Genomic DNA, 71,677 nt, shown 5'->3' with positions numbered 1-71,677 from the left:
AGCAGGCTGGTAATGTGAGAGCACAACTTCTGGGACAGATTGATGTTCCTAGTGATTCTCTAACCCATCCTGTCTCACACTTCTAATTGTCTAAACAGCCATGACCCTGACAGCTGCACAGGTACCTCAGTCAAAGAGCTCCATTCAGAGAGGACTCAATGAAAAAAGAAACAAACAGCTGAAAACAACAAGTTTGAGATGTGGCAAAGCCAAATAGAGGACAACAAGTCCAACAGTAAAGCACTGGAATCTTTTCAGAATTCACAAAATATATGTAAAATGTAAAATGTCAATATGGTCTTTTAAATAAGTACACAAATAAGAAACACATTCAGAAGTGAGCGTGAACAAAATAGTCTGTTTCCTAACAGATTTTAATCTGGCATTCTAACCTTCATAGGTGAAAAGAAAGGGAGAAAGAATGGATTTCGCTCGGGTGAGGAGCCAGTGAATCTTCCTTTGGCCTAACAAGCAGCTCGCATCCTTAGGGCAATTAGTCACTGTCAAATGGGGGCATATGTAGAAACCTCTGCATGCTTGTTAAGTACAAACCTACATAGAGGTCACTGACATTAAGAAAAATGCAATGTTACCACATAGCTACATAACATTTTCCAAGGTATAATGTCAGATAAAATGAAATCTAATTAAATATTCTTGCTAGTATTGATATAAAACAATACTGAAGCAGGTTTGTACTGTATTTGCTTAATTTCAATAATAGAACAAAGTAGTGGATGCAATGATGTCCAAAATTGCAATTGAATTCAGATACTGGGGTTATACACAAACACCTATAACCTCTATTAAGAAAATAAATTGCCCAAATAGGTGCATGCATTTGTTTTAAATCGGATAGCAAACACACATTTAGGTGACTGTGAGACTTAAAATTGAATTTCACAGGGTTTCAATGCGTCGGATTGTTTAATTTCACTATTTATATGCATTAGAAAAAGGTACATTTCTTTCTGGGGATGGATTTTTCCAATATATAGAGGGGAGGATATATAGGTCAGAGACGTCCACGCCTTATCAGTAATTCACCATTGCCTGGTTATTAAGGACAGCTTAGGTGGAGAGGGCTGGAGTACCAGGAGGGGTTAAGGTGAATTGATTGCCTGTGGACATGTTAAACATGACCCTGTCAGGTCTCCACTCCAGTCCCAAAATGCGCCAACCTGTGCGCCTCACTCCAAGTAATCAGCTGTACAGATGCTTTAATCAAATGCAGAAGCCCCGAGAACCCCCCCCCCCCAGGGACTTTTCTACCCAACTTGGAAATAATCGAAACCTGCGGCAACAGACATTTGCACTGTTATCGTGTGAGAGCATAGAAAATGCTTCTTGATCTGAGCCTTCTTAACGCTTGCTCCAAAACTTAATTGTTTACGGGTGTAATAGAAACAGACGGTGTGTTGTTGTTGTTTAAGGTTAAACAGATCGGAAAGTAATCACGCGAGTGTCTGTTACTCTGCGTGCCGGGTTCAGATACAGCAGCTTGCGGCAGAGGGGGCAGTGGGAGGATAATTATAGGGTAACTTGGGCTCAATCTGTCTGTGGGCGCCCTCCCCCTTCCAAGGGGTGTTTCCCTTGATTAGCCCAACTCAGGGTGCAGCCCCCTCTGCGAACGGCAGATTGAAGTTCATCACGGGGGTCTCAGCTGCCAGTGTGTTGCGATGAATTGCCTGCTGTAAGAAGGTGTTGACAGGACCAGCTGGACATCAGAGAGTGATGATGAAAAGAAAGGGAAATTCAGAGTCACCCCAGACACAACGGCCCATTGGGGACAGAGAGGATCGGTCACCTGCTGGCAGGGGGCAGAACTGCAGCCACAGCCAGGCCAGAGGGGGTGATTGGACTGTAGGCCTAGCTAGAAGAAGCAGGGCGATCTCTTACCCCTTTCTGTGTCACTGTCCCCATTCACTGAGGTGCACTGAGACGCATACTGCTCTAGAATTACTACCATATACACTGAGTATACCAAAAATTAGGAACACCATCCCAATATTCAGTTGCACCCCCCCACAAACACAACACTACTTTGCCCTCAGAACAGCCTCAATTTGTTGGGGCATGGACTCTACAAGGTGTCGAAAGCATTCCACAGGGATTCTGGGTCACGTTGACTCCAATTCCTCCCACAGTTGTGTCAAGTTGGCTGGATGTCCTTTGGATGATGGAGCATTCTTGATACACATGGGAAACAGGTGAGCGTGAAAAACCCAGCAGCGCTGCAGTTCTTGACACACTCAAACCGGTGCACCTGGCACCTACTACCATACCCTGTTCAAAGGCACTTAAATATTTTGTCTTGCCCATTCACCCTCTGAATGGCACACATACACAATCCACGTCTCAATTGTATCAAGGGTTAAAAATCCTCCCTTTCATCAACACTGATTGAAGTGGATTTAACAAGTGACATCAATAAGGGATCATAGCTTTCACCTGGATTCACCTGGTCAGTCTATGTCATGGAAAGAGCAGTCGTTCTTAATGTTTTGTATAGTCAGTGTATGGCTTTTGACACTAGTATAGATGATCTACAGTCAGTTCACAGTACAATAGTACTCATGTGTCCTCTTATCTCACGCTTGCACATGTCATCACTGCTGGTAACTAATGCTATAGTGAAAATGAGGTTTTATGGTGAGTGTTTTGGTGAATAGAGCCTGGTTCTGCACATGCCCTGAGGTGAGCAAAAGCTATATTGGTGTGATTCTACCATTCAATGTATTAATGAACTGCCTTAAGGTGCAAATTAGGTTTTAATGGGTGTTACTTTACTGGGATGTCTCTACCTCACACAAAGCACCCCTCATTCACAACCCCCATTTTTCTTTTTGCCTCTGCAAGATGAACCAATTACAGTTTATGACCACTCCACTATGAAATGTAAAATGAAATGCAAAAACATCATACATTTTTACTTATTAAGATAAGATTGCACATTAGTTTGGATGTCATGATACTCAACTGAAATCTTTTCTCCTCTGAGATGGAATACATCGCTCAAGTGGCAAATCCTTTTACCCTCGAGTGGGCCACTGGTTTATCAGGAACAAGGCCCAACCATTCTGTAGTTTACATTGTGGTTCCTGCTGTTTGAACCCTTTTTCTGCTTCCTTCCCTACCCAAACATCACTTGATTATTACTTTGGGAAGGCGTATCATGTGTATTGTTGGGATGTATCCCCGTCAAGGAAAAGATGGTGAGATTTTATTCTGGTGCCTAATGCAGTATGTCTGTGTCCATGGTACCCTGGTTATGATAACATGTCTCTCAGCATCCCTGACACAAGCCACTACTTAATTAGAAACCATCAGACCAGCCCCAGAGGAGAGGTAAGGACAGGCGGGGAGGGGAGGGGAGGAGAGAGGAGAGGAGAGGAGAGGAGAGGAGAGGAGAGGAGAGGAGAGGAGAGGAGAGGAGAGGAGAGGAGAGGAGAGGAGAGGAGAGGAGAGGAGAGGAGAGGAGAGGAGAGATGATTAATGATAAAGCTGCTTGGAAAGAACCTCTGACAAAACACAACATGTCACCGGGCGTGCTCCAGAGTGAACTATGGATGTATTATCTCCTCCTTTAAAGCCACGTCGATTATTTATGAGATCAAACCCTGATTTAAGCTCCGATTTGTTTATCAAGCTCTGTTGGTTCAACACAATAGGAGCTATGTGATACTGTTTGTTTGCTTTCCTAAACCATATGGTTCCCCCTGTATGCTAAAGCCAAATTCAGAGCAGATATGCTAATGGCGGTGTCAGCCAAGGAAAAGAGTGTCCGAAGTCTATGGGGAAATTTGAAGAGCCCTGTCTTTCTTTGTGTCTAATGGTTGAATTGCATAGCATTTTTTGTTTTGACACCTTGGCTAAAGCTCTGGGTGAATTGCAAAATCAATTGCTTTATTGATCTATAACTAATTAGGGGAAGATAAACGGTCTAACTACACACATACTGCCCCTCTGATGGGCCAATAGAGTATCATATATATTTCTCCCGTATTGGAGGATTTCAGGAGAGCTTTAGGAGGGATATCTAGAGGTATTTCAGGCCTTGTTAAAGTGTAGTACAGTATGATGAGGGAAATTGATCATCAAAGAGCATGTATTGATAGAATTTCTTAAGGGAAATGTACAGCGTTAGATTTGTGTGTAATGTGTAGCATAATTATAAAGACTTAAAGATAAAATAAAGCTTTAGTATATGTTTTGTCTTCATTTTCTTCCCTAATTATTTGCTTTTTTATGTCAATTTACAACCATGGGCCTATTAAAACTGCTTCTCCTGTGTGACTATTGCTTTATTGGTTGTTGTAACAGTCACAAGTGATCAAACCCTAATTAGTTTCAGCTGACAGGGCGTGCCCCTCAGGTCAAAGATCCTGACTGATGTCATGGGGATGATGGTGAGGAGAAAGGGTCAGGGAGGAGCCAAGGGTTCAACCTCTCTCATTAGCGTGGCAACCGCTGCTCGTCAACACCCCAACTAAATATCTTTGTGCTTATAGTTCCTATTATAATCGCTTGTAGATATTATGTTCGAAGGGACTGTTTTGGATGCTTGTTTGTCATGCACCACCTCTCTCATGTTCCTGGACATGCGTCTTGTGTAGCAGGACAAGTTGGTCCTCCTGGACAGACTTAGAACCAGGGGCTCCCTCTGTAGGAAGGTTCTAGAACTGTGCTCACCTCACAACAGTGCCCTCACTCACTGCAGCTGAGCTCAGTCTGAGACAAGACAAAATGCTCTCAATCCTTGATTTGTCATAACAGATGTTCCAAAAACTATTTTCCCCTTCAAGCCTAAAAATCGTGAAGAAGTAAATGAATAACCACTCCCTCCCATGTTAAGTCCCCCAGACTCAGTTCTTAGCCAGTACTAAGTGCCCTTGTTGACTCAATTGGATTAGCACTAATATGTAAACACAGGAGGTAAGAGGAGTAAATCCTCTAATGAGAAGAGAACATTTTTAAAATAAATAAGTGGAAATGCCACGTCTTCCCTTTAACTGAGGCGGATGTCGTATGTAAGCTGGATTGATTGAAATTGGGTCTTAAAGTTCGGGCCCGGAGATGTTCGGAGGCGACTGTTTTGACCATCCAGTGGCAACGTAATTACCCGTTTGTAACTTAGTTGGATAATAGGAGTGTACCCTCCAGGGGATGAGACAAAGACTTTTTAATTATTAAAAGCTTACATCAGCCAAGCGCCAGAGAGTTGCAATTATTAATGTTGTTGTTCTTGTTTGTGCTCAAACACTACTGCTGCTGTTAATATCCTCATTAACCAAAATGACTGATTTTATTACTCTTGATTTGGTTAGGGGTTTGTTAAATGCATCAGAGCTCAGTTGTCGTTGCTTATTGAAGGATAAACAGTGCTGGCTCATGTCATGCTGCAGCGGGCCTCTGCTTTGCAACTTATCGTCTTTAATATTTTGTAAAGCTGTGTCCCAATTCAACCATAAACATCACACTGCTCACAAATGACATTTCCAGATTGATATTGAAATTCACCGCACTGTTAGCAGACGATGCTTGTTGATCATGTACTGACTCAAGTATGACATGTCCTCGGCTGTATTATCTTACTTGATGTTATTTTTATTTAAAGTATCTTGACTGAGAAGGAAAACTTGGTCACACAAACCATGTTAGTGTTCAAAATGTATATCATGAAGATTGTACTTAAAATACATAAATGTGCGGCTAATTGAAGTGGATTCTCCTCACACAAAATCACTTTCGACGGAAATATGAATTCTCATCATTCAAATTGTAAAGCTAACATAATCACTTCTGAGGCCATTAAATGAAAATGGCTTCGCGTTAATTACGTGATGTCTCAAATATGAATTCTGATTCAATTACAGCATTACAAATTAACAAAATGAATGCTTTTCATGTAATGGCCTGATTTATATTTTTTCTTGTCATGTAAAAGGCCTCTCACATGGTCTCCTTTATTTGTTGGAAATAATGCTAAATATCATATTCCCGTAAATGGTCTAACTGCAGCACTATTGAACTAGAGTCAGTGCTACATCTTGCTTTCATGCTTCAAGGACGGAGAGTAGTAGCGATATAAAAGTGTAAATTCTTGGTCCCTAAGGATCTAAGATATAGCCTAGCGGTATTTACAATCTTAATAACATCCCTTCAGATTGTTTGGGCACAGTGTTTGGCTGGTAATAGGTCTTAAACACAAGTGTTTCTCTTGCCTCTTGCCAATACTGATCACTGCGCTCCCCACTGTTGCTGCTGCTCGAAAAGATTCTTTAATTGAGCCCATCTTTGATTCTCCCTCGTCAGGATGGAAACAGAGGATCTGTAAACGGGATCCATTAATCCTATGCAAGATCTCTCAAGATTTCACATCTCGCCTAGAGCCAACAGGACTCCATGGAACAACACTAGACAATAGTCTGTAAATTAAAAACAATATAAATATTAAAAGTTGAGAAACTACTTCACATATTTTGGATGTATTGAGAACTATTTTATGCCTCTAATTGTTTATTTCACAAAATGTATGTTATTTTCAGTACATAATATACTGTATCACGTATTTTCAATACCTTAAATCAAACAGGGTTAACTATACATTAGCTGCTGACGGCTTTGTACCATAACTGTTAACCCGAGTGTATTCCAAGAGCACAGAAGCTAAGCTTCTAAACAAAGCCAAGGCATTTGAGATGTCTCACATAGACACATCTATAAGTTAAACAAAAAAGCCCATTCTATCGCTCCCACTCACCATTGCAGAGCCTAATCTGAACCATACACAATTTTAAAGGGTGTTCCTCGTTCTAATGGGTCCCTGGGGAGGAAGGGGTTAATTGATGCAGATGTTGATAGCTTCTCCATGTGTCGCAGGGATCCGCTCCCCAGTGGCTCCTATTTGAGAGACTTTTAATGAAGTACTAAACAGAAGGCTTTCCCTTCAGTGGGAGACTACTACCAGCAAAACAAAGCACTTCACTGAAAAAAAAACAAGGTTTACCATTGATTTGCCTGTCAAATAACAATCATTTTTGCATCAATGCTGATTTCTTGACTTGTATGCCCTAATGAAAGACAAAGTGAGAGAAAGTCAATTGGAGAGCCATTATTTTGACTCTGAAACTTGAGAGAGAACCTTGGTTTGGAACCAGCATCTTGACTGCTCCTCTGTTAGATAATTTGCTCTTTCAGTCATTATCCAATTGCCACACATTTAATAAATGCTTTGTAGAAGGATACAGGTCATATTTTGTCATTTCAATTCAATATTTTATAAGAAAGTATAATCATGCTTGCCACCCATTGTAAAGTTAGGAAATTCAAGTACAATGAATATTTCAGAAATCCAAATAACAGACATGTGCAAATATATTTAACAGGTTGACTGAAATACGTAAGAAATGTAAATAACATGATTGGTTTATGGTTAATAAAGAAGATCCTATCAGTAAAATCCTCCAGCCAGCTCTGGGAGATGGCAGTGTGTGGTGATGAAAGTTGGCTAAACTGACTGTGGTGTGATGAGGCTTCACACTGAGGATTACTAACCCATAGTCACTAAATCCTCCTCATTAAAGTGACAAACCCAAACACATAGTTAGTCAGGCGTGATCTTCAGCTGTGTACGGCATCTGGCCCTGACGTCCCAGCCCTCGCCACCACCCCCACTCCTCTTCAAGAGCAACACACACACACACATGCACACGTACTACACATGCACACGTACTACACATGCACACGTACTACACATGCACACGTACATTAACTGTAACCTCTATCCAATTTAAAACAATCAACATTCCTTTCATTTCCAATTTACCCACAAAACCCTATTAGTGTCCACTATGATAAACTAGCTGTGGTTTATGAAACGAGGCCACTATCTTCCTCTCCTTCAGTCTGGAGGAGTTCTCTCTCTCTCCATCGCTGTCTCCCTACAGTCCGCTTCTCACTCGATCCGTCAGCCTCTTCCATCCTGACTATCAGGAGACGCCCATTTCAAAGAGACATCTTAATAGTGATGTCAACGTATTAATTAGAAGTGTTAATGAGCTAAAAGCAACCCAAATTAAATTAATGCAGCAATAGACACAGAGTGAAATTAGCTTCAATTTCTGTAAATGATTCTGAAGTGTGCACAACATATCAGCCTGTCTGAACATTCCCATCCCCCCAAAGCTAATCAAGAGCTACATTGCAATTAGCTGCTTAATTAAAGCAACACTCTGCTCGGAAAATCCGGCACAATTAAGTAATGGCTGTTATAGCATGAAGACAGACTGTATTTTTCTTCGGGAGGAGAAAAAAAAGAAAATCGAAAAACAAAACATATTTTGTCCCTAATGGCCTGCGGGGGATTGAGCCAGCCAAGATGTGCCAAGATGGAGAGGGTTCCATTCCGTGCTTCAATGAGGTTCCTGTGCTCCAGCTGGAAGCTGTGTGAATCGATGACAGCTCGCCAGATCAAACTGCTTTGCCCAGGGTCTCCGTGCCATCTGAATTGGCAGTGACTTGGGCGACTGTGTCCTAATCCCCAGTTTTAGTGTAAGCAGCTCACTGGTTTCCAGTTGGACGGGGCAGTTCCAGGCTATTAACTGTCTACATATTTCAACAGTGGACCTGTTACTGACCTCCAATCTAGTCCAACAACGACACTGGACACCGCTCTACTCCAGTTAGCACTGGTTAGTCAAAAGCCCTGGGAAAACACTCTCATAAAGTGATATTTTCTATAGCTCTAGTGATGAGTAGCATCATCCAGTAAATAATTTCATACACCTGTGATAGTTGGTATGGATGAGCCATACAATGGCTTGAATATGGCTCCGCTTGACTGTTGAGATTGGAGTAACCTGATATCATTTTCATGTTTTTGTTTGCTAAGAGGTTGTATAGGTCATAGATTTAAATAGAACGCAGGCATGTACTCTCAACTGTCCATTTGTGATGACTTTGTCACGTTTGCTCTATCCATCATGTCTGGGAAAGGACACATTATAATCGAGTGCAATTAGTTTTAATGTTCTGCCGTTTCAAACTACACACATTAGTCTACATTGTGCTACGATAGACATCGCTTAACAAAAGAGGTTCCAATGCCTTACAGGGAAATGATAACATTATGTCCATAGTGACGGAGCCCCTGTAGTTGTGTATTCAGTTATTTACTGGTTTTAAAAAGTGTGTGTGAGCAGAGTGAGCAGTGAGCAGTGAGCTGTGATTAACACCTCACTTGGCGGTGGAGCCCAGGGATGGCGGTGTAAACGCCATCCTTCAGCAGGTGTAGGCAACAGCAGAGCATATGCCATCAGGTTGGATGGGGCTTCTCTGCAGAGACTGTGCTCTGTGATCGTTTCCCTGGGCCTGCCTCTGCTGGGAACGGGCGTCAGTCACACAAACACCATCTGCCAGGAACAGGTTCACCTGCTAGGAACATTTAACAGAGGGCCTAAGAGTGGTGCCTTCCACTCTAGAAGGAACCCCATACACCTGCAGAGAGTGACGCCTTCCTCCACTAGAACCTGCAGAGACAGACAAAAGGAGGACAACAAAAAAACGCTTTGTTCTGTTTTGCACTGTTTCTGCACAGCGACACGGGCTCTTAGTTTCTCTTTAGAAATCATCCATGTAAACATTATAACACCAGAGACAGGACACACGGGGGATGGATCCTCCGCCCCAACCCCAAGACTGCTCCAGGATACCTTTCCCTTTGCTAAAGAGAGGGGAAAAGACACCTGAAGTGTTTGACGCTAAATTGGGTTTTCAAAGACAATAATTAGTCGTCTCCCCCTAAAGGTAAATTACCTGCTACCCAATTGAGCTGCCTTCTAATTATAGGCGTACGCCTCCGAGCCATTGCCAAGGATTCTCGTTCCTGTGGTGGAAGATGTGAAACATGTTCAGATACACGGAGACGTGGTAACGAACGGCCTGAAGAAGACAGCGCTTAAACACATTGTGAGTGTGTGCGTGGATATGGACGCACGCTGTGTGAAACGCTGCTGTGAGACTGACACTTCAGCTTCAGAGGAATGATAACCTTTAGTGATTTCTCACATGCTAATAATTGCATTGTGTAATGGCTACAGTATGGTGGCTCACTCATGGTTTTCCGGGTATAAGTCAAAATTGGCAAATTAAATTAATTTTGGTCATACTATCTGTGCAGACTAATTTCGGTCTTTTGCATATTGTAGACGTCAGAACACTGTAAAGAGCTTTGTACAGATACAAGATGGTGAAAGGGAATAGAATATTTGCACTCACCGGGTAATAAAAGAGATCCAGTCTGTGATGGCGGTCTAGGTGCCCTTTGGGTCTTGGCATTTTCCATTGTTATGAGGACTCTATTCTCCGCATGGCGGCAGTGTGACTGCAGACTGGTAGGGACGGGCTGGGGAGACACCGGAGAGAGGGGCCAGTAGTCATTTGAATTCATCACTGCTTCTGATTCCCTGACACTAATTAATATGTAAATTTCACATTGTTTGTTAGCTGCTATGTCAAACTTTGATGTGAGGAGGGGCTTCCAGGTTGAGATTTACTGTAGATTGAGGCCTGGATACCTGCCAAATATCCTAGCCAGTCGGTAATCTAATATTTTATTTAAATAGATAGGCTAATAAATGTCTCTACAGCTTAGAACCTGGGAGACAGGCTAATGATATTTTATTAAGTCAGAGTAATTGAGGATCCCATCAAAATATGTAATTAAACACTTAAGCATAATTATGCAACACAGTAGGACCCCGGATGAATTAATTAAAGAAACGTCAATACATCAATTTATTTGAATTCCTTTGTCCCCTTTCTACTTGTCATGATTAACATTTTAATTGGCTTCATTTGTGACAGCGTAAAATAAATGCATACTTTATTTTTAATTAGCAATAAAGCTGGGAAATTAGAGCTGAGATGTGTTCACTGTAAAACGAAGGAGAAAGTTGTCATGGCCACAAATAGATCTCCTCAGTTTGAGGTAAAATGTGAAAAAGAAAGAAACTCAGTCAATTGATTGTCATCTGTTATAAACACCATGCATACCTACTACAAATACACATGTGATCCTGCTGCATATGCAGCAGTACAAACTCTATGTTGGATTGGATATGGGAAAAGTGTGCTTGAGCGTATGAATGTTAGTGTGAGTGCTTCTGTGTGCCTGTCTGTGTGTTATCAGCAGGCTGCCTAGGTTTGATGCATACCTGGAGAGCAGCTTAATATCCTCGGGCTGCCACTACATGGCAGGCCAGGAGAAAGATACACACACACACACACAGACACACACACAGACACAGACACACACACAGACACACACACACACACACACACTCACACACACACACACACACACACACACTCACACACACACACACACACACACACACACACACACACACATCCCTGGCCCCGGTGGAGCCATTTACCTTTCTCCAAGTAGGTTCAAGATATTAATTAAGATAAATCTAACTCAATTCACACATTCTGCCATCTGGTTATTTATCAGAATTATGTTAATCATTTCTGTAGGGCAGGAAAATTATTACTCATTTTGTGTATAATTCATATTAATATTCAGAATGAAATAGTTCTGTATTCTGTGTCCATATGGACCCCGTGCACCATAGCATCTCTTCAGCAGAGTAGAATAAGTGGAAACACACAGACATAATGCAAGTGTCAAACATTCTCCCTTAAGTGTTTTCACAAACAATATGGCCATGCAAAAACTGGAATCACATGCAACGGCACAGCCTGGAGTGATTATGATATAGGTCATACATTTTAATTGCCTTAGACTACTAAACAATAATTCTATTGGGCCAACGATCCATTCCCTCTACTTAAATGTCAGAGGAGCCAACCCACGATATGAGATTAAGTAGTCTGACAATGACACATTCTGCTTGAGTTGCTTATGATGTGGACTAATCTAAAGCAGCACTGTTGGCTGCTAGAAGCGGGTAGTTAATTAAACACAGAGGAGATAATTAAGATGAGACGACTGTGTGGATCACTGGTCAGTCTGCCATTATTTGGGGGACGGGCCTGGCAGGTGGCACAGCACTCTGTCAGGTGACAGCTCACAGCCTGCGCAGCAGATCAGATCACATGATAGCAGTCAGCTCACTGTGGTTCCCCCTGGTACAACCCCCTACAGTTACAGTAACAAACCTTAGTTCAACCAAGGCCTCATTTCTGGGCAGCTTTGAGAATGACTTTCCAGCTATTTAGTTGCTGGCTGGTCACTTGCCTGGGGCAGGGGAGAGGCAGGGGTAAAGGGGAGAGCCAGGGCGGAAGCAGATCACACTCCAGCACAAGCCAAGCACTAATGAGGGTGAGGCTGGGGCCAGACGACGGCCATGTGATTACATTTAGATCTGGGGGGAGATCTTGACCCATGGTGGCCCGCATCTAAGTGACATTTACCCAGGATAACCACACTGCAACTGAGGCTTATTAACCTTTAATAGACCTGAGCACCTCCACACATCTTACTTGGCAAATGGATTATTAAATAGACCAACTTCAACATGTAGGCTATTTTGGGAAGTCTCGTGACCATCTGTGCACTAGCTTCGTGTAGGGGTTAAGTGTAGCAAAGTAGTAATCTTTTTCAATATTCCTCTAGTGACATTATTTGAGACTTGTAGAGCACCGTCCCACAAGTACCAATGGTCCCCTGCAGGGAAATAATCTGGCATACTTTCAGGAAGTCAATTTCCAGAAATGATATCCTGATTCCCTTCATAAATTGCAAAGTATAATTTCCTTATTTCAGCAATTTGGACCATTCCGCTGAACGTGGAAGGAAAGCATGGATATCGAACAATTGTAGCTATCTCCTACACAAAAAAACAATAAATATTACATTTAAAATGGTTCAACTCTGGATCACATTTTGTTTTCAAATGATGTCAATGCGCTGCCAGACAGACTGGGGTTCTTCTTCTTAAAAATAAAAAAAACACAGAATGCTTAAAAAAAATATGACAGGAAACGCTCCAGGCCTATTATCATGCTTGTAACAACCATACCTCTGACTCCTATGTCTGAAATGCTATATAGCCCCGTTTTCCACCCAAGCCAGAAGTCTTTTAAGTCATGTGTTTAAGTGTGCTGTATACACCAGAGCCTGGGGTGCTTGGCCATGTCAAATCAATGCTTTCGAGTGGTGGAGAAGTCAGTCACATTTCACTCGGTTCTGCATTTAGGAGCAAGTCGATCATACTTTAGGCATCGCCATGCTTGTGTGGAAAAGGCGTTTTCATAGTCGTAACACTCACTTCCGTCATCATGAAGTGCTTTGAGAGACTAGTCAAGGACCACTCAAATTCGCTTACCGCCCAAATAGGTCCACAGACTATGCAATCTCAACCACACTGCACACTGCCCTAACCCATCTGGACAAGAGGAATACCTATGTGAGAATGCTGTTCATCGACTACAGCTCGGCATTCAACACCATAGTACCCGCCAAGCTCGTCATCAAGCTCGAGACCCTGGGTCTCGACCCCGCCCTGTGCAACTGGGTACTGGACTTCCTGACGGGCCGCCCCCAGGTGGTGAGGGTAGGCAACAACATCTCCACCCCGCTGATCCTCAACACTGGGGCCCCACAAGGGTGCGTTCTGAGCCCTCTCCTGTACTCCCTGTTCACCCACAACTGCGTGGCCACGTACGCCTCCAAATAAATCTTCAAGTTTGCGGATGACACAACAGTGGTAGGCTTGATTACCAACAACGACGAGACGGCCTACAGGGAGGAGGTGAGGGCCCTCGGAGTGTGGTGTCAGGAAAATAACCTCACACTCAACGTCAACAAAACTAAGGAGATGATTGTGGACTTCAGGAAACAGCAGAGGGAACACCCCCCTATCCACATCGATGGAACAGTAGTGGAGAGGGTAGTAAGTTTTAAGTTCCTTGGCATACACATCACAGACAAACTGAATTGGTCCACTCACACAGACAGCATCGTGAAGAAGGCGCAGCAGCGCCTCTTCAACCTCAGGAGGCTGAAGAAATTTGGCTTGTCACCAAAAGCACTCACAAACTTCTACAGATGCACAATCGAGAGCATCCTGGCGGGCTGTATCACCGCCTGGTACGGCAACTACTCCGCCCACAACCGTAAGGCTCTCCAGAGGGTAGTGAGGTCTGCACAACGCATCACCGGGGGCAAACTACCTGCCCTCCAGGACACCTACACCACCCGATGTTACAGGAAGGCCATAAAGATCATCAAGGACAACAACCACCCGAGCCACTGCCTGTTCACCCCGCTATCATCCAGAAGGCGAGGTCAGTACAGGTGCATCAAAGCTGGGACCGAGAGACTGAAAAACAGCTTCTATCTCAAGGCCATCAGACTGTTAAACAGCCACCACTAACATTGAGTGGCTGCTGCCAACACACTGACACTGACTCAACTCCAGCCACTTTAATAATGGGAATTGATGTAAAATATATCACTAGCCACTTTAAACAATGCTACCTAATATAATGTTACATTATTCATCTCATATGCATACGTATATACTGTACTCTATATCATCTACTGCATCCTTACGTAATACATGTATCACTAGCCACTTTAACTATGCCACTTTGTTTACATACTAATCTCATATGTATATACTGTACTCGATACCATCTACTGTATCTTGCCTATGCTGCTCTGTACCATCACTCATTCATATATCTTTATGTACATATTCTGTATCCCCTTAAACTGTGTATAAGACAGTAGTTTTGGAATTGTTAGTTAGATTACTTGTTGGTTATTACTGCATTGTCAGAACTAGAAGCGCAGCGCGTGAGCAATGTCACCTAAGAGCAATGACCTACATTATGTATCGCGTTCCTTCAGGAGACAGTGGCTTTACTCTGCCACCACCACTCGACGCTGGTCACCATCTCCGGGTCTGAGACCAGGCCCCTGAGCCAAATATGGGCTCCAGCTTACATGAACAACGCATAGAAGACACGTTAGCGTCGGGTAATATAGTAAACGTTGAGCATCAAGCCTTTGTTGTGTTGTGTAAACTAATAATCTCACCCAATAGATATCTAGATAAGTATATTTGATAACGGGGCTTCACTGAGATGTTTAGACACTCCAAAAGGAAACTTCCCATAGAAATCTTTGGCATTTTCTCAACGCTCACATTCCCAACATTTGACGTTCCCAACATGTGATGTGAAGAAATGCGATGCAGATGTTCATTTGTCAGCGGACTGTTACTTGCACACTGTCAATAAAGATGACCCACAAGCATCCTGAAACAGAGTTCAGAGCCACGTCCCATACAAGTCAAGTCCCATACATCGGAGATTGCATGGTTACATGGGTCTTTAATAATGCAAACTGATGGGCACAAAAGGCCTTACCAATGAAATCTGGAGTGAATTACAGCACCTTGAATGTCAGCATAAACATACAGGTAACTGCCTAAATAAAGGAAACACTTGAGTAGATAGGTACAATACGTATCAGCTAACCACATAGGGTATAGCAGTATTATGCCTGACTGCATAGTCGAGGACGTGACATTAAACCATTGGTTGTGCCATGCAACATCTGAGCAGGGGAATAGGTACAATACGTATCAGCTAACCACATAGGGTATAGCAGTATTATGATGTGGTTAGCTGACAGATAAAATACCTATCCAGGTGATCTGATCTGGGCGGTGTCTGCAATGTTTGAGCAGAGGAACGTGCCCATTGAGATGAGAGCGATGCAAGACTTTGCTCTCACACAGGCACACAGAGTGCCTGTGCATGTGCACGGTTGCACTTCACACTGCTACAAAGTGGTAGCTACAGGACCAAAACAGTAGAAGTTTAGCCTCGTGCTTCAACGCTCCTGGGTTGTTGAGGAAATGTACCCACTGCTACTGTTAACTTGGTGCTTCTACATCATCTTGCTGAGTCTACCTTTAAAACCTGACCAAACACACTGTATGAACTGACCCATCTCCTTATAGATTTAGTGCCCCACAGTGGCAAGAAGTGACATCCCCTAAAAAATACTAAAATTACACAACACATAAATGGCTCCTAACCTTCCACACATAGGCTACTTCATGTCCATAACACTAAAACTAAATATGATCTGAAATCAAGCTGAAGCGAAACTGAATTTCAAATACAATTCTTTAAACTAATAGTTTTCATTTCTATCATAAAAACGCTAAATTGATAATAACCTTGGTAGTTGTAGTAGTACATTGACTGTGTGAAAGTAGACTAGCATTAGCATTAGATGTAGATTGGTAGGTTTAGCTATGCCAAGTAGGGTAGCTATTGTCGTGTTTAGTGAGTTTCTAGTTTCAAAGTTTGTCACGTGCACAGGATACAGCAGGTGTAAAATAACACAGTGAAATTAATACTTGCAAGTTCTTTCCCAACAATAAAGAATATAATAAACAAAATATAGACTAATTATAGAAAAAGATAACACGAGGAGCAATGATAGCTTGGCTATATACATGGTGTAGTACCGCGTCGATGTGCAGGGGAGCAATGTAATTGAGGTAGATACAGTATGTACATATAGGTAGGGATACGTCGCTCTGGATAAGAGCGTCTGCTAAATGACTTAAATGTAAATGTAAATGATACCTATATGTCAACAGGACAGACAAACAGTAACAGCGTATGTGATGAGTCAAGAGGGCCCATGCAGATAGTTAAATAGTTAACCAAAACCTGCCCTGACTAACTATTTTGCATTTTTACAGCTTGGAGCTAGAATCTGTTCAGGGTCCTGTTGGTTCCAGACTTGCCATGAGGTATCAGAAAGAGCAGTCTACGACTTGGGTGGCTGGACCCTGAACAGATTCTAGCTCCAAGCTGTAAAAATGCAAAATAGTTAGTCAGGGCAGGTTTTGGTTAACTATTTGACCATTTTTATGGCCTTCATCTGACACTGACTGGTATAGAGGTCATGGATGACAGGGAGCTCGGCCTCAGAAATGTACTGGGCCGTGCGTACACCCTCTGTAGCGCCTTGCGGTCGAATGCCAAGCAGTTGCCATACCAAATGGTGATGCAGCCAGTCAAGATGCTCTCAATGGTGCAAGTGTAGAACTTTGATGATCTGAGGGAATATGCCGAATCTTTTCAGCCTCCAGAAAGGGAAGAGGCGTTGTCGTGCCCTCTTCACGACTGTGTTGGTGTGTGTGGACCATGATAGTTCCTTAATGATGTGAACTTGAAGCTCTCAACACGCTCCACTACAGCCCCATCGATGTGGATGGGGGTGTGCTCAGCCCTCCAGTTCCTGTAGTTCACAATCAGCTCCTTTGTCTTGCTGATGTTGAGGGAGAGGTTGTTGTCCTGGCACCACACTGCCAGGTCTCGGGCTTCCTCCCTCTAGGCAGTCTCATTGTCCTCAGTGATCAGGCCTAACACCGTTGTGTTGTCAGCAAACTTTATGAAAGTGTTGGAGTCGTGCGCAGGGAGTACAGGGGGGAGTTAAGCAAGCACCCCTGATGGGCCCCGTGTTGAGGGTCAGCATGGCGGATGTGTTTTTGCCTACCCTCACCACCTGGGGGCTGCCCATCACGAAGCATCATTGGCAGGGTTCAGCTGTCTGCCCACTGTGCCACCATTGGGTACATTGCCCTAGGATGAGCTACTTTTGTAATGTTTACCATGCTTGCCAAATCAGTCTCAAAATGAAACCGCTCATGCAATATAATATGCTTTATGTACAGTATTTGACCATTTGTAATGATGTTGACTACTTTAAACGTCTTCTCCAGAACCGCTGGACCGACCTAATTTGGTATACAGCATCTATGGATGCACATCCTCAAATATATTCTAAGACCCTAGCTAAAACAATGTGGCCGCTATGAGCCGATGGCTTGCATGAATGGCTTTTCCTGTCCAACAGCGCCACAATGTGGCCAAAATCAACCATACTGTACAGGTTAGCTAGACTCATATCCTTGAGCATGTGCGCCAAATTTCATAACGGAGTCAAGCAGATCAAGAGCGTCACTGTGTAGTCGATATGAAGGTACTTGCATATGTTGAGTCTTGACAGTGTTTGCAACGCGTGTACCAAGAAGTGTTAAAATACAAATATCACAGAATTGACTTATGTACCAGACCAAGGCCCAAATTAATGTTTATTTGTCAGTAGCGGCCATGCTGTTTGACATACCTTGGTCCATAGAGGCCAGATATCAATTTTAGTGCAGATCGGTCATTCCCTGCCAGAAGAGTAGCGTCGTTTTTCAATAAAATCTTAAATACTGGAAAATCCATCAGGGCAGAATTTATGGGTCCTGGAGGCAAATTTGTTTCTTGTGAGGAGCGGGACAAGCATACCAAATTTCAGGACTCTAGTGCAAACAGGGTGAGTGTTGTGGACTTTAAAAGTTAGCATTTTCAATCGCTTGTTATTGTGCCAATATTTTGCCAATTGGCATGGCATGAGAGGGTGTGGCCCATGGGCCTTTACCATCATGTCAAGTTAGGCTGTCCTAGGCCTTACCATCTCACAGGAATTGGCATGTTATTTTCCTTGGAGGGGGGGGGGGGCAGAATAATAATAAACAGCAACAAATATAATAGGGTTGCAGCAGCTCAGTCATTAACATAGCAGCAGTGGTAGGGGTTGATGGGTGTGTGCATGGTGAAAGTGTGCGCGCAAGAGTGTCAGTGTAGGTGAGTGTGATGTGATGTGTGGGATAGAGACCAGAGTGTGTGCATAGAGTCAGTGCAGATAGTCTGTGGATGAGGGTGGGCAGTCATTGTCAGCATTTCAAGAGTCTTATTGCTTGGGATAGAAGCTGTCTCGGGGAGTGTTGTTTTGAGACCCGATGCTAAGGTATCGCCTGCCGGAGGGTGGCAGAGAGAAAAGTCCATGACTGGGGTGGCTGGAGTCTCTGGCAATTTTTAGGCCATCCTCTGACACCGCCTTCATGTGTTAGGTTGTTAGAGTGGGTTAATTTAGTGGGTTGGAGTGAGCTGTGGGGCATAATCTGTCTTGGAATGTGTTCCCCCAGTGCTATAATTATTTTAAAAAAATAAAAGGCCCATTGTAGTTAATTTAACAGTGGGAAGTTAGCTTAATGAAAGTAGCTGATGCAGTTATTATAACAGCTGTATCTCTTGATTGGTAGATGATTGGTTATTTCTGTTCTGATTTCATATTTTAATAGCATGGAAACAGACCAAGATGTCATACCCTCTAAGTTTGTCTAAGTTTAGAGAAAATGTAGTTGATTTGGTTACTAAATCAGCTGTATAATTTGATAAGTAGAAGATAGCAGTTCTGATTTTAGATTTGACTAGCAGAGAAGTAAACTAAGTTTTTCACTGAGTTGTTGGGAAAGTGGTCAAAGCTGGTGTCAAAAGTGACATTTATTTACTGTTAACAAAGGTTGGAGGTCATGGGAGTTAACAATGGGAGGTTTAGAATGTTGAAGTAGTCCAATTAAAGTGGATGAAGTAATTTTAGGAGGACACAAATCTTATTTTACGAGAAACCTATTCCAGACCCGTCTGCACGTTTTAAAGTTTGAATGGAGTTTCTAGCTTAAACCGGTAAGAGGAGCAGTGTTCCAAATAAGTCAGAATTAAGTTGCACGTTATTTAAAGTGGAACTGCTGTCGCAAGTTCCTTTTATAAGAGCTGACATGAAACATGTTAGCCCCCGGCTAATTACTGCCCTAGGTTAAGTATAGCCCGGGGCTAAGACTGCACTGCACTGCACTCAACCTTACAGCGCATAATGCAGTGTTGTAGTGTGAGGGAGGGTCAACAGCTTTTTCTAATGGGGCAAAAAGCAGATTCTTTCATGCATATCCTCAACATGTTAGACAAATGAAAGCGTACAATAACCATACAACATAGTAGAAAGACGAGGAAGGGAAGCGCTACTAAGGTACACAATAGTACATTTTGGTAGATAGAAGGTGCTCTTAGGTAAAAGGGGTAAATTGGTCATCAAAAAGAAAGGAGGACCAAGGCACTCTTCATATAAAAAATGTTTACCGACGCGTTTCGGCAGCATGGCCTTCGTCAGGGAGTACAAAGAAAGGAATACAATGTCCTCTTTTGAACAGCTTTTCCAATTAGCCCTAATTAGAAGAGGGAGTGGTTACACAATTGACTGGACACACCTAGTAAGCAATACTATACACATTAAAGGGTGAAATACTGTAGCTAAGTTATCATAAAAATACAACTCCAAGCTAGAAGTATCAGAAGACTAAAAGGTAGTTCTAACCTTAAATATGACTGGGAGGAGTGTCAAGAATAGGAAAGCAATATATTCCATAGTACCCAGCAAAACATAACAACAGTCTAACCATAGCTGAGGGCAAATTAAGTGTCCACACTGGATGACAGCAAATGGACCCATCACAACCCTACAGGAAGGGTGAGAAATCCATATCTTCATTTAAACTAGGGTATTTAGTGGCCTGTAGTTTGTAAATCCCAAAACTTTCCCTTTGGTTTAACTGTTTAAGACGGTCCCCTTTTCTAAGACCGCTTAGCGGAACACAAGTACGCCATACGGGTAGGCAATGAAGACTACCCCATGGCAAGGCACTACAAGTCCCTACACCATGGCAACCCTGCCTCCCTACAAACTATGGGTATTGATCATATTCTGGCCTCTATTAGAAAAGGGGACCGTCTTACCCTAGTTTAAATGAAGATATGGATTTTTCACCCTTCCTGTAGGGTTGTGATGGGTCCATTGGCTGTCATCCAGTGTGGACACTTAATTTGCCCTCAGCTATGGTTATACTGTTGTTATGTTTTGCTGTGTACTATGGAATATATTGCTTTCTTATTCTTGACACTTCTCCCAGTCATATTTAAGGTTAGAACTACCTTTTAGTCTTCTGATACTTCTAGCTTGGAGTTGTATTTTTATGATAACTTAGCTACAGTATTTCACCTTTTAATGTGTATAGTATTGCTTACTAGGTGTGTCCAGTCAATTGTGTAACCACTCCCTCTTCCAGTTAGGGCCAATTGAAAAGCTGTTCAAAAGAGGACATTGTATTCCTTTCTTTGTCCTCCCTGACGAAGGCCATGCTGCCGAAACGCGTCGGTTTAAAAAAATAAAAATAAAAATAAACTTGGTTTCTATTGAACATGCCATACTAATAAAGGCATTTAAATTAACCATACAACATAGTTTGGGTTTAATGCTCCAAAGTCATGCTAAAGTGTACCGGCATCAGACGGCTGGTAAAAAGCCATGTGAAGAGGCTCAACTAAAGTCACAGATGTTCATCATGGCTTTTACCCAATCAAAGTCTAATCTGTCGGGGATTTCATGTGTGTTAACACAGCTACAAACGCAGAGAGCAAACACTTCGACAACAGTGCATAAATGTCTCTACATATTAAACAACCAGACAATAAACAACCTATTCAATTCCAGGGATTTGCATGAGAAATGGGAGTATTAGTGAACACAGACATCCTCAATATCTACTTTCAGAAGAAGACTGACTTCAAACATTATCCTGTGAGTGAGAGGAGAAGAGAGCCAAGCCCGACAGAGAGAGAGCCATGTCTTCCTCTCAGTTTTGGGCATATCTGTGCTCACAATATCAAAGATTAGTAAACTGTCACCCCAGATCTGCAATAAGCTAATTGCTTAATTAGCTGACCCAATTCGATAAGCTTCTTTTAGCATATTAACAAGAGCTACGTAACACATAGCTGTGATTCATGACGACTGGGTTTATTTATGGGGTTTACAATTATGAGAGTGAAATACAAAACGTAATGGTCAATAATGCTCCTTTCATAAAAGTTCTGGAAAATAACATGTGATCATGTAAAACATTTCCAGTCCATCACATATTCATGATTAGAATTCTCAGACTACTTGATATGCGCAGCTACTTTACGTCCGCTAATGCGTCAGTGTCGGTGTGTTCCCGTTGAAACAATTAAGTTGAATCTGGGAATGATTTCACTGCACTCGCAATAATTCTGGACAATGGCGCATGAGGGTTAAACATAAAAATATTTTTCTTATTAGGTTGAAATGGATTCATTTACATTTTCTCCTCGCATACTTTACATATACTGTATGATCTCTTGCACAGCGCAGGAAGGTTTGGGTAAAAGAGCACTATTTGTATAAGATGAACTCATCTATATGCTAATTCATTGGCATGTAGACCTGCTTCATTTCTCTGATTCATTCCTGTTTACCTATTAGCTGTTATAGATGCAAAAGGAAATTGGAATATTAAAAAACAAAAAGCTGAGGGCTACAAAGCATTAGCAGTACATCACCTGTTATTATAGTCATATTAGGGTGCCACTGTTGGCCTTTGTTTAAGCTGCGCCCAAGAGCCAGGCTGCAAGTGAGGTTTCGTAAATAAAATGAGCCATCCCTTTAGTTAAGTGGGACCTGGTGCACCTGACAAACCATAATGAGGTTTCAAATGTACCTAAGCCGAGACAATGTCATATGGAAAAGGGTTCAAAGCCTGTCTTAATATGTAGCAAAGGTTTCTTTTCAGGGGGGCAGTCAAATCTAATGTCTCAAAGCAACTCTGTTACACGTGCTTAGAACTACTGTGCAAGTTGAATACAACTACCTTTACTAAAACGACACATGGCAACACCAACATGGGCTTATATGGGAGATGTGACAGATCATATTACAACCAGAGCCTAAATGCTAATGTAATTTCTCATGAACTGGGCTTAAAGAGATCCAAATCGACCATTCGCTGATACCCACTTCCGTTGTGTTTAAGAGGATGACAACCTCCCTCTTATTGTCTAAGTAATTCACCAAAATTGCCACTTATAGCCGCTCAGAGTCGTACGTTTCATCTCGAAGCTTCCTCTGGTCTTTGCTACTCATCCCAATCCGACTTCCTTCCGAAAACGCCACCACTTCATTAACCTTGCCAAGCGAGAGATAAGACAGGCATTGCATCAAAGCAGTCTGCCCACAGAGAGAGAGAGAGAACAGAGCCCAGTCTCTCCACTACACAGCAGCCTTCACACACCCAAGCAGAGACACTCCACAGACGTATGTGAAACTCAGAAGGAGCGTGTGTTCTAAACTGTGTCACTCATAGGCTGTCTGAGAAACAAACAACTATATATCCGTTATGTTTTAAACGGTATTGAGTGAGAAGTGTGTTTTTTGTTTGAAAGCAAGGTGAACTTCCCACATTGCACTGTCCACAATTGGAGCACTGTCCAGAACACATCCAGGAGTCTGAAGGGAACATATTGTACCATACTGTAGAGTGCTCAGTTACACAGAAACACTGTCGAAGTTGCATTGACCTCTGACCTTAGAGGCATGGACATGAAAGGAATGGTTGATGGAAAAGGTAGTGGAAAATAGCTTTTACCAAATTAAGTAATTGCCTGACTGCAATAATTACTGTAGCATCATAATACAAATATTTACTAAAATAATTTACAAGACTTCTATTTCTACTACACATGTGTTTTACTTAATCGCCCTGCCCACAATTTCTGAAAAATAAAGGGTAGAAAATGATTTTCCTTTGGCGGAAACGGCAAATCCCTGTCTGGATTCTGTTAAAAGGCTTAAAATGTCACTAAATGCCAGGGCTGAGACTCCTGCTAACATGTAGGTCTTTAAGACAAGATGTTAAAGCGTTGAAAGTTACCTGAAATTGACGAGGTTAATATTCTTATCGCAAACTGAGGGGTTCTGTGAAAGTGGATATTGAAAAAAAGGTAGACGGCACCTTAACCCTTCATATTAGAGGGTATCAAACAGGACTTATGCAGTGTAAACAGCAATGACTCATTGGATTGTTTATCACAGTCTTTAGATACTGGAATACCCCGGCATAATTCAAAGAAATTAAATATTGTGGCGAAGACGTCACTGTCTTCATATGGGGATATCACAAAAACATTACACCAACCAAACTGTTCTTGTATAGCAGACTGGAATTCAACATTAAAAATCACTTAATACATCCCTTTACTGAACATCTGAAATGCCAAATATGTCCACAGCGGCATCTCACTTATGTTTAGCACACTTTCTGATATCAAAAAGGACCAAAGGCCAAATTCTGTTCCTAGGTTTCTTTGGAGACCATCCTCTCTGGGTTCTCAGGCAAATGTGAGTCACAGGTAAAAATACAGTGAAGTCCGTCATCCACGAAGCCAGCACATAGGCTGAGGAGAGTGAGACGTTCTGGCATCTATTAAAGACTTACGTTATGTACATTGTGTTGCGAGGGGAATTTTACTGATCCACAAAACCAGCAGGAAAAGGATAAGTGCGAGAGTTTTATAAGACCCTGTGGTAAAGCAACTGCATTGCAGAATCTCTGTTAAGTTAAAAGTTGCTGTGGCGCTGAGCAGAAAGTCAGGCAGAATCCTGCATGCCCACTGATAACATGGTTGGATTAGGGACTTTTAAGGGAAGTGAAAACTATTCATTTGAGATGGATGAAAGCTGCACTTGTCAAGTCTACCAGTCATGTACTTTATTTATTTAATTTCCACTAGCCAGCATACATCATTTCTCCTCAATGCAAATTTCTACACACCGAAATTGTGAGCATATTTACCTCGGCTCTCTCAAAACATTGACACAAGAAGTATCGTCACAACAACAAAACAAGTATTCTCAATTGAAGTAAAGCTGTGAACAAAACAATGCGATTCGGTTTGCCATATTGAGAATCTAATTGTACACATGCATTTACAATCAAATGACTAGACAAATAACTTTCATTTGAAATAATGCTTTAAGATTAAATTAATGTGGGTTCGACCGTGGTTTCAGCACATCTAATGACAACTTTTAGCACATGCTCAATTGGTTATAGTGTCAGTCCACTAAAAGTGTTGCAACTACAGTATGATGATAAGTCATAAAGTCTTTCCCTTTCACTTAGTGTTGCTCTTACAGCCTAGCAACTCATAGAACATGTCGGTGTCTCTGTACAAATATTATGATCTCTGATGAGAATTAAGTCTCCAGCCTGGATGGCCAATAAATTAGAGGCACGCTTCTCGTTTACTCATCAGAGCTAATGAGCCTGATAAAATTACCTCGAGGATCATAATTACAGGCTAGTGGCATAGACTGAGACTCTGAATGAGTACAACGCGCGCGCGCACACACACACACACACACTTTATACAGGGGTTTTTAACCCATAGGCCCTCAAATGCTTACTGGTGCCTTGTTACTATACCAATTATGACAAACTATCAACTATAAATTACACTATAGATGGGTAGTTGATTTGATTGTAAAACATGCATAAGGATGCAATACAATGTAGAGTACGGTAACGTCCTTGTAACAAATCATTTAAATTAATTGAATGTAAAACCCTGACTAAGTCAGTATAACGTGTATTTTGTCAGAGCCAGTACACATTATTGCCACCCTTTCATAAAGATGAACCACTCCATCAGTGATGACATATTTTGATGGACAGCGTGGACACAAAAGCTCACCTCAGAATATTTTGTTTCAGCACATTCACAGGACGAATTGTTTTACTTATGAATATTAATGGTCCTCTAATTTGAGGCCGCTGTTAATGCTTGTCGCTAGGAGCCTGGCAAATAAGGTCCCATTCCTGTTAAAACCATGTATTAGACACCCCCCTGACACTAAGCCCTCGCCTTTGATTCTTAATTGCAGAAGCGCAAGCATTCGCAGTAGATGGGGCGCAAAGCTTTAATTAACTCGATCACACGTATTCTGTCTTGACTGTCACCTACATCACACATGGTGTACTGCACCAATACCATCCCCAGTTCCTCTCAGCTTGAAAGATGCCGTTCCAAGTTTATGATCACAATTTCATGCATCTTCAAATTGGGGATATGTCATTTATAAGTAGCTGCAAATATATTGACGTGAACAAATCTTAATGCCTTCCCTAAAACCCATATTAAAAATGCAGAAAAGAACATCGCTCCAAATGATCACTTCTGAGCTTTGATACTTAAGTAGGGTCCCGGCATAGCTTGTCCAGAACTAAAACATGTTGGATGAAGACTGGTCTGTGCGGTAAAAATCATTCTGTAACTTTGTGCTTCTATGAGAGAGAGCTCGAGGATCGGTTTAGATTTTTTATTAGGAACTGAACAGTCTCATATGTGAAGAAATCAAATCATATTGAAAAAAACATCCCCTACAGTTTATCAAGGAACACGTTAATTGAAACTAAAATATCATGGCCGAGAATTGCTTGACGTTTAAAACAAAGGCCTACAGTTAAATTCTACAAGACATTAAAAAGTTAGATATGAGTGTTTTCAAAACCAAGGATGTTCAAATTATTTATTGGACAGCAAACTCAATTAAAAATATAAATACACATTATGCACACATTCATTTAACATTCTTCCAAATTTTAAAAAGTCACGAGACATTGGGACCTGTGCATACCTCAAACAGCATTCTCACAGATGACTCCAATGCCAACAATGTTAACTTAAAACATTGCAATAATGGACCAGGCATAAACAATGCTTCAGTAGATAATTCTATACTAATATTTTTAATTAAACCAGGTTTAAGATTAAAAGCTCAATACAACCATTAGTTTATGAGCTACTGTTCTACGTAAGCTTTCACAGTGTTATTGCATCAGCAGAGTTGGAACTTTTTTCAGCACGTATAAAATTAGCTGTCTGTACTGTGGTGAATTGGATTCAGGTTCCTACCCGGTTCGTGTAAGGTAAAACCATGGTGCCACCTACAGCACAACAGAAGAAATACAGTCTTTCAACTGAGGTAGCGTAGAACGCTGCTCACCACTTCACTGGTCTAGACAGATTCCACTCAAAATGTTACTCGACGTTTGTAATAACATACTTTTTGGAAGCATAGAAGACATTGGTATTAAATTGGACATACTGGAGCTAAAAACATCACTCAAAGGCAAGCTCCTCTTTTGATACAAACAATTTAACAGTGATATGGATTCTCCTTCACCATTATCCGGTGCAACAATACCAGTTACATTATTTTGCATTGGACTCATGCTAACAGTGACTCTTGAACACCTCTTCATAACAATCCCAACCTAGACATGTGGGGAAAAAAACTAACAAAGTTAAGCAAACCATGAGCTAAATTGTGATCCCTTAGATATACACTAACTCAAAAAGGAACAGAACATTATGATCAGTCAAGTGTATTGAAATCCATCTCAAGAACAACACTAAATGAAGAGTGAAAGCCTGGAGTCTCCTCAAAGAAAAAAACACATTTCTAAACTAACCTTCGCGACGAAACACCAACTTGATGTGATATGTAGCTGAAAAAAAGTTGGTCTTAGACCTTAGACCCCTCCCGCCCCCCGCCCCCAGAGCAGAACAATCAAAACGCAGTCCCTGGATCCCTCACAGTGACCTTTTTAATACTTTTTTGTCTGAACAGCATTTTGAAGGAAGACTTCCTCTTGATTTTGGATTGTTTAAGTCCTGTCCACCAGAACAAAGAGAGGAAATTACATTAAGCAAGGAACATCCCAGGGTTTAAAGACAGGGGCATTTTAAATCAACCACGTTAAATACTCACCAAGAGTCTGCATCATTTCATTCAACTGCTGATCCTCTTTGTCTTCCCTAAAAATGGAGAACATGTTTAGGTTTTTCAAGTTAGACATCCAGCTTGACCTCCGTGGCATTCCAGTCACTGCTTGAGACCATTGCAGATATTGAAATGCTACTCACATTTAAAAAAGAAAAATGGGTCACAACTCACAAATTGTACAAACAATAAAGTTGCAACATTTCCCTACCTGAGCCTGTCTTCATCCAGTCCTTCTACAATGGCGTTTCTACCGTTCACAATCTCCATCAACCTCTCCATCAGCCCGTTCTCTCGCCGACGCTCCTCTGTAGACTTCAGATGATCTGTTATACCAGGGATAAGACCTGTGTTTGACATAGGAGCACGACACTACAACACAGTAGCTGCTGATCTGTTAGGAGGATGTAAAGTGAACAGTTGAGGTGCTGTGTGAGCATTGTGCCACCTACCAGGTTTCTCCAACAGTCTGCGCAGCTCACCCTCCACCCCAGGCTGCTGACCCTCCAGGTCTTGAGTCTTCGCTCTGACAAATGCAATAAGTGATGTTTAAGCCATTGTAAATCCAAAATAGTGCATATACATTTGGGTAACATTTAACTTGACAAGTACTCACATGTACACAAGTTCTGACTCCCTCCTAATGTACGTCTGCTTCTTTCGGATCAGGTTGAACCAGTCAACCATCAGAGGGTCCATCAAAATGTCCCCCTTACCCTCTGCAAAAGGCCAGTGTCAAGGAAGTTCATTGGCAATACATTTAAAAAAATGACTTTTATTTGTGTAAGACTTATGAACAAAATTAATCACATTGTTCCAGTCCAACATGCACATTGAGCCTTTGTCGGTGCCTAAGGGCTGTGTGTATACAAACACACCAGCCACAACCAATAGTACAAACTGGCCGGGGACAAAGAGAAGAGTCCCATTAACTCCCCCTGCCTCCTATCAGCAGGACAGCCAGGAGCATGTAAGGTGTGAGGGAAGGAGTAAAGCAGTGAACCGGATAATAATATTAATATAACTGTGCCCAGATGGTGACCTTGAGCAGAGCAATCAGGCCCCCCGACTGCCCCTGCTCTGTCTGCAGCCACAGTCAGTCTCTGGGGCTGGTCAGCTATTCACCACCACCTCTCTATCACTCAAGGGGGATGGATAGTATCAGAGGGAGAAGGTGCCCCCATGTGGGCTGTGCCCGCCTCTCGCCTCATTGGGCCGTGGAGGAGGGAAATGGAACCTGTTCGGCAGTCACACCTCTCCCCTCCAGGCTGTGTGGGTTTGGATTCCTGTGTAAAATCCCAGGTGGGCTAGCAGGTGTCATGACGGTCCTGATCAGGTCAGGTTACAGGAGACCACAACCCTACATATTATCTCTCAACCACAACGGAGGAGAGATCTAGGGGTTTTATGACCTCATGCCCCTGGTATATCTCAGGCCACAGACACATTCCTTTGTCCTGTTACTATGGAGAACCAGCCTCAGAACATTAAATATGAAATAAAGGGACTTTGGAACAATGGTTTCCATCAGCCACAATGGTGGTCATGACGATAGATGAAATATGAAAATGTATGTAATTTTTGTTTTGTTATTAACGGTTAATCGATGGCGTTATTACGAAAACATTGTAAAGTGAAGAGTTTTCCTAGTACATGTTGGATGTTTATACATTGTACGTTGTGTGGAATATGTCCAAATCAAAGGGAATGTTTTGGTAAAGATGAAATATTAAGTTAGTTGTCTAAAAATCGGATTTGAGAAAAACCTTGCTCTTAACTGGGTACGCCCAGTGAATTGCCCTAAAGGCGGTTACGCACACTTCTGACCCAAGGGTATAAAACCTGTGAGTAAAGAATTTACAGGGAAGACTACGTGACCCAAGCTGCAGCTAAGGTCTAAAAAGTCAACGAACCCAACTCAAGTTTGAAGACAAAGAATCTTTTTCTACCCAAGCTACGGATGAGTAGCTGTGTCTAAGCGGGTGAATTCAAGTCGAACCACCTAGCCTCCCATCTCCCATCGAATCGCAGTCTCTACACTTTCATTCCAACGCTGTGAACTCTGAGCTACAGAGCTGTCTGTCCTCAGAAGACCCCTTCCAGAGCAAGGGTGAAGGAACAGACTCCTAAGCCAAAAGGACACGGACATCGTGAGGGCGACCAGAAAGGTGCGACGGAGAAGTGCGTCATCGAGCAGCCTGAATGGTCCACACAGAGAATCCACAGAGAACTTCCCCACATAATTACATCATTATATTCTGACCAATAAGAGCAGCAGTTTGGGGCAAGGCTAGGGTTAGAATAAGCATAGCTGACAAATTCACCCAAATGTATATTTCTCTCATATACTTTCTTTTTCTCTTTGAAATCCCCATTTTGGGTAACTCGCCATAGTGTTATGACCCGTTATACTACATTCTAATCAATAGCCTATTAGGTGTATCTTTTATCATCATTTTAGCTTTTTAGTAAATAAATATTCAACTAAGATTGGTGTGGTACTAACTCATTGGCGAGACCTGGGTCCCTGCAGATTCACACAGACTATATGACGTTCAGAACGAGATTGTAGAGGTAACTGGTTAATTAGCGGCTGTTGTAAAATCGATATTCTGATATTCTTAGAGTTAATTTGGCAAATAGAAACTCAATAAAAACTAACCTGGTGCCCCAGGTTAATGAGTTAATAATTGCTTGATTCAGTTAATCACGCAATTAGAAACTTCTAATCACTCGATGAGCAACAGTCGTCACATTAACTAATAGAACTTCACAACACAGGGATAACATGCTCACCATCAGAGCACAACTCAAAACTGAGAAGTGGAGGGACTGGGCCATTTCAATTGAAGTACATTAATAAATATCTAATCATAAAGGCTGGTCTATTTGAAAGTTAACTTGGAAATAAACATTGATCGAGGGGGAGAACCTCAATTGCATACTCCTTGCATTCTCTCCCCTTCTCAATACCCATTGGAGGAGAAGGTCAGAGGGGGAGGGGCTTCTGGCTTTCTCATCCAATGGGTTGAGGCGAGGAGTACGCAATTGAGATTCTCCCATGGTGTCCTTCAAAATACTGTCCTGAAAAAAAAGACCCAGTTAAGGTTGAAACATGGTCCGTCTTCTTTAACATAAACGACAAGCAATTCTGCACACTGTTAAGTCCTTCAAAAGCCAGACTAGTGCCAAAACCAATAACTTACCTAAATGTCAAAGGGAGAAATTGTATGCAGAGGACCTCTCTCCCACTTGCTTTGGCAAATAAACAATCGCTATTAGTCAACATCAACAAAGGAAGGAGAAACACTGGGAGTCAAGGGAAGTCCCAAGGCAAGTACCTTCCTCACAGCTGCGAAGCCTCTTCTCCATCTCCACTCCCTTCCTCTCCAAGTCACCCAGGCTGTCTCCAATCTCACGCAGCTCCTTCACTATCTGGTCCATAGGGATGTGATGGGACTTACATTGAACAAAACAAAGAAAAACCTATTGTGTCACCACCAATTGCTAATCCTGTGTAATTATTTAACTATGACCTGAATTTCATAAGAATATTACATATTTTCACATAGGATAGTTATTGCCTCTGATAAGCTCTAGTAACATACCACTATTTATGTATGAGACATAACTGACAACTTACTGAGGGGGACCTCATTTCAGACTGGGAGGTGTTTGTGGGTGACAAATACTTCCCATTTTTGGAGCCTAAGAGGTAGATAAAATAGGATTATTACATATGTAATGGCTGACACTCAGGGAGCCATTGTCACGTAAGACTTAACTTCTGAAAATAAACAGGCTAAGACATAACAAAAACAAATTAAAACAATGGTTGAGACAATGTCTGGTAATAGAAAGTAAAGGCCCAGTCTAACTTGTGGAACCCTGGCGAGGCAGTTGAGGAGACATAGGGGGAGAATAATTGACATCCGTTGAGCCTAAAAAAAAAAAAAAAAAAAAAAAAAAAAAGTGTAACCGATTAATAAACTGCAAAATATAGACTCCAAATACATTGTTGCGATGCAATCACTGAACGGAGTTCTTGTCTTTACCCGATCCCGCAGAGCTGTGGTGTGGCTTATTGGGAGTTGGAACCCTGTGCCAGACAGGAACCAGGGGAGGAGTGGACAACAGAGGAGTAGAATAATTCCCATTTTTAGTACCTAGAAGGTGAAGCGCGATAATTAAAAAATCACAAGTCATCGAAAATGTTTACTCAATCATTTATGAAACACTAATCACTACTCTGCCAACTATAGAGGATAAGATAATAAAAAGCAGGTACCCAAGCCTCCAGAGTCGCAACGGGGCTGCTTGGGAGACGGAGCTCTGTGAGACACCGGGCCAGGTGGAGGAGGGTTGAAGGCTGCTGGGGGAATCGGAGGAGAGGTAGAGCTGATGTTGACGATGATACTAGTAGCGAAAGACTTCGAGATGGCTTCAGGTTTGGGTTGCTCAACAATGGTCACATGGTCCTCAGAGTCAGAGGTCCTGGAGAAAGAGGGTGCATGTAAGGAGCAGGAAAAGATTGGACTTTCCCCTGAAATCAACCAATTTGGATTGAACATAGTAAGTACAAACAGAACATTCAACCTCACCTTAAATATTTAGAAATAATGGAGGTGAGAAAATAGTGGAGGGGGTCATCAGAGGGAACTCTGGGGAAACTAGTTAGTGTTGCACTAGGGTTCATTTCAGGCATAGCACTCCTTGGGACTTGTGAGGATGGGGGAGGAGAGTGGCTGCAATTTGAGCCAATCAGCCATAACAGAGCAGGGCGAGGCAGGATGAATCCGGAGGCTGGAGGAGTGGATACATGCGACACCCAACTGGTTAGCTCTCCAGATCAGATATATAATTTAATCTCTCACCCGGGTGACAATACCTGCCTTCCCTTTGTGTGGATGTACAGGATTAGAAAGAGAAAGTGGTTGATTAACAGATGAGCAGTCCAGACTTACTTCAGTCCTGGTCCATTTTTAACAGGCTTGAGCTTTGATCGCCAGTTAACAGGAGCCTCTGCACAGTCTGCACTTACTGCCAAAGAGACATACATTTTGAAAGGAGAGTAGATTCAAGCTCATTATCAAATTCTACAATTCTATTTAATGTTAAAAATAAAAGCATTTAAAAAGGGCTAAACAAGATGGGATAACTAAATAAAAAGTGGCTGTTAGTAAAGACTGCTAATGCACTAGCAGCTCATCTTATTTTCATGCACTTCAAAACAGACTTTTGTTAAACTGTATGGAAATGCTGTTCGTGGCTACACCCTTGCATTAACAACAAGGTAATCGAAAGCGTTCTAGCTTTTGAAGCTTCCCCTATGACCTATTGTAAAAACATGATCGTGACAAAAAAAGTTCTGAAAATGAAATGGAATTGAAAAAGCTTGCCTTTGGTGCTGAAGGATACAGTTGTTGGTTTGGCGCTGGCTTTGTTGACGGTGTTAAGCAATTCCTTATTGCTGGTGAAGAGTTGTCCTGCTGTGTCTGGCCCACATTTAGCCTGCTTCCAGCTGGGGAGGTCAGCTGAGCTTAGCACATCTCCAAACCTGGGAAGCAATACTATCACCATTAGGTTTGGAAATGTACATTTAGTAATAGCTGACATCCACAAAATGATATGAACTGTGGCTGTGCACACTCGAACAAGACTAAAAACCTATAGGTAAACACATAGGCCTTTAATCACCTTTCTGCTGGTCGGATAACAAAGTATCTGGTGTTATTGTTGTTGCAGTTCGCTTCAGCTAGTTTCTGGGTAATGACAGCCCTGGCTCGGTTCTTCTCTTCCTCAGGACTCAGGGGTACCCTCGGCAGTCCTGAGGGGGCTGGGGGCTTCTGGCTGCTGGAGGTTGAGGTAGATGACTGGAAGAACCTCTGCCGTGCTGCCTGGGTTCTCTTGGCCGAGCTGGTCCAGGGTTGGGGAGCTGGGGTGGTGGTCTCCACAGGCTTCAAGACCACCTCGATGGGGGTCGAAGGCACAGAGGTGGAGCAGGAGACAGACTGGACTCTGCTGGTGTAACTTTTGGATTCAACTTTGGCGCTTGGGCATCCGGTTTCTATGACAATCCCAGAGGGAGGCTTGTTGCAGCCATTCTTAGTGTTCTGGTCATCATTACAGATGAAGATACCTGGCTCCTTCCCTGGTTTATAGGCCCCAGCCAGGAGGACGATGGAGCATTCACTGCACCTAGTGAAAGGTGCAACATAAAAGGTGTCAACACGTTTTAACCATAATGGTGGAGCTGGGTTCTATGTGTAAAGTGGACATTTACTTGAAGCAGCTCCTGTGGTAAAGCTTCCCCTCGATAAAGTGCCGTTGGACCAGATGAACGTGACATTTGCATACAACACATTTACTGCTGAGAGTGCTTGTCTTATTGGACCTCTCCACCAAAACTTCAGTCTTCTGTGGAAGAGAGAGAGAGAAAAAAAGTGTTTTGGTCATGTAAACTAAACCACCCTGTCAACTGTGTTTATTTTCAGCAAAATTAACATAACAAGATTCAACTACTGAGACAAACTGAACAAGTTCCACAGACATGTGACTGTTCAGGGACACATTATTCCATTTCTGTTAGAGGGGGGTCAGAATCAAAAGTCAGTCAGTATCTGGTGTGGGAACCAGCTGCATTAAGTACTGCTGTGCATCTCCTCCTCAGACTGCACCAGATTTGCCAGTTCTTGCTATTGAGATCCGGGCTCGTCGCTGGCCATGGCAGAACACTGACATTCCTGTCTTGCAGGAAATCACGCACAGAACGAGCAGTATGGCTGGTAGCATTATCATGCTGGAAGGGTCACGTCAGGATGAGCCTGCAGGAAGGGTACCACATGAGGGAGGAGGATGTCTTCCCTTTCAATGCACAGCATTGAGATTGCCTGCAATGACAAGCTCAGTCCGATGATGCTGTGACACACCGCCCCAGACCATGACGGACCCTCCACCTCCAAATCGATCCCGCTCCAGAGTACAGGCCTCGGTGTAACGCTCATGCCTTCGATGAGAAACGCGAATCTGACCATCGCCCTTGGTGAGACAAAACCATGACTCGTCAGTGAAGAGCACTTTTTGCCAGTCCGGTCCAGCGATTGTGCCCATAGGCAACGTTGTTGCCGGTGCCGTCTGGTGAGGACCAGTCTTACAACAGGCCTCCAAGCCCTGAGTCCAGCCTCTCTCAGCCGACTGCGGACAGTCTGAGCACTGATGGAGGGATTGTGCGTTTCAAGTGTAACTCGGGCAGTTGGTGTTGCCATCCTGTACCTGACCCGCAGGTGTGATTTTCAGATGTACCGATCCTGTGCAGGTGTTGTTACATGTGGTCTGCCACTGCAAGGACGATGGGCTGTCCATTCTCTCACAGTACGGACATTGCAATTTATTGCCCTGGCAACATCTGCAGTCCTCATGCCTCCTTGCAGAATGCCTAAGGCACGTTCACACAGATGAGCGGGGAATCTTTCTTTTGGTGTTTTTCAGAGTCAGTAGAAAGGCCTCTTTAGTGTCCTAAGTTTTCATAACTGTGACATTAATTGCCTACAGTCTATAAGCTGTTATTGTCTTAACGACCGTTCCACGGGTGCATGTTCATGAATTGTTTATGGTTCATCGAAGAAGCATGGGAAACAGTGTTTAAAACCTTTACAATGAAGATCTGTGAAGTTATTTGGATTTTTACTAATTATCTTTGAAAGACAGGGTCCTGAAAAAAAAGGGACATTATTTTTTTGCTGAGTTTAGATACACATGACTAAAAGTATGGACACCTGCTCGTCAAACAACGCAATCCAAAATCATGGACATTAGTAGGGAGTTGCTCCCCCTTTGCTGCTAAAACAGCCTCCACTCTTCTGGGAAGGCCTTCCACTACATGTTGGAACATTGCTGCAGGAACTAGTGAGTTCGGGCACTGATGTTGGGTAATGAGGCCTGACTTGCAGGCGCCGTTCCAATTCATCCCAAAGGTATTCGATGGGGTTAAGATCAGGGGTCTGTGCAGGCCAGTCAGGTTTTTCCACACCGAGCTTGACAAACCAGCATTAAGATTTCCCTTCAGTGGAACTAAGGGGCCTAGCCCAAACCATAAAAAACAACCCCAGACCATTATTTATCCACCAAACGTTGCAGTCCTGTTCTATGACTGACCACATCGCAGCTGAGCCATTGTTGCTCCTTTACATTTCCACTTCACAATAACAGCAATCACAGTTGACTGGGGCAGCTCTAGCGGGGCAGACATTTTACAAACTGACTTGTTGGAAAGGTGGCATCTTATGACAGTGCCACATTGAAAGTCTCTCAGCTCTGCAGTAAGGCCATTCCACTGCCAATGTTTGTGCTTGAAATTATACACCTGTTAGCAATGGGTGTGGCTGAAATAAAATCCACTAATTTGAAGGGGTGTCCACATACTTTTGTATATATGGTGTACATTTAGTAGTTCATCTAAATGTATGCTTGTCAAACATCATATATATATATTTCTTTAAAATAGACATTAAAGAACCATTTGTACCTGAACAGCAGCTCTGGTTGCTTTGGGGGAGGTTTTCACCATGAGAGAGGGAGGTTGGCGATTCTCTATTGCCATTTTAGACACTATGGTTTTGGCCACCACCGGGAGATTCTTCTTTCCACACGGCTCCTCCTTGGAGCCCTCTGCTGGCCTTTTCACAGCACCCACTCCTCCAACTGGAAAAAACAACATTGGCCATCAGAAATTAGAGGGTTGAGCCACAATACTCTACAATACCTGAACCAATAGCTCAGTAGAGATGCTTTGTGAAACAGTATATTCAAACTATTTCAATCTTTTAAACCAATAACCATAAACAATTTGAAAAACATTTGACGAGTTTTAAATGTACTACTGATTGTAAGGACAGGCACATTTCACTAAACGGGTTTGAAGCAATGTTCTCACCCAATTTAACACAACGCGTGTATTTCTCACAATCACCATAAGTAACACCGCACCAGGAAAGAAAACACTTAAAGTGCAACATATAGGCTAGTGCTCCAATGTAACAAAGCTGCCTCAAGTCAGAGTCTTACTAGGGTTGCGTCCGTGGAAGTAGTTGTAGTACTGGGAGACGTAGGTGAGGATGCTCAGTCGGTCTGGGATCCTCAGGGCCACCATGTCCTCTGCATCCAGCAGAGCAGCGATCCCCAGCTTGTCCTCTGCAACCCGGAAAGCCTGAAGTTAGAAATAAACACTTGTTTTATTAACCAACCCTAAAGTCATAGAGACAACAATTAGATGGGTCAGGTGTATTGGAGTTCACCCTAGCAAGCAGAACACATAACATTGTACATTTTTACAAAATGTTAACTTTTAAGACTTACAAAGCAGAAGTAATAAGGAAAAATCTTACATCATTTGAATAACACTTTCCCAATGTTCTTGAGTGTTTCTTAAAATACAAAGCAGCTACTTAATTTAACTGTAAACAAGCCAGACAAAATGGTATCTTCAGAAATAGAAAATAGTGTAGTCCAGCCAGCAGCTGTTTGTGGCCCCATGCCGGGGAGGTCTGGACAGGGGGTGAATAATGAATAGCACATTTCCTGTGCACACTCAGCCCTGGGAACAAGGAGGGAGAAGGACAACGGGGCATTGTTTGGGATCAACCTGATGTGCTCATTAAAATGTTAAAGTACAGCCTTGCAGAACGGCATATCCGTTCGTGTTGGAGGAGGAGGAGAATGGCCAAACAACTTCTACATTTGTGAGATTCTCTGTATAACAGAAACGGAACTGCCCATTGTTGCTGTACAAAACAGAGTCTGGACAAAACAAATGCATATTTGAGTCTGTAGAGACAGATACCCACCACTGAGAGAAACCTGACACACATGAAGGACTGGGACCTCCTTGTCATGAAATAAAGACTACTGTCAATGTATATGGGATTACCGCAGACTAAAAGTACTAGCTACACAACATTGGTGTTTGGACTCCACCATGGGGGAATTCCTTCCTAGTTGGATGGTCAAATAGACTAGAGCTACTAAAACTGAGAAAAAAAACTACTCTTCTGTATGGCTTAAAACATGTTCTTCTTATGCAACCCCTCAAGCAGTGGTCTCATCATACTGTCTAACATTTGTAAATGGACCTTTATCGTGCGGATCGAGTGGCCCACAGATAACAGTAAGCCTCATTCATAATGAATAACCCAGGGAGCCTCTTCTAGTACTCAGGTTCTTAACAGACGCTGTGGGGTATCGGCACGACTAGCAGCTAGTGTTTTGCAACAGATCCTGGAGAGCATAGAACACTGAGGTCTGTAATCCTCAAAATCAGAGGAAACCAGCACTGAGAGAACTAAATTATGGACAAGTCCCAGCTGCGCTGCTGTTTGACTCATTCTTATCCTAACAGTCCTAACACACTTCCTGCTATGAAGGAAATAGAGGGGGTGGGGGGGGGGACAAAACAGTTGGTCAAATAATTCCAAATAGTTAAGAAGTTAAATTCAACCAAGTCAAACATAGTATCTGATGTTCATAGTTAAGCCGGCATCTGTCGAAGTATCAATAGAAATGAGTGCAACTAGCCAAAGTCACTACCAAGTGAATTGTTAGGCAGTATAACACTCACTGACTTGACACGTTCCATACAACTCACAGATGACATTCTCCTTCTGTAGCTCAGTTGGTAGAGCATGGCGCTTGTAACGCCAGGGTAGTGGGTTCGATTCCCGGGACCACCCATACGTAGAATGTATGCACACATGACTGTAAGTCGCTTTGGATAAAAGCGTCTGCTAAATGGCATATATTATTTTTTTATTTTTTATATATTCCTCACATTAAAACAGCAACATGGGACAGACCTTGTATAGCACCCCAAGGAGAGATGGTTTCCCAAACTACAGTTGGTATATGAATAACCTTGCCTGGGACATGAAATCCTAGGAATCCATGTTGTTCAGTTATCAACTGGGAAAGACATTCAGCATTTGGCCACAGCGTTTACATACTACGCATGCTACAAGCAATAGGTCACATTTATGGTGAGCCATCTCATTCTTTTCATGAGTTGCATTCAACATCACCCTTCAGAGCAAAATGTGTTTGCCCCAGTTCAATAGAAACACTGAGGTATATATCAAAATAACCATGAATTGACTTGTGCACAATTCCAGTCCTTTGGAGACGTCACTAATAAAAATGAATGTTACAAAGGACTTGATGCATTTGTAACAATGCAATCACCTCAAACACAAACCAACTGACTTCCTGGTAAGATGGTCAAACAGTTCAGTATGGTCATGTCAATGTACAACCTTTAACTGTAATGATGTACTGTCTATTTATGCATGTAACATCTTACCAAGTTGTTGTTGTCAAAAACATCCTCTTTATTCAGGGAGTCGTAGTCTCTGAATATAGAACACAGGGAAATTAATAATTCACATTGTGGAGGTTGATCAAAGGTTATTCCCATGTTAATTTGGGTGCCTAACTGCCCTGTTCAAGGAAAATAACCAGGTTTCTGAGATACATCAAAGATCATATTCTAGTCCACTAGTATAGCAAGAAATATTGTGGGAATGGTTATGCTGGGAGGTTTCTTTCTGTTTCAGACATGTAGTACATAAAATCAAATGTGTTTTCTTGTTAATCAAGAATGATGTTTGACTTAACCTGGAAACTCTAAAAAGTTTGACTAGGGCACATTTCATTTCCATTCATGTGACATGCAATGTATTGATTAAAAATAAAGGATCACATGCATACCTACATGAAACTATGGTAAAAACATTAACTTAAGAATATGGATATTTGCCTATGCTAATCTAGCCTAATTGATGAACATGCTTAGATAAATATAGATTACATTTTTTATTCAACCAAAATGTTGTCAAGCCTCTGGCTAGAGGGGGGATTCCCGACACCATTGTTAGACAGGAAGCCACTGGGAACACTTTCCTTCAAAATAAATAGAACATGATAGCAAATAGCGCTTCGTTTCTATTGTATGTAGTGTTCAAGGGATTACATTAGGCCAAACGTTACATGAGAACATTACTTTTCTAAATCATGATTTGAAACTATAGTCTAAGCTACAAAATGTGTTTGTAAAGTAGAAGACAATGACAAAAACATTAAAATGTTGTTTGGTTATGATAAAAATGGTATGGCGACAGTAGGCTAAGGTTTCCCAAACTCGGTAACGTTAGACGTTTTGGTTTTTTCCCTAACATTAAAATCAGCTGATTCAAGTCAACTAATCAAACTTTGATAATTTGAAATCAGCTGTGTAGTGTTATGGCAAGTAACACCGAGTTTAGAAAACGCCGAGGTCGGTTATTCATAAATATTACAAGATTTTAACTGTAGCTTTAGCAGCGAATGCCCATCGAAGTGTTTGGAAGTATTGATTGTTTGCAGCTGCTAATGATCTGTTGCACCTGATTAACCATTACGTTGAACATCAATTCTTCAGCCAAATCTATATTTTAAAGTCACATTAATGCTTACATTAGGTCCGGTCTGTACTTATGGATAAGCGCACAGAACGCCAACCCGTCCCTAAAAGAAGTTGTCATGTTGATGACAGCCACATCTCGGTACCCATCGCACTGAAGTTTGCACCACTGTTGAAGCGCCTTGATGGCAGCCATCCTTCCCGGAGCGCGTCCTGTCAAATAAATGACTCCCGAAAAAAATATCTATACAAAAGAGAAGTATGCAACCAGTGGTGTTATGTCTTATTTCAGGTGATGTACAGGTAGTAGAAAGCAAGATACCGATTACCAAGAAAGAAAAGCCAGTTCCGTGTTCAATCATCAGCTGATGGTCGCGACTGATTCGCTACCATTGCATAGCTCATGAAAAAGTATATTGGCGTGACGCAAGGGGGCGAGGCTTTGGTTCAGTAGCCTAATTAACGCTGTTAATTATAATTTTACACCGTGACATAATTGCACTTTTTAATAATCACAGTGTTGGCAATGAATCGGTCCTTTTTAGTGTCTGTCCGGTTATCAAATATTAATTTGCATTATGTCCTGAATAGTCTATTTCAGAGAGGTAATCATTGGTATAGAAATATATATATATAATCAATATTTACACTATTGTTGAAGTCTGTGTGGTTTTAATATCATTATAATTTTCATGGACAAAATAGGCTATAGGCCTACATTAACGCACTAATGAGCAGACATTAGTGTTGAAGCCTTAATGAGCAGCTCAATTAGGCTATGAATACAAAGGATTCAGCTGAGCCCTTTTTTGCTCATTTGCATATGGGTCATTTGCATATGGGGCATTTTCATTCGAAAAACCAATGATACATATTTTAAGTTACATGTTGCAAACTCGGAAGAGGCTTAAAGTCTCCATGAAACGAATTAACCCAGAATCGAGACCCACTGACCCATTTTGGGTCACCAATGGTGGTTTCACATTTGACCCAAATGAGATGGGCCTAAATGAAGATGGAGTGACTGGGGGATACTCTCTAATTGTGATTGGACAACAATCAAAAACAACTTGAGTGTGTCTGAGTATGACCCAACATAGGAGAAACTGACCCACCAAGAACTCGACGACCTCAACTAGATGCATAGTCTACAAAGAGATTAGATGGACATTGATATATTTACAAACAGCAACAAAAAAAAACATTTACTTGGTGTAAATAATACAAGTAGCCTAATACAGAGTAGGAACAACATACCAAAAAAAAGAAAACAAAATACATTGGGGAAAACGTGTGTAGTATCACTGTAATTACACTAAAACGTTTTTTATATTCATTGTTTTAACATAATAGCAAAATATGTGTTACCAGGCCTTGAAATCTACAGAATATAAAGATATGGATAGTTTAATTATTACTGAAGCAAATGCACACTGGCAATAAATATCCTGCTGACAATGAATATACATACAGTTATAATAATACCTATGGGGTTTTCTCATTTGGGCAAAAGACCATCCTCTGTCCTCTCTCCTCCATGACCAGGAAACCGATAACTGGTCAAGAGTGTGTCAAGTTGTTAGGAGGCAAACAAAAGAGTGTCCTCCCCTTCTCAATAGCCAATTTTCATCAAGGATATTCATGTGTATCTTACCGCGGAAGGGTTTTGAAATCGCCCACACCCACTTTGAATCAGCGTATTGATTTGTCAGAGGAGAAAAACATGCACATATTTAAAAACAATATTCTACTTGTTGTTTATTTTATATATAAAATCTAACTTAATTTGTTTGGATCACTTTACACTTATTTTGGGATCCACCCCAGTAAACGTAATTTGCCTAATGACGAGTCAGTGGAGAAGGACCGTATCATTTCAAGTAAGCGCATTTCCATCCACGTTCACCCTCCTCGCCGACTGTCCTCGATTACCCTTTTCCCTTTACAAAGGAGGCAAGAGAGGACGGAGGAGGTGAGTAAATCTAACTGATAAAAGGCCCATGAAAGGAGAAGAGATTTCATTACCAGAGGGGGGCACTGTTAGACAACAGAGAGACTTCTGAAAACATACAGAAGACTCAAGCTAACACTCAAGCAGAGCCGGCCCTGGGCACAAGTGACATGGGCGCTCGACCCCCCCGGCCTTAATGGGGCCCCCAACTTTTAAAAAACAAGTCGAGGACTCTACTTAATGTTCAGCTTTAGAATAGTAGAATACACAAGATGCGTCGTGCGTTAGCAGTTTTCCTCTTGCTATGTCAGTCACCCAAATAACTCCTCAGCTAGCATTTTTTAGATTGGTAAGTTAGTCTACCCAGCTACCTAAAACTTGTAGTATAGTAGTCATGGGCAAATTAATTACCGACCGTGCACAAAAGGCATGTGTGCAGGGGCCCTTACCTCCAGGGGCCCCCCTTTGATTTTGTTAGTCACTCTCAATCAGATATCATATTAACCTGCTATAAGTCATGGCAAAATATGTAGAATTTTAGTAAATTAACTTTAAAACTTCAAATGTTTCTCTCCTCTGTCAAAAGGGCCCCTAAAAGGCTAGGGCCGGCCCTGCACTCAAGATTTACATTCTCCTTTCATTACAATCCTTCCAACTCCCTATTCATATCCCCAGATTCTGCATTGGAATTTGCAGTGACCTTGGCCAAGTGCTGTCATATCCCATGTTTCTTCCACAGAACTAAAGGCTGTTCATGTCATACAGGAGATTGGCCATACAAAAAAGGCCAACGTCTAAGCCCGAAGGAAGTGCTCTGACTGTGAGGCTGAAAATCCATTAGACTTGGAACAGCTGCTCTTTCCATGCTCTGAAAATCAACATAATACAGGTTAGTAGGAGAAGTAGTGCCAACTCTGGAAAAGAAGTGATAATGATGATACAGGCTATTCTTAATAGTCCCATCCTGTAAATATGTTTCAGCCGACTGTACTTTAAAAAAACATTGATATACAAGTATAGCTCAAGATGATACAATATGTGAGTCGTCTTGATATACAAACAGTGATAGCCTCTCTCTGATGTATTTAAATGACAGCACTGTTGTAAAAAGTTAATCTTTCTCAGCAAAAAACAACATGTTTTTGCCTCGTAATCTTCAGAAGGCGTTCCTGTCATTGGGGGCAGTCATTTTTCAGCCACTTCCATTGTTTCCTGCGAGGGCCTGTGGCAGCACGCAGACATCCTGCCTCTCGGTCTGCGGTGAAGGTAACAGGATAGCCCCGGCTAGGGTTGGGCTTGTCATCGATGAGATCATTGAGAAGTCATCAGAGCGTTTCCTCTTTTGATTTGACCCTAATCTGATGGCTAATGTAAGAGCATTTAGTCACCAGTAATAAGGCAGAATATCTAAAGACCCTGAGGTGATGGATGAAGCTCAGGACTGTATATCGGAGTTTTACGTGTATTATGTACAGATTTATTTAGGTGTGAAAAATCATGAATTTATTAAATCATGAATTTATTCTGAATTGACTCACCGGGGTAAATAAAGGTTCAATAAAATGAACCACCTCAGTGGGGAATGTGAAACGATAACAATGTTATCTTTGTCTCATGTGTTCAAGAGTTCAAGATAGTGAATGATAGAAACTGAAATTGTTCAGCCAAAGTATAAAGAAACATTAAGGATAAAATGTCAAGATGTTACTATGGATATACTATATATTTATAAGATGTTACTATGGATATACTATATATTTATAAGATGTTGTTATGGATATACTATATATTTATAAGATATTACTATGGATATACTATATATTTAAGATATGTTACTGTGGATATACTACATATTTATAAGATGTTACTGTGGATACACTACATATTTATAAGACGTTACTATGGATATACTATATATTTATAACATATTACTATGGATATACTATTAATTTATAAGAAGTTACTATGGATATACTATTAATTTATAAGATGTTACTGTGGATATACTACATATTTATAAGATGTTGCTGTGGAATACTATATATTTTTTGATGTTACTATGGGTATACTATATATTTATAAGAAGTTACTATGGATATACTATTAATTTATAAGAAGTTACTATGGATATACTATTAATTTATAAGAAGTTACTATGGATATACTATTAATTTATAAGAAGTTACTATGGATATACTATTAATTTATAAGATGTTACTGTGGATATACTACATATTTATAAGATGTTGCTGTGGAATACTATATCTTTTTTGATGTTACTATGGGTATATTAATTTATAAGATGTTACTATGATATATTATTAATTTATGGTTATATGGATATACTATTATTTATAAGATGTTGCTGTGGATAATACATATTTATAAGATATACTATTTTTGATGTTACTATGGGTATACTATATATTTTGGAAAGCATTCACCTCTTCCTAGTCTGAACATTTAAAATACATGTTTAGCGTGATTGTTGATAGAAAAAGTTGTCCAGTACAGAAAAATAATGGCATTTCAAAACACAATACATTCATATAATATTAAACAAAAAATCAGCACCTTTTGTAAATGTTGAACCATGATGAGGTCTTAGGGACCTGTTTGCAAAAGCCATGCAGAGAGAAAGAGCCACATCAGTTGCTCTCTCTGTCGTCAGTGTTCTGTGTTTGTGTCTGCAGTACTGATGTCTCTCCTCCTCCCGACCTGGCCACAGTGCTGTGGATCTCAGCCTCGTGCTCCCTGGCCTTGGCCCTCAGCTTGGCAATGCTACAGCAGCGGAACTCTTCTGGACTGGGCCCCTCCATCCCCTCCCATTCCCCTGCCCGCCCCTGAATCATACCCTGTATGGGGGTGGTCACTACAGCAGAACGAGGTACTTTAGTCCAGGGATAGCTTCCTTTCTCCTGCCTCCTCACCCAGTGCTCGCCGTCAGAGCTCTCTAGCTCCGGTAAGCTCTTGTTGGGTTTGTCTGTTGTGTCCTCACCATTGTTCTTCCTGGGAAATGGCTCTCCAAGCTGGCCCTGCAACTTCAGCTGCCTCCGCATCTTAGCCCGGCGGTTCTGAAACCACACCTGGTGAAAATAGAATCAATGTAATATGTAGAATATGAGAGAGTGAAATAAATGCAAAAAACATTATATATTGAACAGTTTTTAGTCATAAACAAATAATGTTTTTATATATATAATATATAAAATACAGTAACACTGTGGCATGAAAGCTGATAGAAACAAAGATGGCTTCTAGAAATCGGAGTTCATGCATTAGTGAAAATGGTTTGTAAGGAAGAGGGTGTTGGGACCGTACCTGCACTCTGGCCTCGATGAGGTCCAGTCTGAGGGCCAGGGCTTCCCTCATGAAGACGTCAGGGTAGTGGGTGTTCTCAAAGGTCTTCTCTAGCTCCTCCAGCTGCCAGCTGCTGTAGTTGGCCCGCGCACGACGCTGCTTCACTGGCCTCTGTTCATCTGGAAAGCACAGCACAACCACCAATTACACAATCGCCAACGGTTGACAAGGAACTAATGGCTCTAGATTGGATAATTAGCGCCGCCGTTCATTAGGCCCTCTTTAACCGTGCTTGATAATTGATTGTTAGTTAGGAGCTGTTAGCAAAATCTTTTGTAAACATTTACACTGCCATTAGATAGTGCTCAACGAGTCTCTATGAGAAAACACATTCCACCAACTAATAAGCCAACACGTATCTGTAATAAATTGTCACACATGAATGTAAATATCCATGTGTTCTCCAAAGTTACAGTAATTCTGACATTCTAAGGCAGACTGTTGGTTGGAACTCACCCATGCTGGCCGTGAACTGCCCCATCCCAGCTGCCTGTGTGGCCAGGAACAGAGCCTCTTTGCAGGGCTCTGGTTGCAAGTAACTCCGCAGGGACTCATAGCTGATCAGGGGCCCAGGGATCAGGATCTGTGGAGGGGAGCCCAGTCTGGTGGGGAACGCAGGGAAGAAGTGAGCTGCGGAGGAGTGGAAGACCGCAGGTAGAAGAGTGGAGACCAACTGCCCAGGGCCAAACATTATCCAAAAGCTCTTAGAGGAGTCCAGAGTCTTAAGTGTCAATCCACTGGTATTAAGGGGACAGTCTGATACCAAAACAATGGGACGTATCTCAGGAGCACTTCACAATATCGGAGTAAACATTCTTGTTGAGGTTGGCACAAAATGGAGCAGAGTCAAGTTTCGAGGTTTCTTTACCACAGTGAAATCAAATAGGGCTGTTAATGAAGTACATCACCAGATCCAGAATGAAAGGAATCACAGAATCTTCCACCATCAATTCTGAGGGATGAATTGCAGTCATCAGCCATACATTGACTCTCGATCCAGAAGGCTACCTAAGATGAAGGTTGACATGGAGACTCAGGAAGAGCTCAGGTGAGATGCAGGTGATGGGTGGGAAGGCGAGAGAGGACTGCACTCAGCAGGTAAGGGGGTCTCACCTTAGTCTGGTGAGGTTCTCTCTCCTATCCTGCTGTTCCCCCTCCTTCCTCAGCAGTCACATGACTCACAGTGGGCCCGGACTGACTCCTGGGTGTGAGAGAGAGGGCTGGGCTTCAGAGAATTGGAGACAGGAATGTGAATCTGACCCATGATCCATCTCCAGGTAGATTTTCACACCACGGTATCATTCAATCAAAGTCCATTTAAAACCACAATGTACACTTTATCCTCTTCAACACACCAATCCCATACAAGGTTTCGCATTCAACTTACATTATAGCAGCAGCTTCCACCCTCCATTTCATGTTTCACTCTGCATGGATTTGGTGTCTGAGGTTTACTTTGAACAAGTTAAGACATCTTTTAGCTTCGGAAAAATTTCAATCAAAGTGATGGATCAGACGTCAAGGTGTGGAAATGACAGTAAAAAACTAAAAGCTTGAACGTTCAGTTGAACACGTACACCACAAATACTTGAGAATATCGCTCGTCTTTCAATTAGTAGTGGTCAAGCAGAAGAAGAAGAAAGGATTCCGATGACAAACTGGTACAGCCCTTCGGAGATGATCAAAACAGGCTCAGAGGTGCCAAACACAGAGCCACTGTTGCCAAGGTAAACAAGTTCACGCTAATTACACCACCTAATTGACATGAAGTTGAATGATGACAATTAGCTGGATCAAAAATGTTTACCTAACACTTATTTCCTGATCTTGATGTTCATTTTGGATGTTACATACACTAAATGCAGTCATCACACACCCCAAAAGTGTATACAATTAAAAATAAATGCTTTCCTAATAGCTAGGTCTAATCTTTCAAATGAAATGTTCAACAAAAACAATGGAAATGCTGTCATTAAATGACTAAAGTGGTCCCATCTAGTCTCTACTAGTCTTCTATCTAAAATAGGATCACCTGTGCAAATAGAAGGTTTTGTTTGGTCTTCGACTGAAGACAGAGTTCATTGACAATGGCTGTGGGTCAGGGCTCCTTGGCCTTTGAAAACAGATCACTTTCACAGCCAAGCTTCAACTGGAATTTGCACCGTTTTCATGTCACCGAGATTTTTATTTGTATTATAACGTCTCCTCTTTCTCTCCAAGTAATATACACAATTCTAACGTAAAGACTGTAACGATTACATTGACATAGAGATTCCGATCGATAGGGATTTAATGGGAATAATGATCACTGCAAGCGTTGGAATTGTAAATATTGTGAATTTGTATGGTTGTGTGCAGGGCTCCCTTGTAAAATTGGCCTTGGGTTCAATGGGATTTTCAAAGTTTAAATACATTTAAATAAAATCGGATAAACTTATAAACAGGTATTACCAGTGTTATACACAGATGCAAGCAGGTTTTGTTACTATGTAATATGTTAGAGTTACTCAATCCCTCTTTCATGTCATCAGGTAAACTGTCCCAAATCACAGCTTAGTACGGGGCCTCAAAGTAAATCTCCACACATGCTGGAAGGAAGGTAATACAGCACTGTACTCCAACAGACCGTGACAGAGAGAGAGCATTCTCTCACATAAGAGCTACACGTATCCACTACACGTATCCACTACAAAACTTATAGACAATAGTTAGGTCTCACACCTTCACACACACTCTCTCTCTCACACACATACACACGCATGCACGCACACACGCACGCAGACAGACACACACTCTTTCTCTCACATAATCAACTCACGTTGCTGTGCATACTCTAAAAGATCATCCACACCTTTCCCAAGCAGCCCAGCTGTAGCCCGGTGTTGAAGGATCTCTGATGAGTTGATCATGATGAGGACCGACTGTCTATGATGTGAATGAAACACAGGTGTGTCAATTAATCCGGAGATACGCATCACCTGACACACCCCGCTAACTGCTTATCGGATCAGACGGTGGCTAGAACACGCCACTGTCATGGTTGTCACCACAGACTGGCGGTTTGAACTGCATACCTTTGATCAGTTCCAGAACATCAGCAGGAGACATCTGGCCAAAGCCATGCTCCCAACACCAGGGGAAGGTGAATCACTGTCTAGTCAGAGGACAGCACCTCTCTCTCCTCTCCAGTGGGGCTTTCATCGACACCTGTTCAAACACTAAATAAAGCCTACGCACAGGTATAGAGGTCAATAAGACAAACATCAGAAATACCTGGACAATCTCTATGTTAAGCTGAATCTGTGAGCATGTTTATTGGTGCGTGTGTATGCGTGCGACAGTGAGGCATCAACGTTCACTCTGCTCCAGCAGCCCCCAGTCATTTCTTGGCTTTGCCATTTCTCCAGTCGTTTATTGGCTTTGCCTTTTCTAAAGCAAAAAGGAAAATAGATTAAAAGTGTCTAGTTTGAAGGGTGGGTAAATAAACATTGTGTGTGGGTTAGCACTGAATACTGAATGGCCATCTCCGTTCCATTTGTCCTTGGCACACAGGTAGACAGAGGGATTTCTTGGATGTCTGAAAGTATACCCCCCCCCCTGCTGTGTTTGGTCTGTCCCGGGTTCCTCTAATGCCCATTGATCCAGCTAATCAGGGGAGAAGTTGGTGGAAAACCAGCAGGGGTTGTTTAGCCATCAGTAAGGGGCTCGTGTACAAATGAGCTGCTTGTGGATAATTGAAGGAGGCATTAGGACAACAATGGCAGTGGCTCACACCAGTCTTCACTGGTCTCTCAGGTATTCCCAGGTCCCTGGATCACATGGCAGCCTGTGAAATCCACAGCAGGCTTAAATAAAAATCACAGCATCATTAGTGGGCCTTCAACATTGGGGGCAAAATGCACATTCTCCATGGATAAAAAAAAAAAAACCCACCTACGTTGTTGTGCCTCTTTTTCCATTATCGACTTTAGTTTGAAATGGGCTTGTTTGAGCTCGTATTTACGGCTTACAAATGTAAATGTAAAGGGATAGTTCCAAAGAGGACAAGAGAAGCAAATGCAAGGAATGTTGGAATGAGAAATGCCAATACTCCGCAGTATAAGACCGAAATAAAGAGCAGCTATTTAGGTTAGTGCAGTGTTAGGCAATACATGTACCATACATAACAAAAAGCCTTCAATGTTCTTTTTAAAGGACATTTGAAACTGGCTCAACTATCAGATTTAACTGTGGATGTGTTAGTACAGGACCTTAGATGACAGAGATCGGGAACAACGCACAATATCATTAATACTCATCCACTAGAGTGACACTTCAAAACATCCGACTAAAGTTCTGCCAAATGACTTGTGAAGATGGAGGATGTTCATTGGTGTCATGGGACTGTGCGTATGGCTGGTGTCATTTGCAGTCTGTAATAGCAGCAATGAACACTGATAATATCAATTTTTAATGGGCGCATAAGTGAAGCTTCAGGGTTGTCACGTAACTGTCTCTGCTGCTAACACATTTTCAGATTGCCAGGCAGAGTCTAACTAAACTCCACATTTTTATTTCCGATTCATTGCAAATTGTAAAAAAAAAGCCATATAAAATCGCAGCAAGGTTCTCATCATCGGTTGCACTTACTCTTTTCGACCAACTTGAACTTTAAATCAAAGCATGGCAGTACAATTGAATTCCGTCTGTTATTGAATGATTGTGATGGATGTGTTTGTCACATCCAGGGAAGACAAAGGGACATGGGTTTTAGAGCAGAGGAAGCCCCTATCTGCTCGATGCCTCACTCTCTCTGGTTGCTAAGAGTATCCTGCAGAGAGCAGGCTGATTGGTTTAGTCCTGGATCACTGGCTATTGGATGAAGCTGAGAGCCCAACCTGCTTTTCATGGCAAAACGTTCAAGAGAAAGCGGCCACGATCCAAGAGCAATCACACTTTAGGCTTCAAAGTAGCAGGGGAAAAGAGAGGCGAGAGCCGGTCCACATTTCTTCCACTTCGGCCAAGTGCAACTCATGCGTGGAGGAAGACGAGATGATCTAAGGAGAGGAAGACAGGTGTGCTGGGCAGGTAGAGGCACATCGGGGCCCCTCCTAGGGTTGAGTGAGAGACAAGGACTCACCCCCACCTTCCTGCACTGTCCACTTTCACATGAACTAGCAAATCAACTAATTACACTTTAAAACAACTCTTGAAACTCATCCTTATGAGTTTGCAATCTGTGACTTTTCATAAAGCCAGGATAGGACTGTTACAAAATACCTCATGTGCAGCAGTAAAATTGATTGATATAAGGTAGTTCATGAAGCTTAACTTGGAGCATGGCACATTGAGCCGGTTTTAGTACAGACCACAGCACCAGGTGCTTCTGAGGGCATCAAACACTAGTCTGATGTGATGATGAATCAAGGCAGAGGTTATTAGCATGTCAGTGGCCCATCAGGCTAGTTAATGACAGCCCTCTCTTTCCATCTCCTCCTCCTCACTGGCTGTCACTCATCTCTGTTCCGCCTCACTGACACCAAGCCAATGGGATGCTGGCGCCTCACCAAGAGCCCAGGCAGCTATGGCATCTGTTGCTAGCTGATGGACAACCACAAACACTTTCCAGACTCAGTGTGTACTATAGAACACCTTACAGGTGCATTAACTTAAAAAAACAAACCGTGGGAGGAGAGCACAGACAAGTAGAATAATTGCAGTACATAGAAAAATATTGCTTTATAACTAACAACATTGGAAAAGTATAGAGATAAAAACACACTCAAAACAAATGCGAGGTAACATGTTTTCAAATACAAGCCGAATAATACAAGATTTAAAAAAACAAAATACAAATTGTAGCACAATTGTTTGCACTACAAGCAATAAGAAACATATTTGGACAAATTCGCCAACCCATCCAAGAGTCTTTTTCATTTCAATTTGTATCCAATTAATTATGCACAGCAGCAAGTATAACGGTGAAAACAATAATGGTGGCAGGATCACTTGAACATTTGAAGACATTTCCATCACTGGACATGTGTGGACCTCATTGAAGGAAGCTGCTTTCATCAGCACCATGTGCGCAGTATGTAGAGTGACTGTCAGTCCCAACAGAAAACAGCGTCCCCTGACCCACCAGTGTGGGCATGTTCCACCATCACATAGGATTCTCCCATCACTTAACCAACTGCTTCCTCCCCATGTCCCACCATGCAATCCAACACCAGCAGAGTACATTTCAGTGCTGGCCAAAACAGCCTGCCCACATGCAGCCTTCAAAACTGCACTTTAGTCTGTGTGTTTGAACAATTACTGCCTTGGTTAATTTCCCATAAATGGGTGAGGAAGGAACACTTAGCTGGGTTACCTGCATGCCTGCACGTTGTCTCGTCTACCCCTTTGACTCCATCGAGAGGGTTTCTGATGAAGTCAGTGACACTGGGCAAAACAACTCACACGTTCATGGCAAATTGGTTTCCATCGCATGCCTTTAATTTCTCTTCTACACCCCAGTGAAAAGAGTGCATAACTACGACAGCCATTTCAAACAGGATCTGGCTCAGAGAATGCATGGGATGAAATATGAAGGCACCAGGGTCTTGCTCCATTATTAACTGTTGCTCCGGTTCTCTTGTTTGAGCTGGTGAAACATTGATGCCCAAAAGCAATAATTAGATCTGCTGAAATTCCAAAGATTATGCTCCACAATTTAAGCTGGTAACCGACTTCTCTTTTAAAATGTTTAAACATGCAGCACAGATACCATTATAGTATGAACTCTGAGGTTAGAAGCAACAGAAAATAAGTCATATGACACCCTGGTTTTATGTGATATAATAGGAATAATATTTGAGAGAAAAATCCTAAATATCAAAAGTTTTCCTTTTTTTATTAAATTTCTGACATTGGTTGATAGCCAGTATTCATTATTTCAAAAATAATAGAAACACTACCACTTCAAAACAAGCATGAGTGACATTTTTATTTCCTTTTTTACAATAATCATTATCACCATCTTTTGAATACTTCGATATTACCGTCGAATCAAAGAATCAGTTTGTATCAATCCATAAATCCTGATGAAATGACCAAATGGATAAAAAGAACAGAGCAATTGTGTATGACACGAGTCTAAATGTACAGTACAAAAACTTTACGGTGACACTGCCTCCCGTCAGAGGAGAAGGACTTGTATCTCCGGGTCCTCATGTTGTTGCCTCCATGTGCAGGACCTTCATGGACTCAGAGATCATAGAGCTGGTGTCAATCTGCCCATAGATCCCCACCAAGAAGGCCTTGTGGAGTAAGATGTCTGCATGCTCTGAGGAGAAAAGCACAATGAAAAACAAAAACATATTTTTACTTTGAGCATGAATCCTTACACATCTTGAAAACACAGAACAGTTTACTTTCCAACTTGCGAGTTTAGAGCCATAATAAAGACCAAGCACAGACGCTGTGTAGTGCTGAGAAGATGGGACAATCATACCTTGACAGAGCAGCACGTATTCTGGCAGGTTCCTAAGCGCCGTCTGCACCACGTCAAAGTTCCCGCTGCCCATACAGTACATGAAGGTGGGCAGGAACTCTGCTGCAGTACTGCAGTTCCGAAAAAAAAACACACACATTTTACTTAGGACAGATAACATTATTTGACATGAAAGACAACACCTTACGAGTACCACTACAGCAACATTTGCAGCCAAACATTCCTAAACAACGCATCAATAAATGAATATCCAGCCAGACAACTGGAGCGCTCTCTCTAGATTCCTATAAAAATAAGCAGAGAAATCCTAGAGGTGTCAGCATTCTGATCTTACCACGGGTTGTTCTGAATGCAGCGCAGGGCCAGGCTGAAGGCCATGTTACGGCACAACTCCTCAGTAGAACTCACCAGTCTCCGCAGGTCATTCTGAGGGCAGGGAAGGCAATGAAAACCTGTTTACTTATCCTGTACAGAGTGGTGCAAAGCAGAGTGTGTGTGTGTTGGGGGATTGTTTGTTCATAATAAAAAGGTCTGTTATTTGAAGGCAAACTTACAGTGAAGTACTGGATGATCTCAGGATTCCTCTTGGACTTGTCCTCCACCTCGGTCAGAACTTCCAGCACGTCTGAAACACAAGAGGGGAGCAAAATGTTGGTCAAGTTCAGCAAAATCCCTGAAGTTACGTGTTAAACTGACCCCGAGAGTGTATTATACACTAATGACCTTCGATGGCTTCTCCCCTGGAGATCTTCTTCAGGTACTTGGTCATGTCAGCTGCAGTCAGTGGAACGGAGGCCGCGATACTGACCATGGGCAGGGAACCAGAGGACGACTCATCTGATTGGAGGAAACCCAGAGACATGTCAGAAACACCGCATTTAGCGAGATGGTTGATTCGTATGCATCTGTACGCAGTCAAAATGTGTAATTAATACATTCAATATGTTTTCATTTGCCAAATTGTTGATGAGCTCTGATTCACTCATGTATTTTCATTCAAGGCAAAACGTTTTTCACGAGTGGATAAGCTTACCATCTCTGTCCTCTGCAGAGCTGTCAGAGGAGCCAGTCTTCACAGGCAGGGTGAGGCCGGCCAGCAGGGACTTAAGCAGCAGGTCAGGGTGCTCTGACGAGAGCCCCCTAGTGGGACAAACAGAGAAAAACAAGTCACTCCTTCGCTGCTCCACACAATGTGAAATAACAACTAACATTAATGCAATTGTGTTGCCAATCCTAATGTCTCAATAATCTTTAAAAAAATAAATGTTTATCAGCTCAATGACTTACTGTAGGATATCAGAATGCTTCTGTAGATAGGGAATGGCTGATGCTGCATCGTGGGTAATGTACTTCTGAATGAACTGCACATATTTACTGAAGACGGCCAACGGATGCATACGAGGTCTCCTGAGGTTCTGCAGGGAATATGGACCACAACATTATTAACTCCATGATCAATAAGATATTTATTTTAATGCACAAAGCATTTGACCTTGTGCAAATACTACTGTTCTGTGAAAACACATTAGATCTAGTCAAGATATCCAGCCAACCACAGCTGTAGCAGTGGCAACAATCTATTCTTTCCCCACCTATGAGAAGTCAAATACCTCTGAAACGCTAAAAAGAAAAACACAAGCAAATGTCAGCAAACCAACGGTAAAACCCTGAGGCTGATCTGTGAGTGCGCTGCGCGTTCATTCCCTCACCTGCAAGATCTTCATGAAGGAGAGAAGGCAGTCCTGCAGCGCCCTCTGGTGTTCACCGTGGAAAACTAACGGCTGAAGCAGCTCCAGGATGGCCAGCACGTTGCTGAAGAATGTCAGGTGGTTCTGGCTCCGGAACTCCTGGAAGTTGAGGTGGATGCGTCCGTGGAGAAGCGCTCCGATCATCGGCAAGTGTCTGGAAAGTTAAGAAAAGTAAGCTGTGATCATTCTCCAGATGTTCCACCTTACTACAGCTAAGGTGAGAACAAAAACATTCACGGGGTGATTTTAAAATCACGTCAGTGAACGTCACAATGGAGCTACAATCTACCATAAGAGGTGCATTGAATTCATATGTCCAACACTAAGTTTGTAATGAACATGGTGTTCACCTGAGGAGGAGGACCGGGTGGGACACAGCCAGCTTCCTGCAGGCCAGGTTAGCGTCTGACATCCGGTTCTCAGCCGACTTTGTGTCTCCCGTATCGCCTAGCAACGTGACCAGACGGTGAACCAGGACGTCGTGCTGAGAGGGAGGGAATCACACATCAGTCCTTAAGGCTTCCATGACGGCTTCTGTGCCAGCCAACGGCTTTGAGAAACAGTTAAGCGACTGAGCCAGCTGAAGGTCTAGTCTACCTTGCATGTGGTGCCGTCGGCAGCCCCCTCGCTGCTCAGGGTGGCGTCAGGTAAGGTCACGTGCTGGATGACCTCTGGGAAGTGCAGGTAGAGCTGGAGCAGGAGGTTCTGGCACCGCTTACTCATCACACTAAGGAACACACAATGGAGTCAGCTAGCAAACATCAGACAACAGTTTCCACACAGCACAGTCCCAATGGTCTCCTACTACAATGCGCTCGTCTGATGTAGGCCTAGTTAGTTGGCTCATACATGTCCGACCGTCTACGAATCAACAGGATTTGTGTTCACTGGTCATCACTGGTGGTGTTTTCCATAAACAGCAACAACCTTGACCAAGAGTCAGATTCCACTGTCTCTTCAACAACCATCGTGCAATTGGAATAAACACCAGCTAATCTAGCGATGAGCCTTAAAAGAAGAGGCTTTGAAGAGAATGCCTATCACACAGGGAAATGTTTATCCCACACAAGGCCAAACACAGTCTGTTTTGTAAGACGAGTTTTAAGCAAACCATGTTATCAGTCGCAACTATTTGTACAAGACAGCTTAGCTGCTCTTAAAAATATTGTAATTGGATAGATAATTTTGCTGCTTGACCTTGGCCAGAGTTTCCCCATTACAATTGGTTTAGTAACCAGAGGCAGACTCATGAAAGAAGGTTTGGCTTCCACAAAGAGAAGTTGCACCCTGATCTCTGACAGGCAGCTAAGTCGGGGCAGGAATCCACAACACAGGCAGCACGTTTAGAGCTGCAGCCCTAATCCTCTTGGCTTTATTATAATACACTGAGCTTTTAAAGAGATCACAGAACACACGACTTGTGGTCGTTTTAATTTCACACCAATAGACCTAATTATCGCCTTCCCCCTGGTCCACACAGCGTTGTGTCTGACAGAATATTCAGTTTGTGAATTTCAACTGTTCCGTCTGGGGGTAATCTAGTGATATGGCCCCAAGTTTATCAGCTCGGTTTAAAAGAGGCCAAAGACCAAATTCAATACTGGGGCTAATTAGGGAAGGTGAAAAATATGTCTAACTAAATGAACTGTGGGCACTTTATTGAACCTTATGAGACCAAAATATTATGGAGTGTCATGTCTGCTGTTGTTGAAGGAACAGATGGGGTATTGAGAGAGAGAGAGAGAGAGAGAGAGAGAGTCTGTCTAAAGTAGATCACATAGCAACAGATCACCCTGTAAATAGTATTAAACTCCCATTGGACAAGCCTGACTAAGTATGTCAGTCCGAGAGCCAACACCCCACCCATACCTGTCTCCCCATTTCTTTGTGCAGTTGATGAGGTATTCCGAGACTTTCTTCACTCTCTCCAGGTCGCCATGGCAACAGCTGTGGAGCAGGGGCAGCCGTGACTGGATGAGGGAGCAGGAGGTTTGGTCCAGGGTGCTCTTGGCCTTGTCGGGGGTGTTGGCAGGGGGAGAGGAGTCGCCGCAGCTGTTGAGCTCAGACTCTGACATGATGAGGTCCACCAGACTGATAAGCTCCTCCGGGTTCAAACGCAGGACAAATGTATCTGTTTGTTTCTGGAGAGAGAGGGAGAGAGCACAAGAGAGAGGTGTTGGAAGCAGTCAGGCTGAGGGGGAACAATGTTCACTGCTTTGTGTCATGTGACTGGATTAATTAAAGTCATTATTTGAGGGCTAGACTGGAGTACTGTGCTACCTGTGGGGTCTTCTGGTCCCGGCCCTGCCAGATACGAGGGATGTGACTGCAGGCCCACAGGAAGTCCAGAGCAGAAGATGGGTCCAGTCTGGAGAACAGCATACACAACACCATTACAGAATATTACAATACAACTTTCACTATTTGGGAAACGCTGTCAGTGTGACTACTACTGCTGAAGGTAATGATTTGGGATTGATATATTGTCTGACCGCTGGTCTTGCTGCTTGCTGAGAAGAGCACTGATGCACTGATGAAGAGTTGTCCAGTTGGACTGATGGGTCAGCAATGCCAGAAGGTATGGTCTGTAGGAGGGAGTTCCTTTACCCTGGAATAAACCACATGAAGTAAGGTGGTTAAGTACACACACACACACACACACACACACGCACACACGCTGAGATTACCTTGTTGAGAGCAAAGAGCAACTTCCGCTGAAGGTCTGGGCACACAGATGTGACCTCGGGGTCAAGAACTCCCAGCCAATCGACAAGCAGCCCTGAGCTGGACCCGGTCTTTGTCACCTCAGAGCTGCTGCTGAAAGGGAAGTGAATAAATTGACAGGCTCAAGGTCGGGGCTACATGAATGATGAATCTATACAATCCTTCAGTCAAACAAAGTGCTGATTATTAAACATACAATAGTAATATTTCTAAGACATTACAAAGCACATAAAGCCATAAACAGACAAAACAAAATGTTTTCTATGAGATCAATGCCACAGTTAACCAGATTTGTATGTTGTTGTTTGAGTAAGGGCAAAAACACACGCCTTGAAGGATTTTAGGCGTGATAGAATTTACATGCTTACTTGTTTGTATCCACCTCCATTTTCACGGCTCGCTCGTCAGTCTCCTGGAGAAGCAGCGCTATCACCATGGCAACAGGGCCTGCGGTGGTAGAGCCGGCCCCCGTCTCTGTTCCAATAGTCATTAGCAAGGCCAGCAGTTCCTCCAAATATGGAGACTTCCCCTCCACTAGCCCCTGTAACACTGGAAACAACACAGAGTACTGAGTGTTACGAGCTGGCATGTGATGTGACGGTTGTGCCATTCCCTCAGCTACGGCGGAACATTCAGAAGTTGAAAAAACAAAAGCAAAACTGGCCATGATGCTGAGCTCAGGAGAAATCTTGTGATTCAGAGGAAAAATAAAACATTGTAGGGGCAAGCCAAAAACCACACACCAAAACTATGAACTACCAACTACCATTATCGCATTTCTGCGTAACCTAGATCACCAGCTTGGCCGCAACCAGTTTAAAGTTTAAATAAAATCCTTCATCTGGGCTTGATGGAGACCTGAGCACATATTGGACATAAACAAACTGGAAGCCGCTGGTCTGGTTTGGTTTCAGAGAAGAGCTTATAAACTCAAAGGAACAGGTCAACAAAGGAAAAACAGAGACTCAAGAGGCGGCAATGAAACAAACAGATCTGGGGAAATTGCGTAACGTCAGCCACCACATCAAAACTGAGGCAGAAAGAGTGAGGATAGTTGACGTTCTAGCCTGAGAGAGAGTGTGAACGACGCATTAAAGTACCATACCTTTGCCTATCAGTTCCGGCTCTGCGTTACATCTCTCCCCTGCCTTCAGTGTGGCGATTATGGCCATAACGGCCATCTCGGAGTCCCTCCGATAAGCCAGGGCCTCAGCCAGGTGGAGGAAGCCTGTACGAACTGCAGAGGATAGGCATAGTCAGTTATCGTCACACCGTTAACATTGGATTACTTCACTATCTGTTACTAGGCCCAAACATGTGTGTCTGCATCATAAATAAATAAATAAATAAATATAAAAATAAATAAATAAATAAATAAATAAATAAATATATATATATATATGCAATGGGGTATCATTTAATACGTAGCTAAGGACATGATAAGGAGCACGCACCATCAGCAAGCCGGTGCTTCTGGGAATACTGTCCAGCAAAGGACTTGAGCAGGGCCCGCAGGGGCCCCGCCTCCACGGCCGGGTTCTCCAACCATGTCATCATCTCCATGACAGCCTTGAAGAAGAGAGAGGAGAAGGCCACGTCCTGCGACACCAGCCGCTGAGTAGAAGAGACGGAGGAGAGAAGGAGAAAAACACATGTTAAAAATACAACACAATACATTCACATCGGTTTGGTGTAATGACAGACATGCATGTACTCTGTCGTAGTGGTGACTGATGAAACACAGACATACAGTGGGGCACAAAGTATTTAGTCAGCCACCAATTGTGCAAGTTCTCCCACTTAAAAAGAGGAGAGGCCTGTAATTTTCATCATAGGTACACTTCAACTATGACAGACAAAAAAAATGAGAAGAAAACAAATCCAGAAAACCACATTGTAGGATTTTTTATGAATTTATTTGCAAATTATGGTGGAAAATAAGTATTTGGTCACCTACAAACAAGCCAGATTTCTGGCTCTCACAGACCTGTAACTTATTCTTTAAGAGGCTCCTCTGTCCTCCACTCGTTACCTATATTAATGGCAACTGTTTGAACTTGTTATCAGTATAAAAGACACCTGTCCACAACCTCAAACAGTCACACTCCAAACTCCACTATGGCCCAGACCAAAGAGCTGTCAAAGGAGACCAGAAACAAAATTGTAGTCCTGCACCAGGCTGGGAAGACTGAATCTGCAATAGGTAAACAGCTTGGTTTGAAGAAATCAACTGTGGGAGCAATTATTAGGAAATGGAAGACATATAAGACCACTGATAATCTCCCTCGATCTGGGGCTCCACGCAAGATCTCACCCCGTGGGGTCAAAATGATCACAAGAACGGTGAGCAAAAATCCCAGAACCACACAGGGACCTAGTGAATGACCTGCAGAGAGCTGGGACCAAAAGTAACGTGTCCCCAAAGCCTACCATCAGCAAGGGCATTGAAGATGAATGTCGTGGCTGGGTCCTTCAGCATGACAAATGATCCCAAACACACTTTGGGGCTGCCCGGGACCAGGACGACTGATCCGTGTAAAGGAAAGAATGAATGGGGCTGAGATTGAGTGAAAACCTCCTTCCATCAGCAAGGGCATTGAAGATGAAACGTGGCTGGGTCTTTCAGCATGACAATGATCCTGGAGTGGCCTCAAGTCCAGTCTCCAGATCTCAACCCCATAGAAAATATTTGGAGGGAGTTGAAAGTCCGTGTTGCCCAGCAACAGCCCCAAAACATCACTGTTCTAGAGGAGATCTGCATGGAGGAATGGGCCAAAATACCAGCAACAGTGAAAACCTTGAAGATTTACAGAAAACGTTTGACCTCTGTCATTGCCAACAAAGGGTATAACAAAGTATTGAGATAAACTTTTGTTATTGACCAAATACTTATTTTCCACCATAATTTGCAAATAAATTCATTAAAAATCCTACAATGTGATTTTCTGAAAAAAAACCATCTCATTTTGTCTGTCATAGTTGAAGTGTACCTATGATGAAAATTACAGGCCTCTCATCTTTTTAAGTGGGAGAACTTGCACAATTGGTGGCTGACTAAATACTTTTTTGCCCCACTGTATATAGGCTACAGAGAGAGACAGAGATGCAGCACTGTTGCACTGTTTAGAAGGACAGCTGAGTAAATCAATCATACCTGGTAGAGGTGTAGCTGGCGCAGCATGGGGCAGGACAGGGCGTGGCTGCGGTTCATGGCCATGACGAGGGCCACGGCGTGGGCAGAGCTGAGCAGGGCAGCCAGGGCCTGTAGGAGACGCACTGCCACCCCACCCTGCTGGGGGTGCCCCCCCTGTCTGGCACGCACCAGCTCTTGTGCCAGAGCCTGCTGCATGGCCAGGGAGAGGGGCCGGGGAGGGGGGCTGGGCCTGCGGAGGTCCACCTTCAGAGGGAACATCTGTGGAGACAAAGCCAAAAGTATTAGACCCTCAGTCAGCACTCTGAAAACAGGTGGTAGATCTGACTACAGTACCAACCAAACAACTCTGTCAGCTAGGATAATCAATCACTTCACTGTAGGCTACTTGTGGAGGTATGATTAAAAAAGCCTCTGTGTCTGTTGTATCAGACAAACTACAAGAAAATAGTTGATGAAATCGGAGAGAAAAAATGATTTGCTCTATAAACTTCAAAAAGGTATTAATGTTCATCCATCTCCAGGCAGAGATACATTCCTACCTGAAGCAACATGCCAGTTAGGTCATCCTCAGGCCCAATCACTGGGATCTGATTGGCTCTCTTCTTCAAGGAGCCACTAGGAGTTTCCACTGTAACTTTGGCTCTGTTCACCTCAGTACTATCTGTAAGGTTAAACATCATAGTCGTCGGGTCATTGACAGATATGGACCCAAAACACCAAAACTGTGTTTTTACCAGGCTGTTCCAAAACTTTTATAAGAAATGTAACCCAGAGAGGCATAAACAAATGTAATCGCATAGTAGTAGTAAGAGACTGTATGGGGTGGCAGGTCGTCTTGCAGGTAGGGGACTTGGGCCAATAACCGAAAGGTTGCTGGATCGAATCCTGAGCTGACTAAGTACAAATCTATCGTTCTGCCCCTGAGCAAGGCAGTTAACCCACTGTTCCCCACGTGCTGAAGACGTGGATGTCGATTAAGGCAGCCCCCCCGCACCTCTCTGATTCAGAGGGGTTGGGTTAAATGTGGAAGACACATTTCAGTTGAATCCATTCAGTTGTACCACTGACTAGGTATCCCCCCTTCCCTGACTGACCTCTGCGAGGAGGGAGAGAGGAGCTGAGCAACCCGTGGAAAGTGTGCCCCCCTGTGGCGCCTCGCTCATGCTGCACCTCCACCAGATGAGCCATGTAGTCTGTAGCACAGGACATACAGAACCATCAGGAACAGACAATATACCGTCAACACTAAATAGTCAGACTTAGACATAAAATCTTCAGGAATAGATTATATGAGCACTCTAGCTACATAACTGAGGCAAACATTATCCACGTGGAATAGATATAGTGTAGTAGGATAGTTTGTGGTCAAGCTCCCTCACTCTTGTCCATGATGTTCTGTTCCAGTGTCTGTGAGTCGTGGGATACAGCCTGGTCCAGGTACTGCAGCAGTTTACTCATACTGGACACAGGGATGCCAAACGACTGGACAAACAGCAGCAGCTGCTGGGGCTCCAGATCCTGCAGCGCTGCAGAGGACAGACATTGTATCTAGAATTGTATATATTTTTTTATATATGGTGGTATTTTACTCTGTAAGGCCTACACCATGTACACTTCTACCTGCATGTATTTAAAATGTGTTTGGACTCGTACCTGCATCCACCAATCGTGCGACCTCTGACCGGATCATCCTCAGCTTCAACCAATCAGGTAGCAGCAGGGCCTCCTCGGAGGTGTCCACCAGGAAGGCGGTGGGGAGGGGTTTCTTGTCGGGGAACCAGATGTCCAGGAGGTTGAAGAAGTCACTCTCCTCTGAGAACCGAGACACATGAATCATACTATACACTGAAAACAGACACAGAGGTACAGTAGACAGGCCATGTTTGTAACAACAAGTGTGGTATTCAGCGATACATACCTTTGGGTGGCCCGAGCGTCAGGAGAATGACCATGGCATGGACCACCAGAATGTGCATGGTGGCCGTCTCCCCTGTGGTCCAACGCAGAAACACCTGGTCCTGAGATTCTGACTATAGAGTTCAAAGGTCAAAGGAATGTAATTTCAATACAACTGTATTGACAGCAAGCACCTCTAGTTGAAATGATCACTACAGGTCTACCAATATGAAACCATCAGCCTGAAACCATCTTCCATTTAGATGTAGAAAACGTAAGGTTACCCTCCCCACCCCCTCCCAGTAATGATCCAATCCTCACCCAGCTGTAGAGGTCCTCTCCCTCTTTGGTCTTCCTCATCCTCCTGATGTAGCTGGAGAAGATGGAGATGAGGGCTGAGAGCACGGCGTCTGACTCGGGCCGGCAGGAGTACTTGGAGAACAGGCTGTTCATGATGGTGGAGCGCTCGACAATCAGACGGGCCACATCCTAGAGGATCCCAAATCAAACCCACCTCAGTATCTAACTGTGAAGGCAATACAGGGTCGTGTTCAGTGGGGAAGACAACGTTTTGAAACTACCCGAACTTGTTCAATAAGAACACAGACTTTAGTTGTCCGTGCAAAACGTTTTGCTACGGGGTGCTCGACTGAACACACAGCCCAGGTAAATAATAGGAGGTATGACTGATGGAAAGAGGTGTCAGGGCTACCAGAGCGAGGTCATTGTGAGATGCCTGCTCCTCCACTGGTGCATGCTGGGACAGGTAGATGAGGTAGGCGCTGATGGTCTGTGGGTCTGTCTCCATGTGGATGGCCTGGGGAAGAACAGAAACACAACACACATTCTTACCACATCCCTTCAGCGGAAAAAAAAACTCTCATCTACAACCTGACAATGAGGCTAAATACGGTTCACATTGGGACGAACGATCTAGACCACTGACCTGCTGCAGAGCGGTGGAGGTCATGCCCCGGACGCTGTCGAACAGGGGAAGCTTAGGGAGGTCCTGCAGGAGCCACTGGTACCCTGGCAGGAGCTCAGCATCTCTGGAGTCCTCCTCCATGGGCTGGTCCCTCTCCTCTCCATCCTTCAGACCCCCCTCAGTCAGCACCAGCGACAGACCCTGAACAACAGCAGAAGAGCCAAAGTAGATGAATACATCTCCTCAGTAAATCAAGGAAACACTCATTAGTGTGTGTCCTGTCTCTTATAATGCACCTTCATAGCCAGGACTCTTGACGCCACTTGAGAAGAGCTGAGGCGGCGCAGGAAGTAGTCCAACACCTCACACGTGGTCTGTTCGTCAGCTTTAGGACCCAACAGCAGATCCTGCAGCCGTCCAAGGAGCTGCCTCTGCTTTTGTTGCCTCTGGAGTAGCGAGAGAGACAACAGAAAATGTGGCATTTGTTGGTTTGTGTGGATGAAATAAAATGTGACAAGCGTATCCTTTGAGATGCTGGAGTCAGTGATTTCTCTGTCCACAAGAGCCATTCAAAACAAACAAAAATATGATAGCTGTTGAGAAACGGCAGCATACTTGTCTTTTCTTGGCTCTCTGCTCTTTGCTCTCTCCTTCCTCGTCATCCTCGATGGGCAAGTTGTCATCTGCAGCATCGTGAAGCAGGAATTCACACAGGCACTGCACGGGCAGCACATCCAAGGACCCCTCACTGGACTGCACCAGGTCAGCCAGCCAGGGCATTGACTGAGAGGAGGCCTGGGGAAAACATAGAACACAGTTGTAGAGTTCCTTCCAGAGAGAATACTTTCTACTGGCGAGAGAGGATGTGCTCTTGTTTACCTGTCTCTGGATGATGTTGAGCAGGAAGTCAGGGTTGCGAGAGCGACAGAGGAGGTGACCCAGGCGAAGGGAGTGGTTAAGGCTCTTCACCTGCTCCTGGACTGCGGGTGGGGGTTTGCGAGGGGGGCCCCTAGGAAAAAAGAAACAAATTAACAAAATGTGACCATTAAGCCATGGCCTAAAAAAGCACATTCAATGGAGATTCTCCATTTAGTATGCTAGTATGCATTTAGACTTAATCTGCGTCTAGGAACAGCACCTAAAATAATTCTACAAGGTGCATGAAGCAGGAGTCTTACTGTGGGTCCAGACTGGTGAGCTGGGACAGCAGTAGGCTGTTGCTCTCTGTGATGGTCTGCTTGGTGGAGGCAGCCGCCAGGTGGCTCTCGAAGGCCAGGATCTCCTGCTTCTCTTTCTGGGACACCTGCAGCTCCCTGTTGATCATCTCGGTCTTGGTCTCCTCATCGGCCACCGTACATGGAGGGTAGGAGTAGTTACTGCCAAGCAAGAAAAAGGGGGAGGAGAAAGATAAGTTAGTCTGGTATGTGCTGGGTTTAAACTAATAAACATTGCATACCTGTGACTTACTTTGTCATAACCATCTCCATGAGCATTTTCAGTGTGGGATAGCCATCCCAGGCAGCCAAGCCTGGAGAGAAATAAATGGTTGATTGTAACAAAAAGGTAAAAACCTGTGGGTAAGTTTCTAATATATACTCTGATGATTTGTAGAGAAACATGATCGAGACTCGTACCTATTTGCTGTGGATTGAAAGCGGCCACCACAAGTAGCAGGAGCCACGCTTTCCAGTAGAGTGTGGCTATCGCCAGGTTCGGAGGAGTATAGCTTGAAAAATATCAAACGTGTCATTTACAGAAAACGACATGAACATAGACTTAAAGCTAGCTGGCGAGTTGATTAATTACACTAAGAGAGAGCAGCGTACCCCGCAGGCAGCTGAATGTTCTCTGGGTGGTGGTAGGTGCACAGGTTCAGCACTGCGTCAATCAGTTGGATCCGCTCCACTCTCAAAACATCCAGATCTACAAAAGCAAAACCAGGAAACAAGCGAAATATCCCTCTTTATGTGAAGCCAAATAAACAAAGTTCGCTCAACGTCATCTGTTTTCATGAAAATGTTAGCTACTGTAAGTAAACTCCTCTTACCCATTGCTGTTGCAGATGTTGTACCATCGGACTGGACCCCGGCTGCCCTCTTCACCAGGTGGTCCGCCAGCTCCATGGCGTCGGCCGGGCCCAGAGGAAGGTCACGGGACAGTCCGATAACAAGGATGCGCATTAGAGTGTCCTCCAGCAGAGGCACTTCAGAGCACAGCCGCAGGAAGAAACTGGCGGAGGCAAAACATTTAAGTGATGCCAACGGAGCAGGGAGAGACAGCAGGGAGAGACAGCAGGGAGAGACAGCAGGGACAGACAGCAGGGACAGACAGCAGGGACAGACAGACATGAATAAAACAAATGTTGGGAAGAGATGCTCACTTTCTGTCGCTCTCAGGGGGCCAGTTATCCCACTTGTAGTAGGTCTCTGGTTGCTCCGTGAAAAGCACCTTGTGAAGACTGTGGAAAAGAAACAAGTAAATTATTCTACCCATGTAATGAAAATAATCTTAAGTAACTACTGTAGGATGTTTATTAGCTCCCCCTATGTTTATCTTTTTGAACAATCAAAGTGGCACGAAAACCCCCAAACACATACCAGTGTATATAGTCCTTGGATGGCACTTTGGCAATAGTGGGAACAACAGTGTGAAGCCACCACACAGCATCCCTCTGAATGGCAGCGATATTATTCTGAAAGGATCTCAGACCATCCAGATCTGAAACAGACAAAAGGGATGTTCAAAATGCCCACATCGCCGACAACCAGAGAACTACAAGAACGTACTCTTCTTCTCTCCTTTGTCCCACGCAACGCCAGCCTCCTTGACCTGAGCTGTGATGCCCAGCATCATGGAGCACGTGAGCAGGTCTGTCACCTGGATCACAAAGCGTTCCTGTGAAAACAGACAGAGAGCATGAGCTCAGATCCACAGAGAACACACAGAAGTTATTCATGAAGAGGCACAATAGGGCATATAACTAGGTAGGGGGTGAGTTATTTAATGGTACAGGAGACTGAGACAAGGTGGGAGTAATATAAAGATCACGAGCTCACTTTGAACTCCATGTCAACGTAGGTGGCCTCCTTCCTTTCCTGCATCAGACCCAGGCAGAAGGACTGGAAGTTGATCTCGTGCTTGGTCTGTTTGATGATCTCTCTCAGCAAGGCTCGAGAGGCACGCAGGTAATCATCCTTATTGGTCAGCAGGTCCTGGAACACCATGGCCAGGAACTAAGGAGAGGATCAGAAGGGAGAAAACAGCTTTAAGACAAGCAGTTTCCAAACAACATCTCCTCCTTGAGTTTCAGTTCTTAAAAATAAAGTAAAAGTGCGATCAATCCGAGAAAAATACAAATGTGTACTTCAATCCAAAGCCAATAAAGCTTATATCCTGGTCCATTTCTGAACCCGGGCTTGACATTAAATGTTTTAATTGTCCGAAAGATGAAGTCACTTGTCAACAACATCATTTCTTTCAGAAGCTTTCCTCAGCTGTAGTTTAAGTTCTTTTGTTTGCTCACCCCGTGGCCTAAAATAAATCTGTGTTTGAGAATAGCAAAGACTCCTGCTTTTAATATTATTCCCCATTTAAAAATCTGCAACTTCAGGACATCTAAATAGTTTATTAGAATAGTTTGGAAAACAGTCTTCAATCTTTAACTGGACTTCATTCATGCTTTATGATATTTCCAGTTAGTTTTCAACCTCACGTGCATGCATCATTTCTGTCTTGTAATTTCTTGCTCAACTGTAAGGTTTGTTTAAATTTCTCATTTGATCTTTATATCGTGCTATTGTTTCTATCCCTCTCATTATTTACCTTAGGCCTCCTCTGTTTTGGAGTTATTTAAAAGCAACTTAAACTTTGAGATCATGAAATAGCACGGCAGGAGAAATCCAGCATGCATTAAACTGAAAGTGGCTTAATGCGTTTGCCTTTGCAGCATTGCGTTGTAGAGGCAGTTAAGGTGTGTTCTGTGTGGTGCGTATGTTGGATTTATCGAACGTATGCAACAAACTGTATGTGTAGACGGAGTAACAGAAATGGTAGCAGAAGGTGAATGTTTAACCTTTGTTGCACACATATCCAGATGCTGCAGCGTACCATTTTGCACAATGAAGCTGTTGGTGTGATCGAGGCGTTAGCTCTATCTACAGTGTTCTCTTGCTTTGTGTAAATATCACATATTGATTGAAATAGGCTTTAGCAAATAGGAATATAGGCAATTTACTCAGAATGTCAATTGTTTGATATTGTGATGTTTTTACTTGTCCATTCGGACAACTAAAATCTATATTCTGGTTGTCCGACATTCATTTTTTATATATTTTTTATTATTTGCCACAGACGAGCCTTAATTTCGAGCACTGTGAGCAACATATATTTACTTTCCCCACAGTAACACATTTTTTTATTTTCCTCATCCGTCTTGTGAGCATGGAATACTCCCTCACCTTAGGGGCCTGCTCTGGGCTGTGCTGGAGCAGTGTGTGAAGGACTTGCATGTTGTTGGGGTTCCTGGCATTGGACAGCTCGTTGAAGATCACCAGCTTCACCATGGTTCCCAGGTTGTCTTTGTGTGCATTCAGTAGCTCCCTGGTTAACAAAGGCCAGACAGCACAGTTAAGTGTATGAATAAAGCGCTCTGCACCAAGGCTTTTGAAATATAAATGGTCCCCTATAGGATGTTCAAACTAACAACATTGAACACATCAAATATGTTGATATGCAACAACTTGTTAGGGTTGAGGTTTGGATTGAACCAGGATGAGGACATGAAGCTTGGGTTAGGGTTTGTGGTTGAGGCCCCTGGGTACTTGGCTGAACATCTATAAACCATGTGTAGGGGACTATCCAAACTAAACAATCACATGGCCATAAGAGAGGACCTGCAGACCTGACACAGAGCATGTAGTGATTGAGGATGACTTTAGGTTTCAGGCGGATCTTGATGAGGTTGGAGATCACCTCCATGTCGTCCGCTCCATGGGAGTTGCAGTTCATACAGAGAGACATGAGAAGGTCCTGAGCTGGACGGGTCAGCTGCAGAGACAAAAGGCTTCATTATACATAACAGAACACTAGTTCACTGTCAGATTTCATTTCATGCAAACAGATGCATTTACATGCTGGATTGGAGGCTGGAAGGAGATGGCTCTAATGTTCACTTTAGACCACGATTGCCAATGAAATTATGATTCCTGTTAAACTACTGATGGTGATGTGGGTAGCTGAGTGTTACTCCTCCTCTCACCTTTGGATTCTGCAGCCACATCTCCAGCCTTTGCACAGCCATAAGCCGCACCTCCTTGTAGCCACAGGTGGCAGTGAGCAGACGCAGCAGGTTACGGGACACATTGTCCATGGGCTGCCTGCGGTTCAACTGGTCCTTCAGGACATCTAGAACATAGTCCTCCACACTCTCAGACAGCTCCTCGTACCTACGATGAGATGAAGAGTGATCGGTCTAAGTAGAAGCAGACAGACAATACAGACAGGCAATCAATATGTTACTGCTACTGTATATGTAGTAGCCTTTGCCCAAATACCTTGGCATAACTTGTCCATCATCTTCAGGGCTAAGTTTCTCCTCAGCAATCAGCAATTCGGTCTGGCTGTCATCCTCATCTGGGGTGGAGGGGTGAGGACTGCTCCCTGGAAAGTTGACATTTTAGTCATTTAGCAGACGCTCATAGCCAGAGCGACTCAGAAGAGCAATTAAGGTTAAGTGCCTTGCTCAAGGGCACAGACAGACTTTTCACCTAGTTAGCTTGGGGATTCGAACCAGCAACCTTTTGGTTACTGTCCCAACGCTCTTAACCGCTAGGCTACCGCCAAATGACATAGTAATGATTAAGAGTCAAATCCAACATCCCTGTATTCACACCTGAACAAACCGGTAGGTACATACATACAGTACTATACCTGCACTGATATCTCCACCGGAGCGGCCAGTGTCAGTCTGCAACTGCAGCAGCATACTCTTTGGGGGCATTTTGGTACTGAAGGCAGTCTGGATATTGTCCACAAAATTCTTACAATGGGAACTGTCTACCCAAATTCGCTCCCCCAAAGAGTCCTCAATGTACACCTGAAAAGAACAAGAACATGTTAAAGAGCACACAACAGTGGTAACAATGCAGCTAGAATACAAACAGAACTCCAATAGGAATGATTAGTGGTTCTCACTTTGACAAAGATCTCTGGCCAGTTCTCATCCTCCTCATAGGCTGCCATCAGCAGGTTGCAGGCTAGCACAGACACCAGACTGTTGCCCTTTGCTTTGAAGTTGATGGAGGCATCCCGACGAAGGAGACTGCACAAGGCCTGTCCACGCACAGATAGAAAAAGTAATTAACCAATCTGTATAACAACTGTATGGAACTGATTGTAAAATGTTGGGTTTCAAATCTCACCTCAATAATGCCTTCAGTGGCAAAGAGATTGGGCTTAATCTTGGCCAGGAACATGAGGCTGAGGTATAGTGTTATGTCAGGTTTGGCCCGGTTCATCTTCAGCTGTTTGACAGCTCCACAGAGCACCCCTTCAATGCGATCATCATTTCCATCCTGCTCTGCATTCTCAATCTCATCCAGGAGCACTGCTGGGGGGACTGCAAGAGAACCATTGTGTTAGTAATATGCACAGTCACAGCACATCACAGACACAGGATTCACCACTACCTATTCCACTGAAAAACATATTTGAATTGATACTGTTTCCTACCTTCTATGGGCACCACTGAGGGCTCCTTGATCGAAGGCGATATAGCCCTTTTGTCCACTGCTGCCACATCAGCCAATCGTCCTAGGGCGCTGACCGGAGGGGTAGAGGAGATCTTGGGGCGCTTCACTAGGCCGGACAGGCCAGAGGAGGATGGAAGTGACGAGGTCTCTCGTTTACGGTCAGTGGGTAAGGTGGACGCTGGTTTAAGGAGAACTGCAGGTGCTTTGGACTCTCCGCCACTCTTTGACCCCAATGCTATGAAATTTCCTGGAGGAGGGTGACCTAATTGCAACATTTTGAAGAGAAAGACTTGTAATAGTATTGTATGTTTGACAAAAGTTAGATAAAGTGGGCACACATAATATAGTTAGATACTGTACATACCGGAGGGTTTCACAGCACTAGGCCTCCTAATCGTTGTAGGCTTGGGACGATTCATCATGTACACTCACTGCCAGATCATGTACTGTGTGGGTGCAGAGATTTCAACATGAGACACACAGATAGCTAGTTAGCATAGCTACCTGGAAACTGGTCGGTAAATAATTATCATCTCAACATCGAGGCTGCCTATTTGTAAAGCATTTTCACATCACGATGACGGATTTATCCTCGAAAAGTGCTTAAAACATTTTTCATTTGTCAAACTGACAGGACTAAGTAGTAGCTACTAGCTAACGTTAGCTATCTAATGTTATTGTGAAAGATTATAGAAAGCGGCTAACGTTACCTACGTTTACCGGTATGTGAGCTAGCTACAAGCAATTACATCGGGAAAACGCTAGTTTCGATGAACAACTAAGTGTTAGTTCGTTTCCAATATGCATGGAACTTATGACTGACTGTTGCAATTGCAAACTATTGAATATCAAAAAGAAATAGACTCGTTCTCACTTCCATATCGTTTTCCCGAACGGAAGTTCCCGCCTCTCGAACGGAAGTCCCGCCCAGGAAAGGGTGAGCATTGAAGAACATAAATAATGTGTTCGTGCTGTGCAGATCACAAACTAAATCAAGATTAGGCTATAGGCTATTAAGGATAGAAACATATGCATGTTGTTATTAATCAAATGTATTTAAATAATAATACAAATATATTTTTCGTTAAAATAATGTATGACTAATGTTCCCATTGTAATTGTATTTATCCTATAATGTAATTTCTCCAGTTTCACAAGTAGGCTTAGGCCAAGTGTAATAATGTCTGGCAGTGGGTGTTGCTATGGGTGGCACTATTTGCCTAAAAGCTTTGGAAAAGGAATAAGGCTTCCAATAATCCTCACAATGATGTCAGGCATGGAAGCATACATTAATGCTCGTGCCAGACAAAAGAAAACAGAACTGTCACCCAGAAAGGCACACACTGTAAAGCACACATCGAAAAAAACAAACATGTGCTTGTAATCTAGCCTTGCTAGCCTTTAGTTCTTGTATCTGGTTACAGTTACTACTTATGAAAAATGGCATGTCAATTGTGCTCTCCTTTCATGATACACATTCCATTTATCTGATGACATCATTACAGTGCATAACATAGCCGTACTATTGCCAAACCATAGGATGAGCCATTTAACCTACTTTCACCACTGTTACAGTATTCTCCATGCTATTTTAACAGACATGTTTGACACTTTCTCTAATAGCAACAAACTAGCCTACATCTTATTCAGAGACAATATTGC

At 43.0% G+C, this 71,677-nt stretch overlaps 3 protein-coding genes across 8 annotated transcripts; all 3 read right to left on the bottom strand.

Moving 5' to 3' along the window:
* Window positions 1-26,108: 26,108 nt before the first annotated feature.
* On the bottom strand, window positions 26,109-40,485 carry LOC118365300 (MICAL-like protein 2). 3 transcript variants are annotated; one of them, XM_035747404.1, is made up of 19 exons: window positions 40,364-40,485; window positions 40,088-40,278; window positions 38,937-38,985; window positions 36,653-36,794; window positions 36,114-36,289; window positions 33,873-34,006; window positions 33,287-33,787; window positions 32,989-33,146; window positions 32,554-32,629; window positions 31,878-32,083; window positions 31,645-31,755; window positions 31,468-31,530; window positions 31,233-31,297; window positions 30,931-31,048; window positions 28,206-28,308; window positions 28,042-28,115; window positions 27,801-27,915; window positions 27,578-27,624; window positions 26,109-27,480 (listed from the first exon to the last, which is right to left on the bottom strand). In XM_035747404.1, the coding sequence occupies exons 1-19, from the start codon at window positions 40,394-40,396 to the stop codon at window positions 27,377-27,379; spliced, it is 2,466 nt and encodes an 821-aa protein (XP_035603297.1). In that variant the 5' UTR covers window positions 40,397-40,485; the 3' UTR covers window positions 26,109-27,376. The 3 variants fall into 3 exon arrangements, with proteins under 3 accessions (XP_035603297.1, XP_035603299.1, XP_035603298.1); XM_035747406.1 differs by having other exon boundaries at window positions 36,653-36,778; XM_035747405.2 differs by having other exon boundaries at window positions 40,088-40,430.
* A 3,971-nt stretch (window positions 40,486-44,456) lies between these two features.
* LOC118364743 (paired mesoderm homeobox protein 2-like) lies at window positions 44,457-46,377 on the bottom strand. Its single transcript, XM_035746442.2, has 3 exons — window positions 45,802-46,377; window positions 45,307-45,464; window positions 44,457-45,071 (listed from the first exon to the last, which is right to left on the bottom strand). Exons 1-3 carry the CDS (start codon window positions 46,034-46,036, stop codon window positions 44,634-44,636), a joined length of 831 nt encoding a protein of 276 aa, XP_035602335.1. The 5' UTR covers window positions 46,037-46,377; the 3' UTR covers window positions 44,457-44,633.
* Window positions 46,378-52,297: 5,920 nt separating this feature from the next.
* Window positions 52,298-70,968, bottom strand: LOC118365299 (integrator complex subunit 1-like). Of its 4 annotated transcripts, none has more exons than XM_035747399.2 (48): window positions 70,890-70,968; window positions 70,380-70,461; window positions 69,996-70,277; window positions 69,686-69,882; window positions 69,459-69,596; window positions 69,195-69,360; window positions 68,819-68,924; window positions 68,524-68,710; window positions 68,167-68,312; window positions 67,724-67,865; window positions 66,323-66,499; window positions 66,053-66,161; window positions 65,864-65,984; window positions 65,647-65,724; window positions 65,314-65,495; window positions 65,093-65,189; window positions 64,901-64,992; window positions 64,734-64,794; window positions 64,445-64,642; window positions 64,146-64,275; window positions 63,882-64,061; window positions 63,563-63,712; window positions 63,288-63,467; window positions 63,054-63,158; window positions 62,663-62,830; window positions 62,364-62,475; window positions 62,099-62,257; window positions 61,825-61,971; window positions 61,540-61,638; window positions 60,985-61,106; window positions 60,446-60,703; window positions 58,746-58,905; window positions 58,397-58,528; window positions 57,660-57,840; window positions 57,255-57,384; window positions 57,060-57,175; window positions 56,848-56,935; window positions 56,437-56,708; window positions 55,165-55,294; window positions 54,918-55,051; window positions 54,529-54,721; window positions 54,107-54,234; window positions 53,853-53,959; window positions 53,543-53,656; window positions 53,374-53,444; window positions 53,154-53,245; window positions 52,820-52,929; window positions 52,298-52,651 (listed from the first exon to the last, which is right to left on the bottom strand). In XM_035747399.2, exons 2-48 carry the CDS (start codon window positions 70,435-70,437, stop codon window positions 52,536-52,538), a joined length of 6,621 nt encoding a protein of 2,206 aa, XP_035603292.2. In that variant the 5' UTR covers window positions 70,438-70,461; window positions 70,890-70,968; the 3' UTR covers window positions 52,298-52,535. The 4 variants fall into 4 exon arrangements, with proteins under 4 accessions (XP_035603292.2, XP_035603296.2, XP_035603293.2 ...); XM_035747403.2 differs by having other exon boundaries at window positions 57,255-57,381; XM_035747400.2 differs by lacking the exon at window positions 70,890-70,968 and adding an exon at window positions 70,726-70,883.
* Between the last annotated feature and the right edge of the window lie 709 nt (window positions 70,969-71,677).

This window comes from Oncorhynchus keta, chromosome 5, assembly GCF_023373465.1.
Source record: "Oncorhynchus keta strain PuntledgeMale-10-30-2019 chromosome 5, Oket_V2, whole genome shotgun sequence".
In the NCBI taxonomy this organism is placed as follows: Eukaryota; Metazoa; Chordata; class Actinopteri; order Salmoniformes; family Salmonidae; genus Oncorhynchus; species Oncorhynchus keta.
This window is presented reverse-complemented; position numbering and strand designations above follow the sequence as displayed.

Coding starts and splice junctions, on each gene's coding strand:
- LOC118364743 (XM_035746442.2), bottom strand. CDS start 46,036: ATGTTTGGCCCTGGGCAGTTGGTCTCCACTCTTCTACCTGCGGTCTTC. Junction 45,465..45,801: donor GCAGTTCACGGCCAGCATGG/GTGAGTTCCAAC, acceptor TGTGCTTTCCAG/ATGAACAGAGGCCAGTGAAG. Junction 45,072..45,306: donor TCATCGAGGCCAGAGTGCAG/GTACGGTCCCAA, acceptor TATTTTCACCAG/GTGTGGTTTCAGAACCGCCG.
- LOC118365300 (XM_035747404.1), bottom strand. CDS start 40,396: ATGATTGAACACGGAACTGGCTTTTCTTTCTTG. Junction 32,630..32,988: donor TGTATCCTTCAGCACCAAAG/GCAAGCTTTTTC, acceptor TCTCTTTGGCAG/TAAGTGCAGACTGTGCAGAG. Junction 31,531..31,644: donor CCACAGCTCTGCGGGATCGG/GTAAAGACAAGA, acceptor TTTTTTTTTTAG/GCTCAACGGATGTCAATTAT.
- LOC118365299 (XM_035747399.2), bottom strand. CDS start 70,437: ATGATGAATCGTCCCAAGCCTACAACGATTAGGAGGCCTAGTGCTGTG. Junction 64,795..64,900: donor TTTCAATCCACAGCAAATAG/GTACGAGTCTCG, acceptor ATTTCTCTCCAG/GCTTGGCTGCCTGGGATGGC. Junction 64,062..64,145: donor TCAACATCATCCAGAGACAG/GTAAACAAGAGC, acceptor TGTTTTCCCCAG/GCCTCCTCTCAGTCAATGCC.